This window comes from Aythya fuligula, chromosome 8, assembly GCF_009819795.1.
Source record: "Aythya fuligula isolate bAytFul2 chromosome 8, bAytFul2.pri, whole genome shotgun sequence".
Lineage (NCBI taxonomy): Eukaryota > Metazoa > Chordata > Aves > Anseriformes > Anatidae > Aythya > Aythya fuligula.
Genome location: NC_045566.1, coordinates 24,450,033 through 24,522,121, shown reverse-complemented (window position 1 = coordinate 24,522,121; position 72,089 = coordinate 24,450,033). Strand labels below are relative to the sequence as shown.

The following is a 72,089-nucleotide window of genomic DNA, read 5'->3' as shown; positions in this document are numbered from 1 at the left end:
ACACTAATGAGAATTTAAAAAAAGAACTAAACCTGACCTTACTGTTCCGGTACCAGAAGATTTCATCTGCTCCATGAATTTTTCACTTAATTGTACATTTTTCTTTTTTTTTTTCTTTTTTTTTGTCTCCTCTCACCTTGCAGTAGCTTGTACTTTTAAGAACTATAATGACATAGGATTAATAATAAATCTGAAGGGATAAGTAATCTACAGATATATTTCACATTTAAATATTTATACTAAACTTAAGGATTTTCTTTTAAAATGTCAGTTGCTGAAATAAATCCCTTGAATATGCACAGTTCTTTCAAACAACATCAACAGGAATGAAACAGTAATATTAAGCATTTTAATATTGCAAATAATGAAATATTCAATTGAGTCGCAAATTGCAGACAGATGGTAAAGCTGATAGATAAAGGGCACAGACTATGTCACAGAGTGAAGCCAGAAGTACAGAATGTCGATATTTTTGTCAATTCACTGACATTCACGACACTAGCATCAGAAAAACAAAGGCCGTATTGATGGATTTGAAAGTTTATTTGGATTAAGTGTTATTTTTGGAATAAATATGACATTTTAAAACTTATTTCTACTAATTATATACATTTGAGATCGTTATTTAAATACCTGACTGCCCTACAGGCCCACAGTGTGTTTACTCAACCTGATATGTTCTTTTGACTTTTATTTTTTTAAATAAGAAAAATAACAAGAACACAACAAGAACAAAAATACATGAACTCCAAATAGGAACTGCTTTTTGTATGATCTTCGTTACACTGATTTATTTATAATACCTATATATGTACTTCACTGTGGAAAATGATACTGTTTAAGCAGGCTTATTACATGCTGCTGTTGCTGCTATTGTTTTGTTTTAGTAGCTCTGACAGTCTGGATCCTTCAGCAACAGAAAGCTTAAAATACTATCAAAATATCTATCAAAATAATTAAAGTCTAAACTTTTGTGAAGACTAATTCAAGATGGTATGTCCCCTCATTTTAATGACTTAATTGATATATTTACTCTTCCAATAACATTTCCACATTTCTGTTATAAAAAAAAAAAAAAAAAAACATGAACAGTGTAAATTAATGGATAAATGGAAGCTTCAGAATATTTCGACAAGCTTTCTAAGCATTTCTTATAAACAGTTTTTTTTTCCCCCTCAACTAATCGAGTTAAACTAAGTTTAACATAAATAATTTTTAATGCATAAATTTTAACCTTCTTTAAGCGCATACAACTAGCATTAAAATAAAAGGTCCATTCGTAATCATTCAGCATAAACAAAAACTTTTTTTTTGGTTCAATATTACAATACAAATAAACTCACTCCTCCTGATCTTCCAGAAAGTTAAATGGCAAAAATATTCTTCTGAATTGCCCTTACAACTAAGGCAATTTTAATGAAAATTATTCCTTCATGTATTCAAAAAGCTACATTCCATTTTCTCTGCTATTTTCTAGCTAAACGTTTCTAGCTACACCTGTGTAATTCCAAACTAGAATATGGGAATATGTTAAATTGTTTATCTAATAAATTTTGATTCTGAACCTATGCTGTCTCACAATAGGCACAGGTTCCTGTAGGAAGGTTTCTATAGGCATAGCTGCATACCTGCACAGCAAATTGTGCAGGTACGTGCTTGTGTATACACAAGGGCAGAGCTTCCCTTTCATTGTTTCTCAGATTCATGTGAATAAAAGATGCGTTACTGCTTTTTATCTCCCCAGTGACACATATTCTGCAATGAATAAAAGAATACATAAGAACAAGGGTGGGGACCGTCCATAAAATGATGCAGCTTGAGAAGAACAACAGCAACAAGAGAAGTACATGATTTCTCAGTAGCAAACACTTGGTGCTTACCACCCCAGTGAGTTCATCTTTCTCAAGCTTAACTCTTGAGAACTGAAACCCAAACTCCTTGAGTAATTTGTTGTCCACTAATAAAAAGTTACTAGTATTTCAGCTGCATCATCATCTGCTTGCAGCATACCCTGCAGAGGTCCCATCTTAGACACCACCCCGCACTAAGGAGAGACTACGTAAAAACAAAAACAAACAAACAAAAAGTTTTGAACATGAGCAAAGAAGTATACAGACCAAGCTGGTATCTTCCACAAAACCTGCTGGATATTATCTGAATATGCCAATAGCTCTCTTCAGCAGTTGACTGCACATGTTTAGTATTTCAGAAATCAACAACAAAAAAAATGCAGAAATTGTATTGCTTTATGTTTGCACAGACAAGACAATCATGCTACCAGAGGATTCCCCCCCTTCGCATTCTTTCCATTCACAGCACTTTCCTAATACACCCAATTGCTCTCCTTTTCATATTCTTATGACATTTGTTCTAGGTGTTGTTACCAGGTCTTGGTAAAACCTTATACAGTGGTCATGTTCAGTGACTCACTCTCAGAAAGAAAGAGGAGGAAAAAATAGCAGCTTCTTCAAGAAGAATATTTTGCTTATTTAGAATCACTGTTACTCTACCTCAGTTTTTGGCCACTGCACATTCATTCTTTCTGAAGTTCTTGACCTGAAGAACTCAATTACCTTTTCTTTTCTCCCTCTTTGTTAAGTGAATGCAGCAGATGTACATTTAAATGCTCTTTAATAAAAAAGAGGTCTAGTGGAACTGCATAAATAACTAAACTTTTGATTTGACAGCAAATAAAAATAAAATTAATATAAAAAGAGTACTTCTAACAAAGTATAATCTTTCATTATGTTTTTCAAAATACTTGAGCATAACCATTGTTCTGGATAAAATGTCTGTGCTACTCTTATTTTGTATACTGTATATTTTTGTATACTGTATATTTTTGTATACTGCTATAATCATACTACTGGAATAACATACTTTAATACATAAATATATATAATACTGTGTTCAGTTTTGGGCCCCTCGCTACAAGAAGGACATGGAGGTGCTCGAGCGGGTGCAGAGAAGGGCGACAAAGCTGGTGAGGGGCCTGGAGAACAAGTCCTGCGAGGAGCGGCTGAGGGAGCTGGGCTTGTTCAGCCTGGAGAAGAGGAGGCTCAGGGGCGACCTTATCGCTCTCTATGGCTACCTCAAGGGAGGCTGTAGTGAGGTGGGGGTTGGCCTGTTCTCCCACGTGCCTGGTGACAGGACGAGGGGGAATGGGCTTAAGTTGAGCCAGGGGAGTTTTAGGTTAGATGTTAGGAAGAACTTCTTCACTGAAAGGGTTGTGAGGCACTGGAACAGGCTGCCCAGGGAAGTGGTGGAGTCACCATCCCTGGAAGTCTTCAAAAGACGTTTAGATGTAGAGCTTAGGGATATGGTTTAGTGGAGGGCTGTTAGCGTTAGGTCAGAGGTTGGACTCGATGGCCTTGAGGTCTCTTCCAACCTGGAGGATTCTGTGATTCTGTGATTCTGTGATAAAAATACAATTATGTAATCAAGTCTTCTGAAGAATCTTGTGTTAATTTCCTAGGAAAAAAAAATGCACTTCAAAAGATAACAGATTTAATATTTTATGGAAAAATTAACTTTGAAGTGCTGTCTACTGTTTTGCTCTATTCACATTCAGCAGTTAATTACATATCAAGAATATACACTGCCAGCTCTGCAGAAAAAGTTTTTTCAAGGGGATTCCTTTATATTTCATGCTTTTTTTCTATGTCACAAAATCACAAAACTGTGATAAAAATTATAACAATAACCAATCCCAAAGTGTTTACATTTTCAGGTTAGAAACATATTATATACTATATATTATTTATGCCAGATACTAATTAAAAAGGCTAATTTAATGCTTTTTAAAGCCATATCAAGCCACTACTATGTAAAACATATGTATTTTGCATAGACAGAGAGGAAAAAAAGCAGAAACAAAACCAAACTAGTAAAGAAACAGAAAGCTTCGATAAGCAGAAAATCTAAAGGACAGAAAAATAGCCTTTCAAAAGTAAATAAAATAAGTAAACTTTATTTGCATCTCATACAACATGGCATACCGATTAATAGTATTCCCCCATGAAACCATGTATTACCTTGATATATATTTCATAAACCTGTGTTTATGAAATACACCTTTTATACTGTTTTAACTATGTACAAATAAACAATTCAGATTAGGTTTTCCATGTCACTATAGATGATTTATTCTTGCCAGATCCTATCATATGTTTAATGTGTGATGACTATAAGAACAGAAGGGATTTGCATTCCTTAAGACAAAATGAGTAAAAACTACTCTGTTGCCATTGAGTAAGGCTGTTTTAAAGAAATAATCTCACAAGACTATAAATAAATAAATAAAAATACTTTACATTCAAGATTCCATGTAAATATCTATCTTCAGTAGTCAGAAGTAGCTATACCACACCTAAGTAGTAAGGGTTCATTTTCTTCTTGCTTTCACCCTCATCTGTGATCTCTACATGATCTGAACATAGATCTGTTACCTGAACGTAGTCATAGACCATCTGGGTTGTCTTCAGCTGCCTCAAACTCATTTGCTGACCTTGATCAAACTAACTTCTACTTGTGATGTAGAAGTTAGTTTGAACAAACTAACATTTGTTAGTTTGAACAAACTAACTAAAGCCCTGTGATTTAAAATTCCTTTTATATTAAATGATTTTCATGTTTTCTCAATGGAAGGATGCTGCTAATCAACAATAACAAATCTTACCTTTTAGATTACTTTATTTAAAGCTTGCAAACCATACTGGAATACACAAACAAACTGCAGATGTCTTTGGAATCATAGGATATTACAGAGAGATTCTGAACCAAAGCAAATTGGTAGGAAGTAATAAACATTAGGTTCTCAAGTTTCACTCACGTAAAGATTCGCGTATTTCAACATAACACTGGTACATACAGCACAGGAAATGTCACATTAGAGATTAGGGATGTTTGGTACATTACAGAGTTGTAGTGAGTCGTATGCATTCAGATATTTAATTGCTCTACAGATAGTATTACAAAAAACTATCAGCATAATAAAGAACCACAAGCATATGTGCTAACAGAAGGTTCTTTTACTACAACCTGTAAATAATACTTATCCAAGGAGAACTATTCAACTTTGCCAAAACACAGATAGATACAATCGTCTCCTGCATACTGAAATTAGGACTATTTTAATTTAACAAGGCTACTGAAATGACCTCATTGTGGTGACTAATCATGTTTTATTTATCAAAAGTTCCTTCTTCATACTACAGATTTTCATAAATGGCAGGTTTTATCATTTTTAAAAGCATTTATCACTGCCAATGTATTTTTGAAGACAGTTTGTATGAATCCTCAAGTCCACAGAACAGCAATTTTGCCTCTGCACAGTTAGCTATACAATTCCCTCTCTGTTGGCAGTCAGTTTCACTATAGACATGCACATTGTTACCTAAGGGGATTAGATTTTGGTTGCTCAAGCAGCATTTTCATGAAGAATTGAGTTTTATACAAACATTATTATTTTTAAAGATTAATCAATTTAGAAGTTTTTCTGAGCACATACATTGACACAAGGCTGCAATCAATGCATAAAATAATTCCAACAGATGCCTCTTGCCTTTTTCACAAACTATGTAAGTCTTCAAGTATATATTATAAGTAGATGAATTAAACTATGTTTAAGAAGTTTACCAGCTCTTCAAAAAGCTAATTCCATACAACTATGTACTGATTTCTTAGCCAGTGAAAAAAAGTGTTTGCATCTGGCACAGTAAAATGAACTCTTTTTCTTCTCACTTTATTATTCTACACAACACGCAAAGGGAATAAAAATCCACATATCTATCCACCACATCCATTTCATAAGCACATTTTTCAGTATTCTTTTATAGTCTGTTTTAAGGATGATTGCATCAAATCCAGGACTTAAGGTGAATTCTGCAAACCCATAAATGACCAAAATCAAAGTTTACTAAACTGAATCCTGTATCATTTAAAGAGGGAAGAAAGAAAGAAACAAAAAACAAGGAAAGAAGTCAGTCAAAATGAGCTACCACTTCTTTGGATAACTGCTAAAATACAGTATCTGGAAGTACTGACTTTCAGTAATTTGATGATTTGCATGTGATACACACCTATATAAAAGCTATACACCTTGAGGTCTTCAATTTTTTACTCCAAATAAGTTTAGGATTAAATATATTAGCATTGTAACTTCTTCATTTAATGAGTGCATCACTTACCACAAGCCTTTGTATCCTGTCTCACTATGTGATAGGGTTGGTAAGAGGAAAGAAATTTCAGTTAGTGAGACTACTAGTACCACAGCTTCAGATACACCAGAAGGATAAAAGATACAGAATCACAGAATCACACAGAATCACAGAATTTTCTAGGTTGGAAGAGACCTCAAGATCATCGAGTCCAACCTCTGACCTAACGCTAACAGTCCCCACTAAACCATTTCCCTAAGCTCTACATCTAAACGTCTTTTGAAGACTTCCAGGGATGGTGACTCCACCACTTCCCTGGGCAGCCTGTTCCAATGCCTCACAACCCTTTCAGTGAAGAAGTTCTTCCTAACATCTAACCTAAAACTCCCCTGGCTCAACTTAAGCCCATTCCCCCTCGTCCTGTCACCAGGCACGTGGGAGAACAGACCAACCCCCACCTCGCTACAGCCTCCTTTGAGGTAGCCATAGAGAGCGATAAGGTCGCCCCTGAGCCTCCTCTTCTCCAGGCTGAACAAGCCCAGCTCCCTCAGCCGCTCCTCACAGGACTTGTTCTCCAGGCCCCTCACCAGCTTTGTCGCCCTTCTCTGCACCCGCTCGAGCACCTCCATGTCCTTCTTGTAGCGAGGGGCCCAAAACTGAACACAGTACTCGAGGTGCGGCCTCACCAGAGCCGAGTACAGGGGGACGATCACCTCCCTAGCCCTGCTGGTCACACTGTTCCTGATACAAGCCAGGATGCCGTTGGCCTTCTTGGCCACCTGAGCACACTGCTGGCTCATATTCAGCTGACTATCCACCATCACTGCCAGGTCCTTCTCTGCCTGGCAGCTTTCCAACCATTCCTCTCCCAGCCTGTAGCTCTGCTTGGGGTTATTGCGCCCCAGGTGCAGGACCCGGCACTTGGCCTTGTTGAACTTCATGCAGTTGACCTCAGCCCATCGGTGCAGCCTATCCAGATCCTCCTGCAGAGCTTTCCTACCCTCAAGCAGATCGACACACGCACATAACTTGGTGTCATCTGCGAACTTACTGAGGGTGCACTCGATGCCCTCGTCCAGATCATCGATGAAGATATTAAAGAGGACCGGCTCCAGCACCGAGCCCTGGGGGACTCCACTAGTGACTGGCCTCCAACTGGACTTGGCTCCATTCACCACAACTCTTTGGGCCCGGCTATCCAGCCAGTTTCTAACCCAACGAAGAGGTTCAGAAGGTCCAGAAAAAAAAAAATATATATATATATATATGTATTTTACTACAGTAGAACCTAACCTAACATTAGAAATGAAACTGCGTTCCTGACTCTGAACCATTTCTCTTCATTATTCTTTATCATACACCTAAAACAACTAAAATATAACTTAAGAGATACTGCACATAATGATCTTGATTCTGACCATAACAGCTTGGATATCCATATCCAACCATAACAGTGACTGGATATTACTCATTCATTGAAGTATGGGAAAAATGAAAGGCCCCAAGACCATCTCGCATTAAGGTCAGATAGACATAGGCATCTAGTTATGATCTTCTCCCAGTAAGGAAACTGGAACAAGAGCTTTGCTGCTTAGTGATGTAAGCTGCTGTTAAACAAGGTAACAGCAATAACCACCTATTTTTCACTATAAAAACTCTAGTTGTGGTTGAACTGCAGGTCCAAAACGGTTAACAAAATGAATGTTTAAAGACAACCATTTATTTTTAGAACAAGAGTTTTATGAATTAAAAAGTTATGTTGTTCCAATATTTTTTTTTTTCCTGAAAGAATGTAGTGACATGTTATAAATAAAAATAATCTATAGAACAGAACAAAATGATCAGCAACACGTAATTTCAGAAAATTGTGTTAATTAAAATAAATATAAAATTAATCCTATCCTCACCATTATAGCTCTAATTCAAAACACAGAAGACACCGAACTGGTAAAAGAAAAGGAGAAGGTTATTTGCACTAAGTGGATTATATCTGAATTTATTTTCTTCCAAATTCAGTAAGTGCAGCAATAAAAATCTGATCTCATTAACACCAAATTTGACATACCAGACATTTCAGAAAAGTTCCCACAGTCTGTACTGAAATATGCCATAATGTCATGTTATCACTATTTGCTGCTCAAACATAATCCATGGCTTTTTGCATACAGAAGAAATAAAAATAATATTTTTAAAAAAATCAGACTTTACTATTCATTGGACACATCCATAGATAGAAGACTACTCACAACACAGGCTAAATATCAGAGATGCTGTGCTGGTGAGAATCTGACATTGAGGATACTAAAAGTATCTTGCGCTACTACTTTTTCAAAAATTCGAAGAAAATATCTCAGATGGTACACTCTGTGTTCACGAAATATAGAATATACAGTTGTAGGCTATTTGTTAATTGATTTTCAACCACTTGGCTCTGGGTTAACCTCTATAACAGAAAAGTTTAAATGCAAGACACATAGTTGAATTATGCCTCTCTCATTAGTCCTAGGAGTTCCTTGAGATTTTGGAGAAAGAATAGTGTTATAAGGGTGGAGTATGGTAGTGTAGAATATCAAAATGGTTTGTTTTCCTTTTCTTTTGAGATACATACTAAAATTCTTGTGTCATATTCTTGTATCATATTTAAAAGATAATACCTGCACAGATTTGGGGTAAATGGAAACAGAAGAATCACACCCAGAAGACTAATGAACTATTTGAGTAAAAGTATTTCAAACCCATCATTGAGAAGTGCTGCAAAGGAGTTGATATACTCACGCATTCTTATGGAAGAACTAGTGATTATTAGAGGTTATAAGATCCAAGCCAAAGGTCATGGAGCCACCCATCTGATTAAGCTAAATCAACACAGCAGAAAATTACTGTCATTTGACATCTAGCATTGAGTCATGAATCACAGTAACTCCAAATTCTCAGAAAATAAAGAATGTATGCAAAATTGTATTATTACGTTTCTTCTGGAATACTACACCCTAAAAGTCAGGCCTATTTCCAGAGACTTGAGGTACAGCATTTTAAACTCTTTTTTTTTTTTTTTTTTTTTTTTTTTTTTGACAATTCTACAATGTTTTAAGAGTTGTCACCACTAATTTTTGTGCTTCAGGGATCTTTTTAATTAGGCCCCTTATTAAATAAGGTAAACAGTCTGTGAACTTCAGATTCACAAACTGTTTATAATTGCATTACATAACTTTTATGATTGGAGCTTTCCTTTCTAATGCAAATCACCATTTGGCAACTGTCTGGAGCAGCTAATGATTGCCTTAAACTTTTTTTTTTTTCTCATTTATTATCCACGAAATGCTTTTGGAAAATATTTCCTGAGCTACCTATAAACATTCTATTTCAGACTCTATGCAGTAAAGATGAGTAAAACCACCAACCAAAACAAATAGCACAGTACATTCAGTAATAAGCTGATTCTGAACAGAGCACATGCATGGAACAGGTAACCCTGGAGAAACAGTTGTGACTCAGAGACTGTGCTTATCAATTTCCTGAAAGAAAGGGTATTTGTGGAGGAATTAGGAAAGCTATTTCTCTTACCTAATCTTCCTATTCCTCACCAATTCTTTCTCTCACCTTCCATGTCACAAATCTTATGTGATTAGTACAAGTATCAACATTTGTTGCCCCATTTGCCTCTTGTTTAAACCAAAGAGAAGCAAATAATATTCACATAACTCTCCTGGATCCAGTTACTTGAAAAAGAGGCTAAGCTAGTATCAGCTACGCCAATTAGTGTCCTCAGTAGTATATTTCTGAAAGGTGCAGTCTTGCCACTGGAATCAAACTATGCAGATTTGACAGACATTCCCAAGCTAGTTCCCAAGAGACTTACATACACTTGACTCCACTCTTCAAAACATATCTGAGGCATGCATTCAGACAACAATGTATTATTTTATGTTTTAAGTGTAACCCAGAATTATTTTCTGTTTTAAAGTCTGCTTCCCAGATGCTGATCACTTGCCATCATAAAGTACCTTGGAAAAAGATTTTCATGTTTCACTTGTAGTGGATTACTTCTAAATAGTATTTAAAAATATTATTGTTAAGAACCTGTAAATACCTCCAAGACATTAAGACATCAGATATCTGGACCAGATATCTGGACCAATTAACATAAAATGGATGATTTTTCCTCACCTCAAACTTCAGGGTTTCAGAAAAATTCTGGAAAGATCATACAGAAACACGGTAACACCAGAAACCATTACAAAAAAAGCAAGCAGAAACTACTTTGAACAATGCAAAGAGATATAACTAAAATAAATCCATTATTTCTCATAGTATGATATTTACTGTTAAATAGCAACAGAGGAATCTACCAGATAAATGTCTACACCTAGATACTATTCTATTTTTGATAAACTTCAAGACTGAAATTAGATCACTGGCAATTAAAATTTTTCAGAGAAATACACAAAATACCTTATGTACATACAAGTGATTTCAGTGCTGTTTTTCAACTGCTGTTACTCCCTCTCTCACTGGTACCTGACTGCAGCAGCCGATGGAGGAAAGGGTAAAAATTTTTCTTCTCTGCAGTTCAACGCTGTAATACTGGTCCATAAGCAACTATCAAGGAGCAAATATGATGTCTCCTGTACTGAGACTGACAAAATCTTGCATATGTATATTCCTGTGACTTAATAAAGGTTAAAGTGTAGTCCAGATGGAGAGTAAATTGTGGTCTTAGAGTAAATCTTATTTAACCAGCTTGAAATTGGAAAGAAATTCTTTTGACTTTTTCCTTGGTACTTCTTACATCTACTTCAGACCAGTCTTCTACAGTAGTTATCATTATGGAGCATTTCTCATATAAATCAAAGTCTAGCATAGCAAGGTCAATGAGAGTTGACACAGAAAAGCCATCTCACACATTTCACAAGGTCTAAAAGATTTTATCTTGACAGTGAATTTTACAATTAAAAAAAAAAAAGGGGGGGGGGGGGGGGGGGGAATCACACACTCCAAGAAAATCATCTACATCTGGCAGGAAAGCTCCACCTTTTTTAAATTGTTAAATAAGAAGAATGTTCTGATCAGAAGAATTGTATCTTTGCATCTCCTGTTTTCTCCTGGATGGAGCCAAACTGTGATGTTCAAGTCTAGCAGTTTTGAAGGTGTTGTAAGGAAGACATGCTTGCTCACGTAGTTCAAAAGCCTCATCTGTTTGCTGTCAAAGAAACTAACATCACATCTGCTACACAGAAAGGCAATGTACCGTGCTTTGGTCAGCTATATTCCATGTAAGACGGGCACAATATAAATGCTGATTTGAAACTCAGAGTGCTGAAACACACCAAGAAAACCTCTCAGCAAAATAAATTAGTTTCAAAATAGGAATTCTATTCAGAAAAATCAACACCACCACAAATTGTTTATGGTTTGGCTTGATTGGGCACAGCTGAAGCACACAAGCTAACTTTCTTTTTCCCCATAGAATAATAAAATAGAATGAAACCAGAAACTAGTATTCAATAATTCCCTTCTAATGCCCAGGTTATTCCACACAATATGGGCTGCACTGTATAATGAATTGGAATTTTTAATGAATTTTAAAATTTAAATATATATATGAAAAGGTATTTTAACAGGCAGCTGAATGTCACATGTCAGATGTGCTGTCTGAAAAGAAACGGCAAGCGAAAATATTTACTACAAAGTGAGAAGGATGAAATTTGGAAGAAACACAAAAAGGATTGAAGGACATGTTCCCAACTTCAGTTTGAAAGTACATGGTCAGAAAGGAGATTTCATGTTACTAATAGACATTTTTAGGATATACAAATATTTTGCGTAACATTTTCTTTTTAGCAAAATGCTTTAACCATCCTTAAAAAATTATTTTTCATTCATTAAATATTTCTGTCAGTGCTATACTTTCAAAGCACATGAGATTTATCTAAAAAGTAACACACAAAGTAATACATCTGAACAATTTTCTTACAACTCCTCTTTACTGTATTGATGCCAGGAAAGGAAAACAACAGAGGAAAAACTAGGCAGCTCAGGTCAGTTTTTCTAGATAAAATAATAGTAAAAATATTAAGCGAATCCACTAGAAGCAGAACTGGGTATTGTACTTCAGAAACTTAAACTGAGTAAATATAGATTTTACTAGACAATATACACAAAGCTCACTAAAAGTAAGTGAGGTTTATAAAACAAATGTAGTGGGAACCTTGCTGTTTCAAGAATTGTCACTCAATTATTTCTCCTTCATTAAGGTAAGTTTAAGATAGGAAATGCTCAAAAAAAAAATAATCTGACAGTTCTGGTATCCAAAGGAAGTGCATCTCAATGTAAAGGGCTTTTAGAGAAGTAACAACAGCTTTCATAAAAATGAGACTATTTTGTCTCCCCTTCTATTATTTCTCTTTCCACCATTTAACCTTACATTGCTGACACGACTTTTACATTCTCTTGTCCTGACAAACTGCATCATGCTCAAGTCATTACTTTGAGATCCTAAGGAGTTTATTACTGTCACAAGCACAGCATGAGCACTTGAGCAAACCAAATGTTGTTTATGAGAACATGCCACAATTTGAAACAACTGCAAATGTTATTTAGTAGAGAAAAAGTCCATACCAGCGGAGTTCAAGGACTCACTCCTACAAAGCTAATCCAAGTGAATCAAAAAAGTGAAGGGTAAATACAAGAAACACTTTTACTGGACTCATGGAGAAACAGTGTGGGGTCTAGAATCTGGTTTGAGGTCTCTGACAATAGGTCAGGTAACAGATGGCAATAGGAGATGATAGGTGATAAATGAAAAGTTACTTCAATCAGCATGTGGAAATGGAGAAGCTGCAACTAAATAAACTGCAACTAAACTAATAAAGCTGCATCTTTATTCAGTGACCTATGCCATGTTCATCAGGAAAAAACTTTTAAAGAAACTCACTTAAATATGCATTGTAAATAATGGGAGAAGTGGCTAGTAACCACAAGAACATTAGTTACCTGTACAATATCCATGGATAGAGTAAAAGAGCAAGTCATCATATGATTCATAAATACTACTGACCAAAAACATATTTTTATATGATGAAACAATTGGAAAGCTGAGACAGTCAGAATGGAGTTTAAGCCAATGAAAAATGTTTACTCCCATAGAGTTTAAACCAGGAGCTGTTGATATCTTCAATAAAAATTACATTAGATTTTTAAAAAGACCATCTTTCCACAGACTTCTAATAATTACCTACAAAATTACCTAACGGTTATTTATCTTCAACACTTGAGAACAAGTTCTGATTTAATTCTTGTAGCATTCCACAGTTTCTGACTTAAAACGTCAAGTCTAGATATGTCAACCTTTTGTTACGATTAAGATGGCTGAAATGAACACACACATTTTCAATAAATAAATTAACTAGATGTTTCAACTCTTATAGAGGAAGTACAGTTCATTAAATCAGTTTTAACTTTATAAGTGTAGTATATTAGCAGCTCACAACAGTTATGATAATCACTGGATTTCAAAATTTGACTGTATTAGTGCAATTCATCTCTTGCTATTGCATATTTCAAAAAAACTACCATCACCTTTAAATATGGCTGAGACCACACCCTAAGAGGATTTTATTAAGATTATTTTTTGAAGGGTAATGCTATTATTTGTAAGACCAGAATAACTTTCCCTTCTATTTTCTAATATATATTGCTTGCAGCAGTAAGGAAGCAGAAGCCTAGAAATTACACTGAGCCAAATTGACACATTCATCCAGCTGGTATTTTTTTCCCTCTGGCCAGCTTTAAAATGTGAAAGAAATTGATTGATTTATAACCATGTTCTCACTACATCCTGAAAGACAGTAATTTGTCCTTTTATCAAATAGGAGAAACAAAGCTACGCTTTAGAAAGTGAAGATGCCATCTAAATATAAGGTTTACTTGGGCAATTTTCAAAAATACATTTAATAGCTAAACTTCCTGCAACATCTGCTTTTCAATAGCTGCATTGGCACAATCTAGAATTTCCATCTATTTTCCTCTTGCTGCTTGTTAACTCATGTTAGCGTTGAAGATACTATTTTTAAATATTTTAATTTTTCTACATAGTACCCCCAAAATATGGAAGTATATTCTCCAGAAAATGATACCTAAAAGAATTAGGAAAAATGGTTAAGAGAGGATCCAATGATTAATTTGCCAGTTTCCATTATATCAAAACTTTACACTTCATTACTTAAACAAACAAAACAAAAAACAGAAGTATTTTATGGAAAATATATGTTCTGTTAAGTATAAGATATGTTAAGTTTCAAAATACCTGTCTTTATTCTATTAAAAAAAAAAAAAAAAAAAAAAAAAAAAAAAAAAAAAAAAAAAAATTTCCCTACAAGCTAACCTAAGGAACATTATTATTATTATTTTTACAATTCTGGTCTCCAATACTCGTACATAATTCTTCCCACGCCCTCCATTTTAGGACTACAAAGTCTGTGTTTCTTACTAGATTTCCCTTACCATCCATTCTTTTCCCTGGCTGTCCCATTTCTATCATAGACCAGACTGAAGAATTCACAGACCCTCAGCCAGCAAATTATGGGTTCTGTTCCCTAGGTTCAGACCATGTCTTCAGGCAATAGCACCAAATACCCACTTCCTTTTTTCATCTCACTTCTACCTTTCAGATTAAAATGCCTATCTACACTTTTAGTTACCACCATCTGGATTAATCTTTTAAAATTCATTTCATCACTTTGAAACTGACTGTTCAAGAGAGAGGGAGGGAACAACGCTACAGTGCCAAATGAACGTTGTATTTTAATTGTCCCAGATCTTCTTGTTCCTGTCAACTATTACTTCGGCGCTGGAAGCTTTAGCACAATAAATTCAAGCTACAATTCTCCACTTCTAGACCAGGTCAAATGATATGCTGTTTGTGTATTAATTAACTGCAAGAGTAATCAACAGTAAAGTCAAGTCATTCCCTGTTCTCATTTAGTGACATTTGATACACATTCCAATAACATTTTCAATTTTCAAGTACAGGAACGATTTATGCACACAAACTAGGAAGTGTGGCTTCTGTGTATATTTAGCACATTAAAAGCTGAACACAATTTCTCATCTATAAAATGTGAGGATAGGACTCTGCCATGACCAGGCTGAGAGAATTGGGTTTGTTCAGCCTGGAGAAGAGAAGGATCCAGGAAGGCCTCGTTGTGGCCTATGAGTACTTAAAGGAGGCTTATAATAAAGATGGAGAAAGGCTTTTTACAAGGATATGTAGTGATAAGACAGAGGCTAACAACTTTAAACTGAAAGAGTGTAGATTTATATTAGACATCAGAAGAAATTCTTCACTCGGAGAGTGATGAGGCACTGCAACAGGCTCCCCAGAGAAGCTGTGGATGCCCCATCCCCTGAAGCACTCAAAGCCAGCTTATATGGGACCCAGAACAACCTAGTCTGGTGAGAGGTGTCCCTTCCCATCACAGGGATGGGAACTAGGTGATCTTTAAGGTCTCTTCCAACCCAAACATACTCTAAGTCTAGTTTTGTTTTGTTTTTTAAATTTACTTATTTCATTTTTTATTCTCCTCTCCTCCCCTGAGTTACTCATTATAGTGATTTCCTACTTAACAATTTTCAGCCACCTGGACTATCCTTAAAAGATTATTTAGGATTTTCTGGACTCATCCACAAGGTATCCACAGGATTGGACATACTTTTTCTTTAACGAGTTGTTTCAGAAATTCATCATAATTCCATTCCATGTATTCTATAAATTCTGGTCAAAGCATTTTAGGAGGGTATAAAACTTATCAAATAGAACCACTTCACACTTCTCAGTTGTGGACTATCTCCTTACAAATTTAAACAATGGAGATGTAGAAGACAGACTTGTGTTGCACTGGCAAAAGTCATCACTGAGTGTGTTAGACCTGTAAAAATGACCGTACCAGAACTGTGGAAGGAATTAGTAAAGGCAAAGGGAGAATGCCACTGTCTCTCAATTTCTCCCCTGTCACCGCTTTTAGTATTCCCCATGTTCTACATCCCTAATTTTTTATGGACATTCCTACACTAGGTTTGTGAAGCTAAGGTAAGGAACTCAAGAGGTGAAAAGCAGGATCTCAAATACATACTTGATTAATCTGTTTTTCCTTGCTCCACAGGAAAATATGTGAATCCTATTACCATTTTCATTAGGTATTACTTTTATGGTATTGCATTTAGAATCATACAGGCATATAACAAAAAATGGAACTTGCCCTGAGGAGCTCGTATTCTAAATAAACAAAGAATATAAAATGGAGTTAAAGCAGAAGCATAAAGGTCTACAGCAATTGCTCACAGTAAATCTGCATAAAGACCTCAAACTTCCTTTCCAGGTACTTATTAGACTGTGTTGTCACTATGTTTTCATACTGTTTAATTTTGCCACTTTCAATTAGCAAATGGCTCCATGTGTATCTTTGTGTTAACAAACATAGCAGGATGAGATCTGCTTTTCTATGAAATTGTTGTGCAGTGAAGGATGAGAAATAAGTGAGGCAGGTTTCAGAAGGTGAAAAAATACCATTCTTACACTATGTGAGAAAAAAATCACAACAGTTGTAAAAATAAGAATTGGTGTAAAGGGAGGGGAAAAGAGACTACAGAGTCCATACTATCTTTCCTGATCTTACTGAGACTAGTACACCACGAATCATCCTGTTACTAACAGAAGATTGTCACATGAATGAAAATAAATGCTAATCAGAAACAGAACCAAAACAGAATAGCTGTTCTAAGCTCAATAGTGTTTATTTAAAGCTCCCGCTACTTAGACAGTTGGTGCTCGCTATAATAACACACCATAATTAACTCAGTAAGAACATATCTATTGTAGGATTTCCTCTCTGCCTAGCGGTAACAATATAACCAAGAATAAAATGCACGTTAGAATCAAAGAATCATTAAGAATGGAAAACACCTCCAAGATCATCTGGACCAACCAGCCCCCTATTATGTGATGCATTCTATATCCTGTGCTATCTCTAAGGCACTGGGATCATGCAGCACAGATTTATTGTATATATCATATTTCTTTTGAATTTTAGTAAGATTCACTGTCGTTCTACAATATTCCAAATTCTCCAGCTCCACCCAGAAAGTCAGTTAAGCTTGATTTGATCGTAAATGAGCCAGTTCATTGTGCCTAGATAAAGAAAATCTCCTTTTAGAAATAAGCACAAGATAATGTTTTGTAAATCACATAAACAAGTGATTGCTGTTTTCAAAAGGCAACTAAATGTTCATCCTCACTTCTTAAATGATATTTTGGACTGAATAACATGAAAAAAAATGAGTGGGTTTTGCCCCTAAATGTTTAAATTATTTGGAGTTTTAAGACCAAGTTTGAGCTCCACAACCATACGAAGAAACACCAAACTATGGAAAAGAGTATTAAGAAAAATGAACTATTTTTTTTTTCTATGTAACAGTACAGAGAAGCTATAATTTAACATATTTTAATAAAATAAAAGTTCCACTTAATATTGACCAAAATAATCTGAAGGGAAGAGACAGCCCTGGTGAGAAAGGTATCATGCATACCATAGTGCAAGTAGTAGGTAACCAAATCAGTTTTGTTCACCTCTGTGCTTCATCTCCTATTCATCAACTGATTATAAATAATTAAAAAAAAAAAAAAAAAAAAAAAAAAAAAATTTATTATATTCAGTGAACCCACACTGTTTTTTCCTATTACTTTCAGTAACAGGAATACACCACCTTCCCCTCCCCCAAAAAAATCTTGGGTGAAATTATATTTCCTCTGAACAGATAAACCAAATTAATTCTTCTGGCAAGATAAGCAAACATAACCACAGGAAAAAAATCAGAGAAGGACGATCTTTCATTACAATTCTTTTCAAACCTACCAGGTATTGAAAATCTTCTATTTGGTGGTTATATTAATAGTACAATCACTGTAGCTATATATATTTCCATAAATGTTTGTTTTGCTTCTGTTTAATCAATGCTTCAGTGTAAATAAGGATAATGAGGCTATCTTCATTGCAATATTTATTCTTCATGGGAACATCAGATCCAAGAATACACTGACATCCAATAATCTGATTTGCATAGAACAGTCATGCTTGTCTCCTGTATAGACTTTTACAAGTGACAAGGGGAGACTTCAAGTAGAACAGTTCAGCTACTGAAAAGGTGAATCCCCCTCTTCTTCTCCACCCCACTCCACCTCACCTACTGACTAGGTTTGAGCTAAAATACATATTTTATTTTACCAGATAAAAAGCACTGATATATTTCAGCTTAGTTGTAAAATGCAAGTGCCAAAATATTTTCAATGCAAGTTCTCTACAGCCATGGCTCTAGTTAGGAGCTACTGCATAGATAGGCTTAACTGTACTATAATATTACCAGATTTCATCGTTATTATAAATTCATTTTTAACCATATGTGGAGACCTGGAGAAGGAAAAAGGAAAAAAAGCAGAACATGCATATGAACTCAGTCTCAATGAAGTAACTACTTCATATCACTAACTGATCATGTTTCCTCCCTCTGTTTTATGTAGTTCCAGTTTTCCCAAGCTTTTTAATCGAATCCTACTAGCTTTCCTCCCACCCCCAAAAGAAAAATCTGTATTAAAAGAGATAGCTTCTGAACATTAAAGAGTCTGACATCTCCATGAAAAAAAAAAAAAAAAAAAAAGATTCAGGCATGTCTTGATGATGTGTTGTCACGCATTTCAAGCATGTCTTGATGCTATATAAAAACCTATTGTGACCAAACATTATTTGTTCTGTTCTTTTCCTTAACTGAATGGCTTAACTCTTACATATTAGACTACTGCTTTAGCTGTAACTATTCTTAATTTGGTATCAGACCATTTATTTTGGATGAATGAGGGAAAAAAAAAAAAAAAAGGCATTTTAAAAATAGCATGAGTAGTATGGAAGTTGTGCTATAACAGTCACTGTGTGCATGTAATAATGTATGAAAAAAGGTCTCAAAAAGACTCTAAACTAAATGTGTAATAAAAGTGGAAATCTTTATACACAGAGATATATATAGTGTCTGAAGTCACACAGTAATGTCACAGCCTAATCAGCACAATCATCACTATTGGAACACAAAAACACTTGTTGTCCAATATCCTTTAGCAAAAATATGATTATATCAAGTCCTCCACTTGCAAATAACATTCATAGGAAATCAATAAAAACAAACAAGTAGAAACAACCCTCAAGATAACTTTTGCCCAGACACTTAAAAAAAAAAAAAAAAAAAAAAGTTTGGTCCACAAATACAAATACAGTTGCTAACAAAAATCAGTAAGTTTTATTCTTGATATCTTCCTTTAAAAACTGTTTGTCTCCATTTACCTCTTTCATAGTAAATAATGAACTATTAATGTTTCTACAGTGATGAACTATCTCTATCTTTGAAAAAGTTACAAATAACAACTACAAGACTGCTTGCTGATGAGTGCTATAAGAGATGTGGATAGTGAAAAATTAGAACAGAAAAGTAGCATTTTTATTATTTTTTATCTTTTATTATTTTTAAGATAAACATAACTAGAGCAGGTGTAACAGTAACTGAATCTTCACAACGTCTGAACTAACAGAATCTTCAGGTTCTAGCTTATGTGACATTTTAGAAATCTGCTGAAAGTTAAACAGCAGCAGCAGGTATTTTAATGCCTACAATTTTGCAATTAAATTGTTATAAAGTGGATTTTATAGGCCAACATCTGCCATGTATTATGAAGCAATTTAATAGCTAAAAATTAGGTGTCTTTTCTGCAGGAAGTGTGCTATTGAAATTACCAAAGTTTTTCTCTTTCTGTTTTTGGTTGTTTAAAAATGATGACAACACCAACCAGAAGAGCAGTGCAAAGGTACCAATACTAAAAGAGATTTTTAAAACTCTTTTAGAACTCTTTTTAAAAGAGTTCTTAGAGTTGGGAAAAAGTGAAATGAACTTGTATACGTAACGAACATCTTCGAGTGTACATACTTGGAATGCCACACACAAACTCTCAGATAAGTAATGCGATTCTGCATGTACTTGTTAACAGATAATTATTTCTACCAGAAAGCCACTGCATTACAACTATTTTTAGCCCAGGGTTACTTGCCAAATAACAACAAATATTATGCAACTACCTGTTAAATCGCTTTACCATGGTAGTAACAAGTATATTCAGGAATTTTTCTGTATACATTTAATTGTCATTACTGATTATTTACAAGTGCTTGTAGCAGTGAGTCTCCCATTAGCTCCAGAAATGTTATTTTAAATTGCATGTGACTTCTTTCTTTATTCAAAGCTAAAGATTTCTACCAGGTCAAATCAACCTTTTCTATTTTATTATTTCATTTCTTCAGTGCAAAGCTGCATACAAATTTTGGTCAATCCATTTAAAAGTATTCAACCTCTCACAGTTGCAAGAAGAAAGAAATGAAATGAACGGGTTATTTTAGCAGTCTGGCTCTGTGTTAATAAACAAGGATAATATTCCATCCCTCCCTTCTGGCATTTGAAGTTCAAGGATCTGCCTGTTTCTACCACACGACATACTCATATTTTGTTCCTTTTAAAATTGTACGTTATATTTTGTTCTTCTTCTAATATATCTTGTTCCTTTTAAAATTATATTTGGGTCTACAAATGTGGCTAACAATAGTTATGCACAAGAGAAACAGCTATTTTTCAAAGCCCCCCCAAATTCAAATACAGCTTCTGGAGACAAAAGAGGGAGAATGAAGGGAAAGAATGCAACACAAGTATATGTCAGTGCTGAAGCTGCTGTAATGAACAACTTCAGGCAGCCTAAGTACATGGTCTGTTATCCAACACAAAGATATTCCAATACCTGTCAAACTGAAGTCTATTCTCCTGCTGAGAATGACAGGTAAATAACAACCTGGATTTCTAAAAATTAATCCATAAAGAACAAGAACAACGGTCATTACAGAAACAGAGAAGTGGCACAACATTGTGTACAGACAGGTGTCTAAAAGTAATCCCTCAAACTGAAAAGGATTTTAAAGAATGCTGAACTAAATTACATGTTAATCCAGCCAGCTCACCAGACACCACATAAAAAGTGGAAAATGTTGAGAATGTTATGATTGAGGGTTCTTTATTCCAAATTCATAGCAGTGACCCATTCCCCTATCATGTTAGTCCAACATAAATCACGTCAGTTATACACAATTACACAGAAAATAGAAGCAGTCACACTGCTACACATGGTCATCATGAAAAAATAAAAAAAACAACCACTTCCCCCCACCACATTTGGCTTATTCAGAGGTCAGATTATGTTTGTTCATATTTAAAATGTTTAGCAAATACATTTGAGTAGCTTACTACAGTTATAATACTACTTAATTAAAGGAAATCCATTAACCCCCAAATGATCAGTGATTTAGATAACTTATAGGGTTTCTATATTTGGTGAACTCTCAGCGGTAAGAGAACAGATGAAAATATTTAAATAATCAGGTAACTTGACGAATGCTTTTTGATAGCCCCAGTGATAGTATCTTCTTCATCTTCATGCATATGAAGATAGTTCATCTTCAGCATCTGGGTTTGTATGAACATGAAAAAAACAAACAAACACAGAAGAGTATTGACCAAAGGAATAACAAAAAGATATACAGTACAATGTTTCCACCTTTGCTCTCCATCACTTTTAGTCACAGTTTAACAGAAGCTAATGGCATTTAAAAAGTTCTCTTTCAACACCAAAATTTCCATCTTTGAATACAAGACCAGAGCAATATATTTTTACTGAAAAAAAAATTATTCTTTGTAGAGTTGAACTAAATTCATAACCAAGTTGTTTAATCATGCATATTTTACTCTGACAGTCATGCTAAAACAGACATGGATATAAAATCTGAATTTGCTTAGAGGAAACATGTCCTAAAAACAGACACTTGAAAGTGTATCTGCTTACATGAACAGTCACAGAGCTACTTGTAAGAGTTTGAAATGCCTTTTATTTATTTTCTCCATAGAACTTTCTTACTTTTTTTCTCCCCCTCCAAATAGTGATTCAAAAGTGGAAAGGATTTTGCTGAATAAAAATGCTTTGGCATTTAGATGGCTATCTGCATATAAATTAATATGTTAATTACACTCTCATGAGCGGCATATAATGAGATTCACAGAGAGCATTTAATGTTAGGCTTGAGAAGTGAATGTATCCAATTACGTAAAGTTCTTTTTTAAATTGGTCATTTCAATAAGCTTGCTTAAAAATTTAGATTTAGTTTTTATGATAATTTATTTTTTAAAAGGAATAGTTCCTTGGAGAATTACAACTTTAGTAGTCAGAACTTCCAGGTCTGATAATTCAAAATAAAAGCAAAACTAGGTAACCAGAGAGCCACTATCTTTACTAGTAAGAGCACTCCTATCTGCTTTGCTCTTCAAGGCTGGTGCTACTTTGTTATGCTCAGATATACTAAGATACAAGCTAACTCTGTACATTCTTGTATTCAAAAATGGTTAAATAAAAATTCCTGTAAGAAAAAAGTTTCAGGGGATAAATCTTTCAGGCTCCTGAAATGTCGTTTCAAATCCATGGAGATTCAATAATAATTATATATAGAATAGATAGTATATATTTGCTTATGTAGTTTACATGCTGCATTATGGGGTTCTATGGTAACCAGGAATATAAACTCCGTCTAATAGAATCTAATGCCTAACAGAAGTTGACATTTAAAAACAAGCCAAAAGCACCTTACAGAAACACTAGTAAACCTCAGTGTAAGAGTGTAATTCGGGCTCAGTCATTTTAAGAACAGACTAATGGATGACGTCAGTTTATTAAAGGCACAAAAATTCTTCCTACAATTTGCTATTTATTTAGAATAGTCTATAAATTTAAGTGTTCAGTTTCAGTAGTTCTGTTTGTTTAAAAAAAACATGGATAAGAACTACAATACACAGAAATCTTCGCTTCTGATAAACTGCATAAAGTAAATGAAACAACTGGCTAAGTAAATACTTTCATGATATTTGGCAGATTTTTTTAAGTACATAAGCAACTCAATAACTTTCTAAAACATATAACAGACCAACTGAAATGCCTGTTTAAAGATAAATGCTGAAGTCTATAAAATCTTCCACAGATAAAAGCATTTTTCATCTAATGAAGGTGTTTCCAATAATCCTATGTTAATTTCAAGAACTCTTGCTCTTTAATCCATTTAATTCATTTGATTCCATTTAAATCCATTAATCCAGTAGGCATTAATGTGAACTTTGTTTTTGCAAGATACATTAGGAAGAACTTGCCAAACAGATGTTACAAGGTTTGATACCTAAAGTCTACAAAACCTTTTGTGCTGTCAAAGCCAAAAGAACTATAACATTTTAGGGTAGCTGTGGGTATTCTGTAACTGCAGTTTGTTTTACCTGAAAAAATACACAAAACCTAGCAACAAGCTAATTACTCATTTCTACCTATGCAGTAGATAAACACTTGTAACACTTGCTACTGTTAACACTACAATTTTATCCTGGTAAATACAGTATTAAAGTTAATGCAACACTGATCGCAGTTAAGTGCTTAGTATCATTAATTTTATTTTCATAATACTAACAGAAGCTGAACTTTTGATCTTAACGCTGAGAAAAAGTCAGCTTATGCATTACCAGGGCATAGTTCAAATGTACATTTGAGTAGCATTTATTTCAACTACAGCTCTGAATCAGGTTGTAAGGCATTAAATATTTTTGAACATTTTTTTGTAGAATAAAAGTCCTAAATTTCTTCTCTGAAACAATCCCCCTCCCAAATCTGAAAGTACAGCAAATCACTTTGAAGAGTAACAGTTTAATATAATATAAAGGTGATTGAAAGAATAATGAAATGTATACACAACCCCAATCTAATAAGTGCTGTATCCTCAAAGGTTCATATACAATATACACTATTGAGAAATTCCTTTGATGAGCTGGAATACACAAAACTCTCCAAAAAACACACATTTCAAAGTGGAAAAACCTTAGGAGTTCTAAATAGTTACCATCACCAAACACTATTAGCAACTGAAAATACTTAAAAATGTGGAAATGTTTTTGAAAAAGAAAAAAAAAAAAGACAGAGGTTGTGTCTTCTCAGACATACAATATTTTTTATTTCATCATTTTTACTGTGCATAGGATAAAGATTATGAGAGTTTATAAAATAGAGAAATATGGTAAAAGCAAAATAATACCTTTTTCCCATAAAAATTAGTTTCTTCCATTAAAATGCTTTTACCTTTCTTGTTCCACTTGCTTGGATAAGAACAATGTTTTGGCAGAATTGTTTTTTAACCACCAGACTAGCCCAACCTAGCCCACAGTAAAAGATTTCTCAGTTACTCCAGTGAGCTTTGGTTTATGAAGTAAATATGAAGAATAAAACGAAATAATAGGTACATCGCTGGGCTTTTCAGCAGAGTTAGAATTCTACCCACTTGGTATCCCTTACTGCTGACTAATATGGCCTATATTTCATCTTTCCCACCTAGCCCCTTGACCCACTCACCAACAGACTTCCATTCTTCCCCTACCCCTGAATATTATCCTGAATAAAGCAATTAGTGACATAACCCTACAAAAAGGAAAGACTCTTGCTCTTGTTGCCATTTTGTTTTCCCCAGTACTCTCCAGCAATGGCACATTTATGATGTACAAATAAAAGATAACACAAATTCTGATCAACTTTTTCAAAAACAGCAGGTTTACATTTTAGCATGTTTTTCCTTACCTCATTCTATTACATACAGGCATTAAAAAAAAGTCCCAAAACAACACCAGCAGCATACCCACATTTGCCCTTCCATATACCTCCTTTCCCCCCACACAGTAGCTTACTGGATATGCTAGTATTCACTATAATCTGCAGATGGTTAAAAATCATCCTGTATTCATGTGAACATCATACATACTTGCACAAATTCCATTGTATTCCACCATATTTAAAATCCAATTGCCACCATGAACTGAAGTATATAGCTAGTAATATTTGAGGCAGCAAAGAGCTTCTTTTGCCAATGCTTCTGTTTCAATACAATACAATGAAATGTCACAACATGAAAAATGGGATAACATATAAATAAACACTCCACATAGACATTTTAATCAGAAAACACTAAAACAAAGTGCAAGATAACTTTTAATTTTTGTTTTCTATCGGTACTCAATTATACCACATGATCAAGTCTAGGGAAAAACAAATGATCCATTTGAAACTATTTTGATCACTTATCACTTGTGATCAGAAGACTTATTTGTAATCCTCCTTCCATGTGTTAAGGGACGAAAAGATTATAAAAATACAACAGTCAGTCTGACTTTAGTTATTACTGTTTTTTAAACATTATTAATAACAAGCCTAAACCCCTCTGATTTCAACACTACAAATCCTACAAAGTCAAGTATTTTATTTAAGCCACTGCAAAAAAACAGTTATTCATTTGGCATATGCACCCACAATAACAGAATAGAATTGGTGTATCAATTATTCTAAATGTAGTGTAAGCTCAAACAGATATTGCCCTTAATAAGAGGCATCTGTTTGTAGAAAACACTTAGTGACAGCTACAGCACAAACAAGCAATTACCACCCGGTTTCAAAACTAAAGCTATTTATATGTTTAGAGAATATTAACAGAAGTTAATAACACCTGGGACTAGACCCACCTCAAACTTACTGTAGCTTTGGGAACATAAAAATTTCATAGGTTTCATGATATGTATATAGGTCCCCAAAGAGTTCACTTTACTATAAGCTGCCACCATACAATGTTGTTTGTGACACTGTAAAACTAACTCCAAAAGGTAGTTTTATTGTATAAATCCTCTTTCACAAAACAAACAAACAAAACAACAACAAAAAAAAACACTTCTAAATTTTGGTGAATTTTCCTGTAAGGTCATTTCAAGTAGATAGTTTTAACCATCTAATTTGAGAAAATAACAATTTAATGATTTGTCTATATTTTTTACTTTCACAGAATCGTCTAGGTTGGAAGTGACCTCCAAGATCACCAAGTCCAACCTCTGACCTAACACTAACAAGTCCTCTACACCATATCACTAAGCTCTACATCTAAATGTCTTTTAAAGACCTTCAGGGATGGTGACTCCACCACTTCCCTGGGCAGCCCATTCCAATGCCTAACAACTCTTTCAGTAAAGAAGTTCTTCCTAATATCCAATCTAAACCTCCTTTGGTGCAACTTTAGCCCATTCCCCCTCGTCCTATCACCAGGCACATGGGAGAATAGACCAACCCCCACCTCAGAATTTCTAGGTTGGAAGAGACCTCAAGGTCATCGAGTCCAACCTCCAACCTAACGCTAACAGCCCTCCACTAAACCATATCCCTAAGCTCTACATCTAAACGTCTTTTGAAGACTTCCAAGGATGGTGACTCCACCACTTCCCTGGGCAGCCTGTTCCAATGCCTCACAACCCTTTCAGTGAAGAAGTTCTTCCTAACATCTAGCCTAAAACTCCCCTGGCTCAACTTAAGCCCATTCCCCCTCGTCCTGTCACCAGGCACGTGGGAGAACAGGCCAACCCCCACCTCGCTACAGCCTCCCTTGAGGTACCTAAAAAGAGCGATAAGGTCGCCCCTGAGCCTCCTCTTCTCCAGGCTGAACAAGCCCAGCTCCCTCAGCCGCTCCTCGTAGGACTTGTTCTCCAGGCCCCTCACCAGCTTCGTCGCCCTTCTCTGCACCCGCTCAAGCACCTCCATGTCCTTCTTGTAGCGAGGGGCCCAAAACTGAACACAGTACTCGAGGTGCGGCCTCACCAGAGCTGAGTACAGGGGGACGATCACCTCCCTAGCCCTGCTGGTCACGCTGTTAAACCTCGCTACAGCCTCCTTTAAGTTACCTTTCCCTCATCTCTCCTCACTAAGTTTACCTCCACATCCAGCAACAGATGGAGATTCTCCTTAGTCCTCCTCTTCATGTTAATGTATTTATAAAAACATTTTCTGTTGTCTTTAACAGCAGTAGCCAGACTGAGCTCCAAATGAGCTTTGGCCTTTCTAATTTTGTCCTTGCACAGCCTTACAATATCCTTACGGTCCTCCTGAGTGGCCTGCCATCTTTTCCAAAGGTCATAAACTCTCTTTTTTTTTTTTTTTTTTTTTTTTTTTCTTTTTTTTTTTTTCCTAAGCTCTGGCCACAGCTCTCTGTTCAGCCAGGCCGGTCTTCTTCCATGCCAGCTTGTCTTTAGGCACGTGGGGACAGTTTTATATATGCATAACTTCATGCAGCAACAAAATTCTTTCCAGAGTAAGCTTTTACATTACTACTTAGTTCTATAGGTGTTTATTTCCTTTAAGATATTTGTATTATGTATTAGTCATGCAACATGAGGCCAAGGCCGGCTGCCTCGGAGCTGGCCCAGCCATAGCGCCCACCCACAAGTTACAGGGGGACTTTGGGCCCTTGCCTTGCCAGGGGTGGCCCGGGGCAGTGGCGTGACCCAGAAGCATCTGTTAGTGAGGGGCCCATGGCAGGGGCTTTGCCAGGGCAACAGCGACTGCTCCAAGGCCCTCTGCCTAGAGAAAGCCTACAGGAGGCAGCGCTACCCACCGCCAACAGGGACAACGGCCAGAGGGCGGTGGAGCCCCTGCCCGGGCACTGTCGGGCAAAGGGAGGGGACAAAAAGATCTGGAGGGTTGAAAGTGAGTCCCACTTTGGTGGTGTGGGCAACCCTCCTCCCTCACTTCCCCAGGTACCCCTTCATGATAGGTTTGAGGCCCTTAACAGACTACTACTTGCTACTGATCTTTGTACTGGGTCTGCCTGGGATAGAGTTAACTTTCCCTGCAGCAGCCCATACAGTGCAGTGCTCTGCACATGTAGCTAGAACAGCATTGGTATTACACAGAATTGTAGGGGTTGGAGAGCGCTCTGCACTTCCACACGGCCTTTGCTTTTTTATTTTTTTCTCCTTTAGTTAAATTATTATTAATAACTTTCGCTTAATAATTATTTTCCTTTAATTAAATTATCCTTATCACAACCTGTGAGTTGTTTCTTGCCTTTTCTTTTTCCCCTCCTCTTCTGAGGAGGTTGGTGAAAGAGTCTGGGGTGCAAGCAATTTTCTCTCCTTCCATTTTCAGGTGATGACATGGGACAGAATAGAAGGTTCCAGTCCATAAATGCTTGGCTACAAGACTGGCGCTACAGGCAGGGCTCTGTGTTTTTTGATAATGGCTGGTTTTATAAGACACCAGGCCTGACAGTAATACGTGGGAAAGGTTTATCTCACAGGGGCAAAAAGGTTCCGGGACAGGAATTAGCAGGGCTCAGTTTAAATCTTTAAACTAGATTCAAAGGGGGATGTTGTTGTAACTGGGCTTGCACTGGTAGGGCAGCGCTCTAGTATTGATGAAGACTGGGAGGAATCTTGAATCCACCACTTGAATTGCCCTTTTTCTTTTGCTGATAGTCTCTAATTCTCATGCCTAAAGACACACAGAGGAAAAGGCTATACCTGTTTTCGCTTTGGAGCTAGCTGGCACCACAGCTGATGGCATTTTAGTTAAAGTCACTGTTATTGATTGCAGAGCCGTTTGCAAAATGGCTCCCTGGGCTGCACCTGTGAGACAGGACACATCACACCTCATGCCCTGACAGACCCCAGGTTTATAGGAACTTTCCATCCTCTTCTGAGGTGTTCTGGTCCCATCACAAGTTTAGGTGATTGCTTTTTCTTTTAGTGACAATGCAACACCTAAAGACAGAGTATTATTTCTGCTGTGTAATAGAACTTTATTCTTTTTTCTCTAGAAAGAGCTGGGATCTGGATACACAGCACCCTGACAGCAAGTTCACAAGGAAAGGTTGTAGTGCGCTGTCACTGCACTTGGTTCATTCTACTCAGTGTCTACCAGGACTGTCAAAGCAGCAAGTTTGTGCAAGACATAATGCTTAGATCAAGTCTGTATCAAGTCTCATCCCAGTTCTACTTCAGTTTACTTCAGCCCAACAAAACAAACCTCTTATTGCCGTCTCGAGTACTGAGAAAAAATAATACACAATTAGACAAACACTTATCCTCCCACCTGCCCATTCTCAGATTACCTTGTTTTTGCCACCAGTCCTCTGGTAGAAAATTCCTCTAATGAAGTAACAGATGGTGCAGCAGTTGAGGTGGGAACCTAACAGTTTCTGCAGCTCTGTTCCTCAGTGGTCCTGCCCTGCTCAGGTGTGCTGCTGGCAGCAGACCATGGCCCCTTCAGGAATGTCCCCATTCTGGCTTGGCAGCTGCAACAACAGTTTCCTCAGGATTGTCCCCACTCAGGTAAGGCGGCAGTTGTGGCAGCCCTTCCCTCAGGACTGTTCCCACTCCGGCCTGGTGGCATTTGTGCTAGCCCTTCCCTCAGGATTGGCCTCACTCTGGCAAGGTGGCAGATGTGGCAACCTTCCCCTCAAGACTGTTCCCACTCTGGCACGGTGGCAGCCCTTCCTTCAGGACTGTTCCCACTCTGGCAGCAGTTCCCTCAGGAGGGAGTTGTTCCTTCTGTGTGGAGGGCACCAACTGTAACAGCTGCAGTCTCCTTAAATATGGAGTGCTGCATACCTCCCCAGTGAGTAATTTTGACATGAACTGGCTTTTTTCTTCTGGTTCTCTCTGCAGCAGGGTGAGCTGGAAGCCAATGTGGCATGGCACCCTGTCACCAGCCACCTCTGCAGTCCCCTGCTCCTTAGTGTCTGCAGCCCATGCCAGTTGCAAGCCCCTTGGTGGCCCGAGACCAGGCTGTCAGAGGAACATCCGAACTAGGCCCTTCCCACCAAGGTTAAATCCTTGCCTCCTAATTTGCAATGCCACCAGGAGAAAACAGAAAAAAAATCAACACAATTGTTGAAACTAGAGAGGCTTAGAGTAAGGTTTTATAACTGTTTCTGTCTTATTCTTAGAATGTCTGAAAAAAATTATCCATGATATGGAAACAGACTGATAACTCAGGAAAATGAAAAGGTCACAATCATTCTGAAAACTTACCCTTTGAGTTAAACTATTTTACATCAGTGGAGGACTCACAACCCATATATTCTGAGTAGTCTACATTTACAGCAAATTGTGGTTTGTTTTTTTTTGAATAATTGCTTGTTCTTGGCTAAGATAATTGTGGTTCAGCACTAGCAGCATATAAAGTCATAATCCTTTATCACTTCAGTGCCATCACACTCCCTTGTAATTCATCTTGACATGTAATAGGCCTACATACCACTATATGATTTGTTTTTTCAATTGTTTATACCTCAGTAGAGCACAATGAACACCTGTATTTGAGAAATGGAAAATTTTCAAGCCAGATAAGCTTTAAAGCAGGAAGTTAGACCCTCAGCTATATAAAATGAGCCTTAATTAAGCAACTTCTCTAAGAATCTAGTCCCTGTTTTGCAAAGTCAGAGGAAAAAAAATAGATGTACCTTGCAATTTCTAACAGGAAAAAAATCACTATACTTCAAAGCTCAAATCATCTACAAATTAGTTATTACCATCTTTAACTTGGTCAAAGAAGACTTCTGGATACAATGTGTCTAAGGTTAAAAATGTGCTCATTTCACATGACTTAAATAAATTCAGTATTACTGTCTGTACTTAGATCAAAGATGGAATGAACAGAGTGAGAGAGAAAAAAATATCTGAGAAAGGAAGAGGAACAGAGAAGCAAGGGAGTAGATCAAAACCATAGGCTCATGAATATAAGGCTCACTTGTATTGAACCATTCTGTTCTAAAGTTCATACTATCTTATAATTAAATATATCAAATATAAATTGTTTATAATTAACTCCTTGGTGATTTTAAAAATACATCGCTAAAAGTAAAAGCACTTTGTAAATAAACCAATTATACTTTTTAAAAGAAAAAATAGTATTAAGGAACTGTTAGAAAGTTGCATTTATTTCACTTTCTTTTCACTAGCTTAATTTTTATTAAGAATAATACTGTCCCACTCTATACAGATTCGTAATGAACGTCAAGTTCAGTAACAAAAAAATTTTTTGTTACTTTTTCAGTAACAAAAAGAATCTCTTATTTATTTATTTTTTATTTTAAGCCAGATAAGCTTAGAAAGTATTTCTCTTAGTTATATCCACTTGGGTATATCACACATGAATCGCTCGAAGACAAAACAGAGAGAAAAAAAATAAGCATTTAGTCAAATAATTACCGAAGTTACATTTTGATCTGTTTTTTGAAACTGTGGAATTAAGGCTTAAAAATATAGTGACCTGGCTAATCTCTTCTTGTTACAAAATGCTGAGGCAAAATGAGACTTACTGTACACCAGTCTTCTTCAAATGTACGAATCAGAATCCATATGCTTCCCAAGTAGAAGTGAGTGTTACTGAAACAACCTTGGTGACATAACTCCTCCTTGACTTTGGACCCATTTTTCAAATTAAAAATTTGAAAATATGGAGCTAGCTGGAATGTAACAAAGTTTATTGTTGATATTGCTTATGCATAAAAAATCTTATGGAGCACAGTAAGTCATTTTAAAGCAGTGAAAAAGCTGCCACAAAATTAAAGTACCTTATTTTACTGGTGCCGTAACAGTGATCATGCCATCAGCAATGTAACAACCTATGGGTCTAATAAAATTCAAATTCAGCTGAAAGACCTCTGTGAAATTCTGTGCCTTTTCAAAATAGCCTGTTCCAAACTTTTCTAAGTTATTATTGTATATTAATACAGCAAATATTTTCTTTAGCATCATCAGTTATTTTTACTGTGCTTTTCAAAATCAGAACAAAGGAAACATAATTGGTGTACATACTCAAATATGCAATATTTTTAGACTTAGTCTTTATTAATTTGCGGCTTATCAAAGGGCGACAAAAATTGACAAGTAAGCATTTTCATAATTGTCACTGAATATCAGGCATTTGTTATTCCATACATTGATAATGTTGTCAGGGAAGACTTGCTCAGAATGTCTACGATGTACTTTTATTCCAGTATTCAATCATAATCAACAATTCTCGAAGTAGTAATAGTTCAAAATGGCCCCAAGGCCCCATAAAACAAGAACTGCTGAGCTCTGTGACCTTGATCTTTAGAAAAGGTAAAAAGATTTTAGACTGGATCTGAATAGTAATGTTGATGAGATGCCATTTAACAGTTTTAGAATTTTGAAATATAATGTGTGATAATTTTAATACAAGCGTTTAATGGCTTTTTAACTTCTATTATGGAACTTGGTGTTTCTAATTAGATATAATTGGATCTAGTTTATGGTACACAGCCACTAAAGAAACAAGATAAATGCTGCAGGAAAAGTAATATGACCTTTTCGTTATTGCTTTGTCAGGACATCTGTCAAGAGATTTTTACTCTATTCCAAAGCAGTCAGACATTTCAATGAACTGTAGTAAGGTATAGCCAGTTCTTGATAGGAGGAACTATGTTATCCAGTAAAATTCATAATGTACTACAGTCAACAAGATATTGAGATACAAGGTACATAATAAAACAGAATTTGTCTTTTGAAGTAGAAAAGGTCAACACTTTATTGCACTTTAGAAGGGAAGACATGGATGGACAACAACAACAACAACAAAATCCATATCCCTGCCAATATTTTTAGTGATTATACTCTAGAATTTATTATAGAAATTTATTTCTGAAATCATTTTAATAAGCGATTTTGTAATACCAGCCACGAAAGGCAAATGAAAAATGGCAGCTCAAGATTTACAGAAGAACAGACGAGGCAGACAGTTTTCTTGCAAAAATAAAAGGCATTGATTTATCGAATTTTGGAGAATGTAATAGTTATGACAGCTTCTAGGAAGCTGCTAAAACCATTCTGTCATCTCAGGTTAACATAAATTGTTTCAGAGACAAAAGAGGCATGCCAGCCCCCCAAAAATTAATAACCTTTTCCAAGTTGTAGTTATTACAGTACATACAAAAGTGACAAACCAAACATGTTCCAGCATCCGTGTGTATGATTTCTAATCTCTTCAGATTGCTTCTGAGAGAACTGCAAAGAGTAAGAAAAAGATACATGTCAGTAGTACAGTCCTCTCTATTGGGAATGTTTTAGAGGCTTGCTAATCAAAAATGTCATGAGACTGAACAAGTTAAAACTTAACAGTAATTACCTGCTACAACACAGCCTCAGACAAACATTTGTTATTCACGAGTAGTTGCGCCTTCATTCTAAGCAATACACAATTGAAACGTTTAGAATGTTAGCTTTTTTCTTCTGGAAATTAATTGTATTTACACTACAGCTGCCTTTCTCTTTTCTCCTTGTGTTTCATTTCACCTCTTACATCTAGCATATAATTAAACCTTGAATCTTGTAAATGATGCTATGCTGAAATACAGTTGAATCCCAAGGACCATCCCTTTCAGTCCTCCCACTTTTCATTCTACAGCTGAGACCTGAGACTGCATTCTTTGGAAAATAAATTTCTGGATTTCTTTTCCTTTTCTCTTTCCTAAGTTAAAGAATTTATTTTTATACCTTCCTATTTTAGTGAATGCCTTTGATTTTCAGAACACATAGGTGCCAGAACATATTTAGTATAAGGCAGATGGTTATTAAGACTCTATGGACTCAGCCCTACATTATCAACGTTACAAGACTGCAAAGCTATATAAATCCATATAGGTCATTACTGCAAAGAACTGCAGGAGTTTGTAGCTTGTTTATTAATACACTAGGGAACAAAACAAGAAGGAAGACTGTGATATTAATTGTAATTAGGTGATATTAAGTGTAATTTCGGACAGACAATATGATTAACTAAGTATTTCTGTTCTTGTTTAATTACATATGTTTCTAATGCTTTCTGACACTTTTGTGAGTCCTTCTGGCTTCCCCTTCCCTCCTGCACACACAAAGAAACACTCTTGGAGCCATACTTGGTTACAAACCCAGTAGCCTGGTTCGTTGTCATTTTCTGGAAAGAAGTCATGCTTTGACATGTCCAGTTACTATTATTTCCTTAAACTTTTCACAGAGCAGAGTCAGGCTGAATTTTCTGAGGCAAACACCCACAAGGGCTACTGCAGCTGTTTCTGCTGTAAAAGCTTAGTGGTGACAGGTATGACTTACAGCTTGACATTCTACAGATAGTTTACAATAGAAATTACTCTCAGTCAGGAGGACATTCCTACCTCAGCAATTAAACAGTCTGTGGTTGCAAACTTTATTTTGCAACAGTTGTGAGGACTCTTGAAATGAGAAAAGGATAACAGAGCAGTTCTCTAAACCTGGCTTGGCTTCAGCAGAAATATACAACCTCTGCCTAGGCTGGGCAGAGCATCCTTTCCATTGCATGTCATGAGCAGCCCACATCCAGAGCTAGAGAAGAGACAGTGCATGGTGCAGCACGAGGGACCCACACCTGGGTATGTGTATGTGACCGTGGCACCTTCCTCACAAGTTTGTGGATTATCAGGCTGTAGGGAGCAGCAAGGTACACATAAAGCTGGGGTGCCCACAGCTCTAACAGAAAGTATATGTAAACAGGGGGAACCACATCCCAGAAGTGTGCAACCCTCAACCTGCAAGAGGTGGAGAATTGGCATACTAGTAGTGTGCATATGACTGGAACATTTGAGAAGCAGTTATAAAAACTTTAGAAGATTGTAGGTCTTCATTAACATTTTGTAAATGCTGTTGTAGCTATGCTGAATGGCTCGTTGATAACCAGTTAATAACATGTTGCTAATAAATCACTAAGCTGCTCCTATCCTGATCTGGTCTAAACCACAAGTTGAGTTTTCCCTGTGACAGCCTACCTCCCATTTGTATTATACACAAAACTTCTCTGCATATACCCACAATAACTATGGCATATGAAATAGAAAGAAAAAACATCTATACTACCTCTCCTTGCTACAATTATTTATCCTGTGCTTGGAAGGCCTTAGAGCTCTTTACTTCTCTAAGCGTGTCAGCATAGATACAGCTAGCTGCAGCTTAAGTTATTTTGGTAAGAAAAGAAATGAGGATGTAGAAGAGCTCTTTAAGACACCATTCTCTTTTACTAGCACTTTTCACATTTTTTTTCAAGTGCTTCTGGGTTAATAGAACTCTTAAGCAAAAGAGGTTCTGGCAGGACTTGAAGCTAGGTTAAGTAGATTTCTACCTTCAGAGCACAAAGTAGAGATATGAAAGCACCTACAGAGAGAAAATGAGAAAAAGTTGCTTCAGTAAAATTAAATAAATATACCAAAAAAAATCTTTTACAAGCATAAAATGCTATTAGGTAACATTAACTGGATTCACAAAAGAAAGAACTTCAAACAAACAAACAAACAAAATCTAACAGTAACCTGACAAAACCAGAGTAAAACAACCATTGATACCACAGCTATGGTATATTGTTTACCATTTGTACATTTTCTATGAAGATTTTGTGTCTAACCAAAAGTAGTTCTCCAACCAAACTGGAGACAATGGAGTTAAAGTGAAATCTTTTTGAATAATTATATAGGTCTGTCATAATAATTAAAGGATCGTTATGATCATTCAGATCTTAGAGTATAGCCATCTGCCTAATACTTATTTCTCCTACCACTGCTAATGCGTGTCTTTGCAATGCAGAAGAGGTTTTTCCTCAAGTTCCATTATATTTTAACTAAAAGGTTATAAATATGCAGCATTTACAATCCTTTTCATGAAATGTTGGAAATCGCATGCAATCAATTCAAGAGAAATTAAATACTGAGGAAATTAACTCAAATAAATACATCAATTCTATTTAATATTTATTGTGATTTAATGTAGTGGTCACTAACTCTGAATTCATAAAATATTTTATAACTACTGTTACATTGGCTAATTCTGCTTTGCATTAAGTCTGCATGTGTTAACCTTTTTTCCAATGTCATCGAAGCATTCCACTTAGTCTGCACAGCTTTTTGACTTTGTAGAGAGGAGTAAGTAATTTATGTCACACAGTGGCTACACATTTCAATTGCAGGAATCGCAGACAGAAAGAAACTACAATGGATGCAACTATTTAAGTTTAAAGGGATCCAGTTGTGAAATTAACTTGCAATAGTGAGTAGCTGCACTGTCTTTGACAATCCTTTTTGTTATACTTGAACTTAATGACAACCATATCCTTGACACTGTCATACAAGTAAACAGCAGTCTCTTGTCACAGCATTTGAATACCAACAACAAATCAATTGAGACAAAATATAACTCAAGCAAACTTTTGCTTTAGGATATCATGAGTACCTTAATATCCCTAAAGACTTTGAAATTACTTTTAACTAAATATTACTTTAACAAGTTCCCTGAAGTTTGGATCTCGACTATGGCCAAACTAATACTTTGACCAGTGACTTTCTTACTAAGGGGAAGTGAAATGATTAGTGATCATATTTGCAGATACGTAAAGATTGAGACAGAGATTAATGTAGTGGAACAATGATGATGAAAAGTAATCTTTGTTATTTCACAAACAGGGCACAAACTATTTGGTAAATAAGGCACAAGCAAGAAGTATTTATCTTTCTGAATAGCTATTATGCATACTATCAAACTAACAAAATTGAATGACCTCCTTAAGCAATAAGAAACTATACTGGGAATAAGTAAAACCAAAAAGAGCCCTAAGAATCATGAATTCACAACTTACAATGCAGTAGAAAGTGCTAAATTGCTGCATGTTAACAAAAGTGCAGCTTTTGCTGCATGTTAACGAATAAAAAAGCTATTTAAAATCTTTATTTACCATTATATTATTGATATTGGAATAGTATAGTGTCCAGTGTCCAAAATGAAAAAAAAAAGTTGGAGAAATTGGAAGGGTTTGACTGCAGATGTTGAAATTTTGGAAAATCTGTAAGACTGAAGCATTTTGATCTATTTATTTTTCTCTAGAGAAGATATGTAAAGATATATAAATAACTATATGGAGAATAAAAAGTGTAAAAAATTAATTTTTTTAAATTTAAAAAATTTAAATTCTGAAAGTTCTTATTTTGTTGTTTAAAATTGACATCTAGAAATTTATTTATTTATTTTTTTTTTACAGGGCAAGAGGTAGAGATTAATGCTAATAATGGAGTTTGTACATTGTCTGCTGTACTAATCTGATATTGTAAGTAATTACAAATATATTACTGCAGTTTGTCATTGTGATAGAGATTAGCAAAACAGTGTGTCTTTTTTAATATATAGTATGCTTATTTCTATAAATAACATTGAATTTATATTCTATATAGCACTATTGTTACCTTCCAATGAATTCATTTATACACTTATATATAAATACATATGTTACACATTCCTGCCTGCTTTCAAGGATGAAAAGGTTTTATTTAGACTAAGTGGAATAAATCTAACTAATTTGCATAGAAAAAAAATATTGTATAACATATTTAGAAAATTACTGTAAAATTACATATAAGATCTTCAAAAAAACTAAGGTTTGTTCCTTATTACTAAACTATCCTTTGAATTATTTTTTAAGAATTCTTGTTTAATTCTTATTCTTCTAGGAATAAAATCAACCAAATTGCTTGTAATTTTAGAAGTATAGAAGACCATAGAAAAGAACTGCAGAAATTGTAAAGTTAATGAAGATTAGATATAGCACCATATTCTTGGGAAAAGCAATTAAAGTTTTTGTTGGTGGGGACTTAACTGCCCTCCTGACTGTTGTTCTGGATTTTGCAAGAATTCAGTTCTGTTACTTGTACCTCAGGGTACAGAAGTGACAAAGTTCTTGCAGCACTTCTTTCTGACAAAGTGTTACTTTGGTCAGATTCCTTTATTACAGAATGTCCAAGCAGAGCTGTCAGGAAGAAAGTTCCGTTTAGGACCACTTCAAAATAATTGTTTACTACTCAGTAAAACTATTACTAAATATGTTTCTGGAAACAAGAATCAATCAAAACCAAGGAAGAAAACCAAATGGACCAATACTCCACCTCAAGTTAATTTAAATCTTACCTTGGTAGCTGCTTTTCTTAAATTAACATAGACCAAATGTCTCTGTACTGTGAGTTGTTAGCCTCAGGGTGCAGGTACCAAGAAATGTCAAATAGCACTGAAAAACCTCTTATTATTGATGTTTTTATGGCATTTGACCATAATAGTGCCTTGCCTCCTTTTTCTTTTTGTTGTGGCAGATAAGCCTAAAAAAAAATAAAAATAAAAAGAAGAGTTTGAAACCAAAGATAAGCAAGCAGCAAAATGTCTGATGGTTATTCAGTGCTTATCTGAATCGCCTATACCTTCTGAGACAAGTCTCACAAGACTTACAGTTCTTCCAAATTTCAGGCAGTTCAGAAATAGCAGTTGTTTATTACTATTATTATTGTTGTTGTTGTTTTGTATGTTGGCACTTTTGTCTGTCTCTGCAGACTCCAGCTAAGACCTGCAAATGCATAGCTGTGCAAAAGTTAAAAACAAACAAACAAACAAAAAGTTATTTAACAGTTTAACAGAATTCTGTATTTTTAAAAGTTATTTGATTTTTGCCAACTGTTATCACTTTTATTCTGGGGGCCCTCACATGCCATCCTGTCCTCAATCACAGGTTACCTGTATTACTTGCCAGCAATTAAATACTGTTATTTACATCACTTGCTTCTGTATCTCCTCACAGCTTATAACAATATAATATATATAAAACAAGTCATGGCGAATTCCCCCCCAGTTTTATTCTTCAGCTGGACGCCAAGTGGTATGGGACATCCCTTTGGCCACTTTGGGTCATCTGTCCTGGTTCTGTCCTTTCCCAGCTCCTTGTGCAGCCCCAGAATCCTCACTGGCAGGACAGCACGAGAAGCTGGAAAGTCCTTGACTCAGTGTAAGCACTGCTCAGCAACAAGTAAAATATCAGTGTTATCAGCATTATTTTTCTCCTAAACCCAAAACATGGTAACATACCAGCCACTATGAAGAAAATTAACCGTCTCAGCCAAAAACAAGTGCAGGAGTATAGAAGCCAGTGAAAGGAACTGTCTCACAGACAACATTTATAGGAACATGTCTGTCCCTTTCTTTGTTGCTACTGATTCTCACACACCTGACTATAACCAAGAAGATCAAACTGTGTCTACAATTTTTAGATTTTATACTTGCATTTATACTATAAGTTTACCAGCATGGCCAGCAATAAATAATCAATAGCCCATCTACTTATTTTGAATAATTACTTTTGTGTATAATTACTTTGAATTGGATTGAACAATCAATTAAAACAAAATATGCCCATTTAACAATATCTATATTCTTTGAAGATTTTTTTTTTTTTTTTTTTTTTTTTTTGCTTCCAGACTATAATAGATTTCAAGTCCTAAGGTTGCAAGCAGAAGGCCCCCATGTTTCAGAATATTCCAGTTTCTGCCAAAACATATGGCACATCTTTATTTAAGTGTTAATTATTTTCATGTTCAGCACAAATTCTTTAATTTAATGCTGCATTTGTCTTTGATATAAAATAGTTTGATATAAAATAGCTTAACTAAAAGTTAATCTAGTAAGTTTTCCAAGCACTGTAAATGTAATACTTACGCACCAAACTTTGCAATTGGGACATTTTTAATTAATTGTAGTGTTACAGTGATTTTAGGAAATCATTATCAATAAATTTGGAAGCATTCTGGTTACCGGAATCAATGTCTCTTCCTATTTACATTCAAGATAATGTTTTGTTTCTAAGCAAGTTATATCCCAAAGGACTAAAAGTTGTATTTAGCAGGCTCTCCAAATGTCTTTTGTCTGAAATAATTGCAAATGTGCTGGTTGCTTTTACAGCATTTAATCTGACTTCAACTTCTGTGCAAAGATCCATGAAAGACATTTTGGATATACAATTTCCTTGGGGAAACAAATCCATTGTTTGAAAATAAATCACATCAAGATTTCTATGCAAAAGCTAATACACTGCAGTTTTAACGTTAGTCTGACAATACCTTACTGTTCATGCCATGCATTTTGTTTATCCTCATCAAGCTGGACTTGACTGAAAGTAGGTGACACTTTGAGTGTTCTAAACAGACTACTAGCAGGTGGTCGTGTCGAGAAGACTTTTTGACAAACCTCCCTGAAGTACAAGTAACAGAAGTTAGCACTCCATCCCAGGAAGAATATCATACTCATAGTCAATTAGCACTTTCGGGAACGTAGCATAGAGTTTGGTGTTTCTGGCAGCAACATCATCCATAAAACAACATGCAATCTGCTTATTGAATTGTTAGGAAAAAAGATCATCCTCTTTGTCTGACATAAATGCAGGACTGTTCCAAGTGAATATTTGCTTGTTTTTGCTTGGTTGGTTGATTGTTTTTGCTTTCAGATATATTTGTTCAAGAAGTATGCCTTTCCTGCAAACTAAAAACACAGGTTTGAATCTATCCCACTGATTCCAAATTTCATTTGGTTTCTTGACTTACATGGAAGTGCAGTTCATCTTTCTCATATTAGGTTAGATGTTTATGAACTGACTTTCCACTAAAGAGTATCCCTTTTACAAACATGGTAACTTCTTACTTGTTCAGTATAATCTAGCAATTTACTTCTTCCCAGTCAATAAATATATTATTAATGCACAATAAAAACATATATATATACTTCTGTAATACAAGGTCATTTCTTCTCTCTAGAACAGTACTTTTTACCTTTGAGAGTCAAGCCATTTCTTCATCCCCCAGGCTACATTTCACTTCTGTTAATCTAAAGAAGATAGCTGTGGCTCCTTTTTCCCAGATCAGAAACATCAAGATAAGAGCAGATTCATATAACAAAATAAAGTATAGCTTTTCCAAGTGTACATTCAAGTCTACTGAATCTCCATTGGCCTCCACAGTGGAAACATATCAGTCACCTAATTCCTTTCTCAAAATTTTCCTATCAGATTCTCCATCCTTAACCTTTTCCTAATTTCACAAGAACTTCCTTCTCATTCTATCAGATCGTCACTTGTCTAACAGATCACAATGCTCTGATCACCTCTAACCACAGAGAACTCAACAAGTTTTTTCTCCTTGGAGGCTGAACTGTCAGCCCCTAGTTGAATTATTTGCAGGATGACACTGTTATGGATTCTTGACACTACTATTTGTAAACTAGGTTTCATGTCAACTTCATTAAACAACTAATACAGTTTGGGGGCACTTAGTGGAAGACATATGCTACAATACAGATTAAACAAATATGATGCTTGTGCATCATCACACAAGCACTTGCAACAGGCTGAAATTTAAATGCAAAAGTCTCAGATTTTGCCCTTTAAAAATACAGAAAATAGTAATAAAAGGCAAAAGAGAGAAAGAGAAGCTTTAGATGCTAAAAGTAAGCTGCCTCATAAGAACAGTCATTTTATTCTTCTGTGTGATAATAAATTCAGCAAAAAAAAAGTGTCTTGCTATTTATGGCCTTTATATATAGGTCAGACTTCTGCTGTGAGCTGAGGACTGATGGAGGAACATATGTTGTTCTCAACTTTAAACCAGCCAAAGAGACAATTTGTTCTTGGGGTAAAAGTGATAACTTAAAATCCTTTCAGTTCTTGGACTCACTAAATGTGGTCACCTAATCCTTTCTGTTCAGTTGGAATAAATCACTTTGTTGTAAACAACATTTCTTAGCATATCAAAGCATATCCAGAGCACCTGAGCTCCAGATTTAAGGTACTGTATTGAATCAGCTTGAGCACAAACCAAATCCAAAATTTTCCTGTCTTCTAAACAGTACTCTGAAGTGTTCTGTGTGCTTTATCCCTAAAACCATCAAAGACTCACTTTCTGTTCTAACAAAAATAAGTATCCAAACACTGATGTTTTCCTTGAAAAGAGGTCTTATTTTCTAGTCAGTCCTGGTCTTAAAATAGTGAATTTTGACTGAATAAATTTCTGCGATCATGTTTTGCATGTGGACATGAAACAAAGTGTACTTTACTGATCTATACTCCTACATCAGAAACAGTGCAGTCAGAGTAGTAAACCACTGTGCTAAAGCACCATTGTGCTACAGCAACATTAGCACAGCACCATGTCTTGCAAAATGAGCTCAAGGCTGTATCTATCCATACAGAGATTCTCTAAAATGTATTACAGAATTACTGAAAAAAAGATAGCCACCCAGCCTGGAAACATTTCTTCTACATCCAAATGGGCTGGAAGAAAAATAAAGAAAAGCTTTTGGAGCACAGTTGTATGAAAAGGCACAGAATTCACTCACTATTGTACAACCAAGAAATGCTAAAGTCATGCATGTAGCCAATTAATTAGTCAACTCATCTTCTAACTCAGTGCAACATGTTTGATGTATTTCCTTATTCAGTTCCAGAGAAGACAAAATTAACTTGTAGAGCTTAGGGATATGGTTTAGTGGGGATTGTTAGCGTTAGGTAGAGGTTGGACTCGATGATCTTGAGGTCTCTTCCAACCTAGAAATTCTGTGAGTCTGTGTGATTCTGTGAACTCATAGTAAAACTGGGTTAAGGGAATTATGCACTTATTTAATTTGCTCTACCTGGAAGAAAATGATACTGTTCCTACCTCACTGGATATGCAAAACGCTAGTTGTACGCAGTGTGTATTGCTTATAAGTAATGCCTGCACCTTCAACTGTATGTACACATAGTGAGATAGCTGGTAGAAATAACCTCAGTAGAAAAAGGAATATAAAAATAAAGTACTGTGTTATATTTTTCTAAGCAACAGAAGCGTGTTCTTGATTCTAATCTGCAAGATACCCAGCAAGAATTCTTTACACCAATACATCAATTAAGTAGGAAGAAGTGCATATGTGTATTTTTTTCCTAATTAAATGATAGCAAATAAAACTCCATTTAATTGATGCATGTCTAGTTAACCGAATATCAAATCAAGTTACTTTTTAAATGCAGGATCACTTTATATTCTTTCTCTATTACCATGAGGGTATGTTTTTAGTTTATTCAAAGTATGTTTGCCTGCACTGCAAAAACTCATGGTGGTTTTGGCCAGTAGACCAGTTAAGGATACTACATACCTGATCCACAGAACCAAATATAATCGCAAAATTTTGCAAGGACAGTTATATCACAATATTATTTTTCCCTTCTTAACTGGGAAGCTCAAAAATATATCTTTGGAAGGCTTTGCCAGGCACAGTAAGAGTAGAAATCCAAGAAAATACATCAACTAAGGTGTACTTTGTAGAAAAGAGGTTTTCTCTCACATTAGTTGGTGAGATGACAGCGATTCTGTAAGATATCAAAATACATTGTCAAATGGAAACCATTTACTGTGCAATGATTATTTACAATGATCTGCCCTGATACGTCTGCATGTCATTCAAGAAAACGTAAAAATTAGCTGGTGGAATACAAAACACTATGCAATGGTCAATGAGGAAAACTAAGAAGGATAATTGTTAGAAAATATTCAACTTTTAGAACCAAAGAGAGGATGACCGCAATCATACATGAATAATCTATCTAAACATAAAACATTTAGAACAATAGTCCACCAAAAATGAACGGCTATTCTGATCTAATTCGTGTCCCCATTTAAGTACTCATTGACAGTCTTGCACTACAGCACATTCTGTAACGGATAATCCAGAGTGCAGAAAAGTGGGCATTACATTGTTTCCCATTTAAAAGGCATACTGTTTTTCTAATTCAAAATTTTTATATGCACCAAGCAGACTAATTATCTGATAATAGCTTACGGGCAGCAATACTGTTTCTATTCACAGCAAAGCTGGTAAAAAATGCAAAGTTATCATAACCTCTTTTTTGGTTAGAAGTATGATACAAGTCCGAGTGATTTCAAACAAGGCATACAGTTAAAATCATATTTGTCTTTCAATTAAGAGGTGATAATTTTTCACTCTGTTTTGCTTTTCAAGTTTGGCCTATTTAATTAAAACTTATATCCAGAAGATTTGATTCTTTTAATGTTACAGCACAGTTGTTAGGTCTTAACTAGTTAAGACTAGTTAGTTGTGTGTTCTTTCTTTCACCTAATAAATGAAGTACTGTACTATTGAAAGAAATATTATCTATACATAAACCGTTAAATCCCCAACAAGCAAATAATATCCTACAATCAATTTCAAAATATAGTTAGAATATAGTGAGCTATAAAGTAAATACGAGATTTTTTATTTATTTATTTATTTTTAGTAGCATGTTAGCAATGATTATTAGATAGTATTATTTCTGATGTTATTTTAGTAGGAAATTATTACATCACTCACGTACAAAGGTCAGTTCAAACATTTGCCTCTTCCTTTGCCATAATCTCTCCTCTCCTTCACACCAGACTGTCTAGGGAAGCATATGTAACTTGGGTAAATGCCACTCATTACAACTCAACTAGTACTCATTGCTTTGCTAAATGCGAATATTGAGGAGGTTAGGAAGTCATTAACAAGACCTTTTTCTGGATTTTGGGTGGTAGTTGAGCATATATAGACAGACAATTTATTACTCATTTTCTTGGGAAATAAAGTAATTCACCATTCAAATTAAGCCAATTGTAATCACTTCATTGGTTAGTTCGTGAAGCGTAGCATTTCATCACTATCCAGCCAGCCAGGTTAACCAGCTTTCATTAAAAAGGAACTCATCCTACTCATCAGGTTATGTGACAAGACTCAGCTCCTAAAGCAGGCATTAGGACTGATGCTAGGTTTGTAAATGCTGTGTCTGCTGTGTCAGGACAGGTGACAGATCCCTGTCATCTGTTTATACTTCAGAATGATTTGGGGCTGTAATACATGAAGACAACCAAGCAGTTCTTCTAATTATTTATATGATCAGTAAAGAAACACTAGCAATACCTACATTGTGTAAGGAGACAAGGCTCAGAACTATTTTTGTAAGAGTTTTTTTTTTTTTTTTTTTTTACTTTACTTATCAGCCCTTTTGAGAATGATGCACATATTTGTTTATATCAAATATTAGCTGAATATGGTTTTTGGGGTTTTGGACCCCATGTGACTACTGTATAGAGGGTACTAATCAGAATCATAGAATCATTCAGGTTGGAAAAGACCTCTAAGATCATCTAGTTCAACCTTTAACAAGATGGACAAGATGGAATGTCCTCCGTGCCACTGTAAATGTAAGGCCTTGCTATATGAGCATGCTAATAGGAAAGAACCATTGATTATCAAAGCCACTATTTTTCTAGAAAGATAATATAGTGGAATAATTTCTGTTGAGTTAGATCACTATATTTTTTCCTTAACATAATTTTAGAACCATGAGATAAAAACAGTTGCAGATAGAAGAGACTTGGATAAAAAAAATCTACATACAGAAATAAGGAAATACTATCTTTTAAAGGAGCATATAGATATACTATCTATAGTATAGAGATATACTAATAATACTACTAATGTTTTTTACTGATGATTTGGTATTGTTGGGATAGTAATTATTGTTATAACATGAATTGGCAATAAGATGCCTAACTACGTTCCAACTGTTTAGGAAACACAGGAAAACATCCTGATGAAATGCTCATTTATGAGTTTGACAGCCTCTGTAAATGCAGGGAAGGGCAGAAGCAGATAAAAAATATACAATTCAAAATTCAGACACAAAATTGTATGTTTTGCCAATTGTATGTTGGTAAGATGCTAGTTTGGTCATATAGCATCTAAGACAGTTAAATTTGTTTCATGGCAGCAGTCTCAGGAAATGGCATACAAGAATAGTTTGCTGCATGTTAGTGTGGTGGATAATGTCACCTGTGGAACAAATTCCCATTTGCAATGTGTACTTACTTCTAAATGTAAATAGATGGAAAGTCAATGCATCTTAATGGACATGTTGACTCATTTATGGCTTAGTTGGATTTGCTAGCTGTCTGTTGCTTTTATTTTCTTCTGTCTATGTTTGGAAGGCTAACTCAATCAGCACACTGAGGGGAAGTATTGATCTCTTGAGGAGATTACTTTCCAGCTGGCTCAGTAACTTCAGAAGAGAAAAAAATAGCACTATCAATGTGTTTTAGAGTCTCTCAAACCTGTAATCATCCTGTAATGTTGGTACACTAATTTCAGTTTAAACTTTACTTCTAGGCATTATTTAATCATAATTTTAAAATTTTAATTTAGTGTTGTAGTTGTTTATCTTTTCTAATACACAAAGTATCTTCCTGGACATTTAATACATTTGGTATGTGTGAAAAAAATAATAATAAAAAAAAAGGAATCAATCTTGTTTGTAACTATGTTTATTTATTTATTTATTTATTTTTTCTTAAGTACACCTATGGTTAAGAGAAATCTGAGCACAGTTGATCATTGTTTTGACTGCAACAATCTTTAATTAAAACCATTGCTGCTGAACTATTTTTTTTTCTCTGAAGGGAAAGTTATTAATCTCAGAGATAAAATATTGCTTGTTCAACCATCTATACTGCAGTAACTTTCGCTGTTCAATCATTCAAACACATTATTTGTAATTTTTTAGGATTTTGTACTTTAAGTAATTTCCATGCATTTTATATAAATGTTTTATATAAAAATGTTTTATATAAAATACATTAATTTCACATCACAGGCCAGAATACATTGAAGGCAAGTCTTTTTTTCTCAATGCAACATAAGGGTTAACATATAGAGCTCAAAGGAGCCAGAGTATGATCATATATGTTAACCTAAACTACTAAAATCTTGTCAGAATGGCCACTGAACTTAAAGCAGCATACAAGAACTTCAGCTGAGGGTCCCAAATTTTTGAATATTAAACAGTAAATAATCTATATTCAGAAAATTTACTTTTACCTCATTATAAGTATACAGATACAGTTAATTGGAAAGCAAACAACCTAACAGAGAAATTGGAGGCTATTTAGATTAAATATGCAAGCATATAAGTTTTGTACAGCACAGAACTGTCTTGCATTGCTAGAGTATCATATACTGTTAAATTCCACTTTCTGTACACGTCAAAAACATTTCACATTTTTCTAAGATGGGAAAAATCAAGAGTGTTCTGAGAATAATAGTTTTAATTAGAAATTCCCTCCTACATAGCAGAAAATGGGAATTTTGATACTATGATCTATTTATCCGCTCAATCAAATGAATTTCAATTAAGGACACGGCTCCTACATTGTGGTTTACTGTCAGGGTTGCAATCCAAAAGATATAGCAATAAAATAAAGAAACAGATGCACATGAAAGTGGAAAAGGTAGCAATGATAGTTATCAAAATCACAGTGTCAAACAGTGGTAGTCTTTTATATTTTATTTTATTTTATTTTTTCCCTGTTACACAATATCTAGAACAGTGGCTTTGGCTGCAAAATGGTAAAATAATAAAAAAAGTAACAATAAGTGAAGTAGCTGTGAAAAATATTCTTGAATTCCACACTACTGAGCTCTCCTTTGCCTAGAGGCCTATTTTGTACAATTCCAGCATTTGTTATCATGTATTTATCTCACACATATGTTTTAAAAGGTCACTCTTCCTATTAGTAATCATAGAATCAGATTTAACTGTTACAAGGTGAAACTTTATAGATTTCTATTATCATTGCTCAGAAACTCAGATCTCAGGGTAATGTTAACATAACCTTCTATAATTTAAACTCTTCTACCAGAGGGCTTCTTCCTGTATACTTATAATTTTATGATAAAGAATACTTCCCTGAAAAATTACAGTATGGCAGCAGACATTTTTTTCTGACCCCAGGAAGTCATCCAGCAACAGAAAATTCCTCAACTCTACATTAACATCCTATGGAGATTTCAATAATAGGCTGTCGATGCTTTCAGTTTCAACAGTTTCAACAGTTACTGAAGAGATGACTTGTCAACAAATTAACTGAGATGCTAATTTACTGGAATTGTCTCATTGTATATTTTAGTACTTCCTGCAAATGAGGATTTTTTTTTTTTTCCTTTCCCTATCTGACAAGTGTTAATGAAATTGCATTCAGATTTAATTTTATTTAACTATTTGTGCTTGAGGACATCTTGTTTTACCAAACTAATTTTCAAAGAAATTGCCTTTTTCAGAACATCTTCATTATTTTTGTGTGAGAACTCCAAGATATATTGCAAAATAACTGAGCACAATATGTCCCTTTTATTACCATTTTCTATGACTCCTATAATAAAGCAAAATTGAGACTTCATTCAATTCAGTTACATTTGCATAAATATGTCACCAGAGGGTAAGGTAAGTTAAGGTAAAGCAAGGAAAGGACCTTTATACAGAACACAACAGCTAAAATTAACACATGAGCCTCTTGTATCAGGAGTTATCAGGTTAATTCCTTTTCTGGGGTTGCTGGCCCTTACAAAACAATATATCTACTACTTCAGCCACTACCTTTTAGATCACATGTAAGTGAAATGTAATGACCAACGTTACTCAGAAGATCAGAATATGAGAATAATATATTCTGACTGACATTTTCATTGAAGAACACTGTCAGAGTATATTTTAAGACACTGAGCAGATTCCTTAAACTAAGTAAATAAATAAGAGAGGTGTGTGCAGGTATTCAAGAACGCTTGGGAGAGATTTTTTACTCTGAACTGAAAATATCAGAATTTCCAGGATTTCATTTCCTAACCCATAAAATAGAGATGTTATTAATAAACATACCCATTCTGTTTTATCCTAAAATATGCTGAAGACAGCACCGTCTTAAAGTGATTAAAAAATAAAAGTATCAAGATCCTAAATATTTTTTTTTGTTAAAGCTGTGACTGACCAACTCCAGAACAGACCTATATTCAGGGCACAATACTGAACTCAGTTTCAGTTTTCTTCATTTTCATATCTAGCTTATGTTCCTTTAGTAGTAGGGCTAAAGAGGAACACTGGGTTGTACCAAAAACCTCTCCAGTGTTTAAAAAAATAATTGTTTGAAGACTTGGCTGATAATACCAAAAATATTCAAGTCACTTCTAATGACCAAATCTTACGCATTGAAGAGTGAATGAAACAGCTACAGAATTCCTCAGTTCACTTCTTCACTTTTACTTAATAGCTATGTGATACTGGGCAAATGATTTTCAGTCTGTTTTTTATTTACTTGTACTCTAGGCTTAGGCTACAAAAATAGTCTCTGTTATTTGTTGTGTATTCCTAGCCCCAGATCTGTTTTGCTGTTTGTTATGCTGTTCTTCAATTGTTAGGTATTTAGGGCTTGTATCTAGCACAAAGAAATGCCCTCTAAAGCAAAAATAAACAAGCAAATAAAATACTAAATTAAATTTCAATAATTTTAAATGTCATCCAAACTAAGGTCTGTTAGTGACCTAACAGATATATATTGTGATAAATATATACAATCAAGAAGCAAGTCTGATGCACTTATATATGTCATTCACCATGTCTTGTTGAGTAAAAGAATTTGAAAGTGGCAAGTCACTTCTGACTTTTATAAAATAATAGCAGATAATACAAAAAATACCCAAGTACCCTCAAGTTTTGGGAAGATTCCCTGCTACACTTATTATAGTAAGTGACAGGTGACAGTGCTGACAGTTTCCCTACAATGTTAAAGTCGCCGTTACTCAGACACTGCTCCTGTTGTGCTCTCAGACTAGCATTGACAAAGATCTCAAAATTCCCATAAGATCAGATGATAAATTAAATATGATTGCTTAAGTAACTGCTTCTGTTGCTGGATCTGTCCAAATCACCTTACATTTATTAATTCAATCAGCACACAATATGCTTAAGTTTCCTTCAGAAGTAAAACTTTTCTAGTAGAAAAGTTAAAAAAAATAAATAATAATAATCCAGCACAGGCAACTGCATTTACTGCCTCGACATCATCCCTTCTTTTATTTCTCCACCTTATCCAATGTTGTCTAGCAGATGTACTCTTCATCTTGCTTTTAATTAAAATTAAAGTGTAATTATATTAGAACTGTGTTTTAATGTAATTACACAAAGTAATAGAGTTGTACACAATTACTACTGTGGAAAGATTTTTTTATTTTATTTTATTTTTTTTTATAAAGAATTAAAAGCTAAATAATTCAAAAGGGAATTGGAATTGTGTTCCTACTGTACATTTCCATTGTGAACATCAGAGGAGACTGTTATAGCAACAATATTTGTCACAGAAAAAACACTGTTAGTAAAATGAAAACAATGACAAATTAAACAAACAAAAAGAAACTGTGGCAAAGATAATGGAATCACTCAGGGGAACAGACAGCTCCAAAACCTCTAACCTGAGAGAGAGAAGTTGTCCTTAAATCCATCTGCTCTATTTTTCATATGCTTAAAAACTTGTACACACTTGCACATTTGTATGCATGTATGTTTTGTACATGTGTAAGATTTGTTAGGCAGTCAGCTACAAAAGAATTAGGAGGTTGGCTGGCTAACAGCATTGTGAACTTCTGAATAAAAATATTATTTTTCCTGCCCTTGTAGATGAACTCTTAAAGTACATGAAAAAAAAAAATCAATATTGTTGTTATATAGTAACTAAACATAAACATGGCATACACTTGTATTAACTTCATATGATCTAGTGTCAGGGAATCTTCCACATTCTGAAGATTTGGCTACCTGGGATCCTGTACAACATACCTTATTGATCCTGACCCACAGACTACTTTCAGGATTAACCTCAAAGCTGCCTTGTCACCAGAGACTGCCTGGTGATCACTGAAGTCTTGCCATACCCTCACCAGGTTTGCTGTTTGCCTTACGCAGGAACTGTGGGACTTCATCTTTGTCAGTGAGGGCACTGCCCTGCCGCTATCTGTCTCAACTCCTGGATCACTTCCTCTTGCACAGTTATGCCAACCCATGTTGCTCCCAAAGAGCTGTCCTTATAGAATAATCTAGTATGGAAAAGGGAGGTGAAACTGGCAAACTATTATCGTGAAAATGGCAACATTTCAAGGCTGAGCATCTTTCTAACCATCTTATTGTAACTAATCTTCCTTATCACTGTATTTCCTTGTTCTGAGGGAACTTTCCTTTACTCTTTGATGCACTTACATTCTTCCTCTCTTACAAATGCCACTATAAACCTAATATTAGCTTGAGATATGATATTTACTATTCTTACCTTTCTAAATCCTGAAGTCACATTAACTGTGCCCTGGCAGCCAGGAGGGCCAACCACATCCTGGGGTGCATCAAGCACGGCATTGCTATTCAATCAAGGGAGGTGATTGTCCCGCTCTACTCTGTGCTGGTGCGGCCTCACCTCGAGTACTGTGTGCAGTTCTGGGCACCACAGTACAAAAAGGACATTAAACTGTTGGAGAGTGTCCAGAGGAGGGCGATGAAGATGGTGAAGGGCCTAGAGGGGAAGACATACGAGAAGCGGCTGAGGTCATTGTGCCTGCTTAGCCTGGAGAAGAGGAAGCTGAGGGGGGACCTCACTGCAGTCTACAACTTCCTTGCAAGGGGGAGTGGAGAGGCAGGTGACCTATTCTCTATAAACACCAGTGATAGGACCCGTGGGAATGCTGTTAAGCTGAGGCAGGAGAAGTTTAGGCTGGACATCAGGAAGAGGTTCTTCACTGAGAGGGTGGTTGCACACTGGAAAAGGCTCCCCAGGGAAGTAGTCACTGCACCAAGCCTGTTTGAATTTAAAAAACGATTGGACTGTGCACTTAGTCACATGGTCTAAAATTTTGGGTAGACCTGTGCAGTGCCAGGAGTTGGACTTGATGATCCTTTTGGGTCCCTTCCAACTCGGGATACTCTATGATTCTATGAACACACTAAAATCTCCACTTAAGTACCATCTGCTTTTTAAAACAAAATTCAAAAAGTCTCTGCTTTAAGTGGTTATTTTCTGTCCCTCAGAGCTAGTGATATAGTGATATAGTGATATTTTCTCCTCTAACTTTAGATAGAGTAGAACCCAAATGAAACATTTATATGTTCCTGGGATAACAAATGACAACTCTTTTACCATTATAACATCTGCAGTTATAAAGCCAGTAAGGGTGACCAAGAAATCAAGGAACTAAGTATCCTGTTGAATTTTCTGGAGTGCTTAATGAAGGAAATATATACCATTTCCCACATATCACCGGAACTTCTTGAATAGATAGCATAAAAACTATTCAGTATCAACTCTCCTGACTCTGTCAGGAACCTTCTGAGACTGTATGCTACAATAAGTGCAGGCCTAAAGTTTGAGGAAATTTGGAAAAAAAAAAAAAACTTGCTTCATTTTTATTAGACTATACCGACATACCATGGGCCACTCTGTACTGCATAAAGATGATCTCTGTCCAAAGCAGCTTGTATTAAAAACAATTCAAGGAAACAAATTGTACCAACCCCCTACACCCCCTACTCCCCCCCCCCCCCCCCCCCCGACACAATTTTTTTTTCCTCCAAAATGATGACCTTGGGCCCAAACACAGTAAGAAACTTAGAATTACAAAAATTTTATCAAAGATCTCAACACTCAAAGTCACTAAATATACTATCACAGTTCATTTTTCCTTGTTTTTCTCTTAGAGCCAAACACAACGCTTCTATTTATTTTTAAAGCAGACAAACAGAGGCTGAAAAAATGCTGCTACTCCTCCAAAAAATATTGAATTCAATTTTGTTAACAATATTAACTTACAGATAAACTGTCTTGCATGCTATACATTTCTGTAATTTATAATTACAAGTTTAAATGTTTCCTGTATCTTCACTGCAATAAAAACTTCACTGCAATTAAGGACATTTTCAATATTTCATTCAAAATCATCAGTTCTAATTGCTGTCTAGCTGTCTGGGAAATAGAGGCTGTTAATATTCATACTGTATGATAGGCTTTTACAGAGCATAAACAACAATCTATTGTAATGAATGTTTCAAAAGGTATGTGATATTGGTTTATAATGGTATTAAATTATTCAAATTTATTGTAATAAAATGACCTTAATTTATTATTATAATATCATAATGTAATTGCTCTCCGTGTATTCAGTTTACATCTTGATTGCTGATTAAGTTTGATGGCTTCTCCAGTACCTATGGTGCATGGCACAGCTCAAGCAGTAAAAGCACTTGCTAATGCACTGTTCTAGATGGTTCATTTCCAGATCTTAGGAGAGCATAGAGTATTTTTCTCCCTACTATTTTGTCCTTTTTTTCCCCCAGTAGGAAAAGGTATTTGAGTTTAGGCCCCAAAACATATTTTCTTCACTTTGGGATTATAATAACATGTTGTAAAATATTCCATAAAAGTATAAAAAAGTAGGACCTTCAACTTGACTTGAAAGAAACCTCCCCATATATATATATATATATATATATATATTTATATTTGTTAGAAATCTAATAACATGACTTACTCTGAAATGAATCTAAATCATATGATTTAGAGCTTGGATAACCAGACTAATTCCTGGTGACACATATGAACTTTTATCTTATAGCAGTGCTATGTCATATGGCTGTGACTACAACGGTACTTACCACTGTTACATCCTTTGCTGGTTGAAGAGCAGAATTGAGTAGACTTACAGTACCCAGTTCCAGGTAATTTATTAGATCCATGCCATATTATTCTGCAAAGAAATGGTATTCTGATACAATTAAGTTTGCTCTAATAAGCAGAATAATTGACAGGTATATAAACAAATTATAAGGGTTTTTTGTATGTTACATGCAGCTACTTAACTGATTCACACCACCCGTATAATTTATCTTTGGAATGTCCTTTAGATTAATACCCAGAAATTAATTTACATTTAGCTGTAGTAACATAAGGTAGATTAGCGCCACAGCACTCTGACAAACCATGACAAAGACCATATGGTCTACTCAAAAATTGTGAGATAACCAATGCAGAGATGTCAAAGGAGAGTTTCTGGGAAAGCTGCAGGTTGCATTCTAGTCTTAGATACAGTGGCATAAGTCAGAAGTAATTTAACAGCTGTATACATTTAAAAACAACAACAACAACAAATTATGCTTATACTTTTGTATTAATTTAAAAGCTGAAAAGATCTCTCCTTTAGATGCAGTTATGGATAGGATATATGAACGGTGTATAGTCGGGAAAGAGATGATATATTGAAGAAGGAAAGATGCCATTTCCACATCCAATACTTCTTTTTTTTTTTTTTTTAAAAAGATTCATTTTCACTTTTCAGGAACAGATTATACCAGATTTTATAGTTTACATGCACTGATAACTTCCTTAGACCTCAGTGGACTTTCTTTGCAGAGAACAAAAACAGTAGTTAGAAGAATGTAGGATCTAGGGAAAAAAAAAAAAAAAAAAAAAAAAGAAAAAAGCAGAAGTAATAATTGAATAACACCCTATTGTAAGGAGGAAGGAAAGACAGACAAGTTGATAGGAGTTCACAGTATGACTGTTCTGTTTAAAACAGCGAAGTTGAGAAATGATTGAATCATTTCTCTAAAGATTAAGTCTAAAGATTAAGCTGTGTCATGCTGTGTCATTTATGGTTACACAACAAGGTTATAACAAACACAAGGAGAATTTTGTCAAAAGCTGGAGTTTAAGTATCAGGTCATGAGATTTAGAGAAAAGACATCTTAATCTGTGATTAAATATGTCAGGTAACAGACTTGCTGAAGACAGCAATCAGTGATTATCTAGTTGGTATATCACAGGAGGTATGGAAAATTGGGACAACTGAGAATCTTTTAAGATGTCCCATTAAAATATACTAACACATTCCAGCTGAATATGAGAGAAAAGTTACATTGTGAATATTGGAAATATGTAAATGATACTACTTGAAATATCAGATGCAACTTAAAGCATAAAAAGCAGAGGCAAAGAGAAGGGGAGCTATGAGATCAAGAAAAAAAAAAAATCAAGATTATTAGATTGATTCTTTCTTCTGAACAGCTCCTGAATAGAACTTTTCTTAATAGAGCTTTACAAGGACTGCTGAAGAAAAGTTTGTATAAGTAAAAAAAACAAACACACATGATATTAGGCAAATGGAAAAGGAGATAGAAGACTCATTATTCATTAAGGAAATTTCAGTCTATATATTCAGTTTAGAAGACTATCCAAGCTTTCATGGGATTGGCTGAAATAACTTCCATATCACAACTTCTTTAGTTTCTAAAATCAGGCTTCAAATTAACTGGAGTAAAATTGTAGTTTCTATATCTGATTTATACTGCCATACTTTGGAATTTAGTACTGAAGGGAAAATGTTTTAAGTCATTTAACTATCTGCCTCGGGGATCATTATTTTATTTTCATTGACACAGAACCTGAAGCTACTGCAGCTGCATCTGCAGGATGGTCCACTTCTGCTACTAGCATACCTGTGCAGGTAACAGACCAAGGGCTGGGATGCTTGCACCTTTTACTATTTCATACCCTCTTTAGTGGTGTCCAGCCAACTGTGCTATGGAACTTTGCTTAAATGTCTCTGTGAAAGCCATGTATCAGTCTTCGACACTGTTCTCCTTAAGCAAATGTTTGGTTACACAAAATATCTTGAAATAAAATAAAAGTTCCCTAGAGTAAGACTTAATTCAGACACATTGGACACTAGACCTAATTCATGGCTAGAGCAATCTGATCAAGGCCACTCTGAAGACCCCAATTCCCAGCAAATCTGTATGATAGATATGACATTTCTTTAAAGCAATTCAGCATAAGAAAATTCCATAGAAAAGGTATTAATACCGAACATTTTTGCTGGGAGGCTCACATAATGAATTCAGCCAATATCTCCACTTAACAATAAAAATAAACAGCATACTCAAGACATTCTCTACCAAAGCCACCCTGATCTTTCAATCTTGACAATTTTGGGCATTCAGAAAATCAACAGTTCACTATCCTCTTTCAAGCCTTGGTTTCTGCCAAAGAGGTACCATGAGAACTACCCTGACAACCTGTAAGTGAAAAAGGAAAATTTAAGTACTTGAGCAACCTATGAGAAATTTTGAATGATTCCTAAGTACCTTATGTCTAGATTTTAAAGGATTTGAAGTATAAATGCTTTAAAAATGTAAATAAAATGTCAAACTGTCAATAGATACATATGAACATGCAATCCAGTAAATTTCAATGGGAATCTGCTCAGATTTCAATGGGAATCTGCTCAGAAGTGTTTAAATCTTTCCGTACCTTTAGCAAGCAAAGTACATATGAAAGTACAGTGCTATTTCTATAGAATAACAAGTTGAATATATATATAAAAAACTATTTAGCATAGAACTTCAGGAAATTTAACAGAACAAATCTCAGCATTATCTAATTTAGTTTAACTGAGCTTTACCACTTCCAAGATCTGAACTAGTTTTGAATAGATTTTCTTAAACTTCACTAAATATCAAACTTTCACCCATGTAGCCATGTTAGAGTTACAAATATAAAATCAGACAGTTATACTCTTTTTTTGTCACTGAAGACAATTCACACATAGATGTTCTGTTACATCTGCGCTAAGAACCTGATGATTATGGTTATTTTGTCATAGCCATATCATCACTTTTTGCTACATACCTTTTCTTCTACCAGTTTAACTTAATAAGGAATACATCTTTGTTTTTTCATTGCTATATTGTATGGCTTAAATTGAGGTCATTATTTCCTAGTACTCAAGCTAAAAAAACGTGTTTATTCCCTGCTTACCCTATGTAAGGAAAATATCAAAGCTTAGGGCTTGTAGGTACAAGCATTGTATATTTGTAACAGAAATTGATAACAAATAACTATTGATTTTAAGGAAAACCACATTAAATCTGAATTGTTACAAAATGTACATTTCTTGATGTTCAAAAGCAATTTTTAAAACTATGAACGAAATCTTTACATGTAGAACACCTGAAGTTAGAATGAATGAATATTTCAAACAGATTGCAAAATGAAGTAACACCAAGAACAGGGACAATATGAAATTTTCTGTGCTTATAAACACGCTTCCCTGAAAATTAGTTTAAAATATTATTGGTTTTCTAATAGTTTCAGTACATGTCTTTGAAAGACTGCTGATTTTTTCCAAAGTACCTCCAGTTCCTGTTCATATTTTTATGGATGTATTTTATTAGTTCTTAAATTCCTTTCCACTGTGGGTCTGCTTTTGGGATTTCGTTCATTACTTAATTTGCCTTAAATTCTGACCCTTAGGTTGGAAATTGGCAGGAAAATGATTGACCTTTATCTCTTTTTATTTTTAATTGCATAGGTCATGTTGAAGGAATAAAAAGTCACCATGAAATGAAATTACACACAGGTCAACTGTAATGATGGCTTTTATCTTTCCAGAGTATTTGTTTCAAGTTAACTTTGATCAAACCAGATACTAAGATGACCTGAAGACACTAGCACATTTTGCCAGTGTTTATAAGCACAGATAATTTCATATTGTCCCTGTTCTTGGTATTATTTCATTTTGCAATATTGAGAATAATACTCGATATCCAAAATGATATTTTATTTTATTTTTCCAGTCACTTATTAGGGAGAAAACTTCTAACAAAAGTTACCACAGATTAATCATTTTTCTATTATTGACAAAAAACAGCTGTGTAAACAGCTCCAGAAGCAAAATCAATATCCCATGATACAAGCAATGCACATGAGTAGTAGCTTGTTACAGGAAACAGTTCACAAATAAAGAGGGAAGAGACATTCGTTAGAACTTGAAAATGGGAATAATTCTTTATGAATATTGCTTGCTAGAAAGTACTGAACAAGTTCTGAATTAACAGCATTTAAAGGTGTCAACTGTTATTTTATTTGTATCTGTTAGTCAATCAATTCAGATGCTAAAACGTACCAAAAATTACACTCCACTCTTTCCTTTTTAGAACAAGAATGTTCTTTACAAAAAAGCACTTGCTATTATAAGCACAAAATACATATGAGAATGATTACTTGCTGGAATCTCTGAGATTTATTGATTCCAATCTGTTCTGTCATGTGTGCCTGTAACATGCTTATGTATAGAGAAGTACAATGAAGAAAGCTTAAATATGTTCATGCTACAGAGAACAGTTTTGCTCTTGTAATACTGTTTTTAGAGCTGTCAGTTGTGTCCCAAAAATCCAATTCAAAATTAAAAAATTTTAGAATAACAGATGACAATCAAAAGGTTCTGCTAGACACAACAGCATGCTTTCAAAATGCTTTAAGGACAAATTAACTCCTATAGTCCTATAGTATTCCTATAGTATTGTTAAATGTAAATGAAACCAGATGCCACAGAACTAGGCAAGAAATGATTTTATCATCCTCTGCAACTATGAATTACCTGCTGACCTCAGTATGGGCATTGTATACAGATTAAGACAATATTTAGTCCTGAATTATTTTCCATCAATGTGGTATCTGTCGTGTGGAAAATCAGGGCTGAGGTAGCTGCAAGGACAGAACCACACCATTTGTCAACAACAAAAAACAAACAAACAAACAAACAAAACACTATGATTTATTTATAAAGCTGGATTCGTACAGGATGTTACAGCAATCACATTCTCCAGTTGCATTGTAACCAGTACTGTGAACTCAGCTTATAGGAACAGGAACATAGTCTGGACCATCAAGGCATCTGAGCCCTAAACAAGTCTGAGATCAGCCTAGATTTTACATTTAGCAGCTGTAGCCTTCTACACTGTGTGGGTTGTGCATGGATATTTTTCTCAAAGTGCTTCTGTTTTCACTATGTAGTGATTTTTTATTTTCTTGGTTTGTGTAAACCACCCATTGCTTTTTTAGTCATATCACCCCAGGCAAATGTCTTACTTTCTTTATATCTGAACTCTTTGCAGTACTGGGCTACCCAGTACAAGAAAGATGGACCTTTTCAATTAGAAGCTTATGTTCTTCAAGCGTGCATATCAGAAAAGGTAAAATACTGTGTAATTTAATTAATATGGAAATTCATAGGAATATAGAAAATTCTGTTGCTCTGCTACAAAACCACAATCTCTTCTTGTTTAGGAGTAGATGTCTTTTATTGTATCTATTTAACACTATTCTATTTATGAGTTGGAGTTGACAATAATTCTGTAATCTTTGCAACACTCATTATAGCACAGGTGTAGCTGGAATTTTCAAGAGCATCTGTAGCATTGAAGAATACAAATCCCATTAAAGATAATGCACTTTCAGTGTTTTAAAATTCTGAATAAATACTGTAGGGTGTGCGTACACCAAATAGCCAGGAACATACAGTCCCGGATGCTCCCATCGTCTTCATAGCATTAAAGTTGGTTTACTCACAGGCATTTTGGGAGTCAATTAATAGGTTTCTTCAATAACTCACTTGCAGAAATTCTTCAGAAAGACTGAATCAAATTTGGCCTCATACACAGCATATATCTTTCAACACATGTTTACACATCCTCATAGCATGCCCTAGGACTTTTAGCACACCCTTGGGATTATACCCTAAAGACCCCTTATGCTGCAGCACAGTCCTCATTATTTCAGAGACTTTGAGCTGCAAACACACATAAAAGCAACTGCTTCAGGATGACCTGGATCTTGAGAACACCAAAGTCAAGTGCTACACAGTGTGTAGCAGTGTGTACACAGCCCAGAAGAAAACAACACTGAACACTGAAGACACAATCCAGCCTGTGCTCTTAGGCTTGAGAGCTGAATTGAATCTTTGGGTTGATGCTTTTAGTATTTAAAGGTAGCCTACTTGGAATAAGAGCTCCATTATCTGAGACTATAAATAAATAGATAAATAATGAAAAATGAGTAATCGTAATGGAGTTCCCTTTAAAGACTACATGAAAACTGCAGGACTAGCTCAATTCACAGTTCCATTTGTTGAAAACACTGTAGGCCCTGTAGCATATCCCTCTATGCAGACCAGCCACTTGCCTTCATTCAGCTTTGAGTAGGTATCCCAGTAGGATGCATTAAACTCTCGCATCCAGACTTGGTTGTTTGCAGTATTTCACTGGCTAATTTAAACCACACGCAGAAGCTCTCACTGCAGTTGGTGGAGATGGTCCCTTTAAATGTCATCCGCTTGAAAATCCAGATTATAAACAATAACCTCCTCTGAATCTGAAGCACAGAAGCCCAGATTCTACAACATACTTCACTACCTCACTGCCAACATTTGAGTTCCTTGGTAAGAACACAGAAATCCACAGCATACAGGTACAACTTGGATTTATTAAGATTAGTCAATTTCTACATCGCTTTTTCTTCTCTATTGGTCAATGGTTTCTTTTTGTTTGTTTGTTGTTGTTGTTGTTGTTTTATTCGCATAAGAATATCTGAATGTATGTAGTTTTGTATCTTATCATTTGTCCCATCTCTGACTAATACAAAGAGCTTTCTTAAGGAATTTCATTGGAACTCCACTGATCACTTTAAAACTTCAGTTAAGCAGGCAAATTCCAATGCTTTTTTTCCCCCCTACTGCTTTCAAGAAAAAGCTCAACTCTTCACTGCTCATAATTTAAGTCTTTGAGCCAAATAGCATATTGGTTAGAGAGTTTTTCATCCTACCATGTGCAATTATAGCTTTTCTCACATGGCTATTAGTGCATGCAAGGCTCTTGCTGAGATCTAACCAGTACCTTGTAATTCCTTTAATTTTATGCATGTGGGATTCATGCCAATATTCTGTTCCTCCTGTGAAGTGCTAACACCTTAAGAGTTTTTGCTACTTAGTGTTCTCAAGGCTTATATGCGGTCATTGTATTCTAGGACTTCTTTCTTTTTATATATATATATATTTTTTTTTCCTAAGAATTCATTTTTCTTCATTTATCTCAACTGAATTCTGATTTCTATACAATAACACAGGATATCAGCTTCTGATTTTACTTTCTACAGATAAAAATCTAATAATATATATATATATAGAGAGAGAGAGAGAGAGACCTTACAACTCAAAACAAAAGAGGAAACCTAAACCATCCCTACCCCAAACCAGGGTCACCTGTGAGTCACAGCAAGCAAAAGCATTATCTAATGTAATGCAGCTATCCCCAAGAGCCACTATGATTTCATTTGAATATGTTGCTCAAGCTAGGAGAAGACAAGCTCAGTACAGAAAGTAATGATGATATTACTTGGCAAGAACAAGATGAACTTGACAGCTGGACTAAAGGAAATGAATCAGCTTCATTAGTACAAAACAAGTTCATCTAACAACAACATTAATAGCAGCAGCAACTAACAAACATTTCATGATGAATGCTTCAGCAAATAATCCAGTAACTCTGTAATTGAAAAAAAGTAAAGAAGACAGACATCTTTGAGTGACAGGGTCATCATGTGAAGACTGTAAACCTTAACGAGATGCATCACTAAGAAAGGCAAATGTAGTCAAGATAGTGAAGTACTAAGAGCTTTGGACCATATAAAAATGATCCAATAGTTGTGTTGTGGTTTTTTTGTTGTTTGTTTGTTTGTTTTTCTTCTACTTGGTTGTTGAGAAAACTAGAATAAGCTAAAAGATAGCTTTTAGATTGGAGAATCTTACAAAAGAGGAATTTGTCTTAATTTGCCTACAAGAATAAAAGAAGTATTGGATCAGTAACTTTTACTGTTGTGAACATGGAATGCAAAATTAACATTTGTCTATATGTGCTTTAAAAGGACCTATGTCCTTTAAGGCAAGAGATTAAGTCACAAATACAAGCTTCAGAAATAGTAGAATAAAAACTGCCAGAATCCGTAAGTTTCCAAAACAGCTATCATTTAAGTACAGTGAAGAATTTCCCCTTCTATTCTTTGTACACTGTTGAGGTTAGTGATTCTGCAGTCTTTGTTTTCTAACCTGAAATGGCATTAGAAATGCCAGCTCTGTGTTCTGTTGCTGTTGCCATGTAAAGTTTGATGGATTCACTTCAAAAAATCCAGCGAATAGTGACAAAGCTTGCTAGCAACTTGATATATCTAAAACATGTTTCCTTCCTACCTGGGCACACACAAGCGTGTTGTTTTTTAAAGGATGTACGTTTCAGTAGAAGACCTTAAATAAATCAGCAATATGTTCCACTCTCAATATATTCTCATATTCTCTTGCACCCTTTCCCCCCCCCCTTTTTTTTTGGTGACATGAAAAGCATTTCTTCTATGTGTCTGAAGTTATTCATGCACAATATATTCTTGGCATCCATGACAAATTTCACAATAATTCAGAAAGTAATATTATACCAAAGAGAATATTGTCTTGAAGAATGCAAAAGGCAGATGGGCTTAGGATAAAAGAAAGGTATCAAATAAGTGGTATTAAGCAATACTAGTTATAACTTTGTGAGAAGGCAAATAAGTTTAAAAAATTACTGTATTTAACTTTTAACAGTTCAACAAAAAACAAACAAACAAACAGAGATCCTCTGAAGGTTATCTGTGACCTAATAGAAATAATTGTCTTCAATTACCCAACGTACCACTTAAGTCAACAAGGCACTGTATTGTCTCAGTGATGCACATTCAAAACAAGTACAGGGCTGTTTAATAATAAAAGGCACTGATATATGTTTGTTTTTCACATCAAATGTAGCATTTGAAAGCTGATTGAAAGCTTTTACAATTCATTGAAATATCTCCTTCTGAGTTCACAGAACTTCAGATGAGGCTTCTAGGAGAGGACAAAAAAAAAGGAAGATAAGGTTTATGAAGAACTGTTTTGATTAAAAATGAAATCTTCAAAAGGAAATTGAAACAAAAAAAAAGATTGGATGCATTTACATTTTGGCACTGGCTCATATGAATTATACTCTCAGAAAAGAAATTAATAATGGTAAGAATTTAAAATATAATAGTTTAAAATGCTTAGTTAAAAAACATCATTAAGGCACCTCCTGTGATGAACACCTGCTAGAGACTCTGCACAGTGCATTTCTGAACACTTGAGTTTAGATACATTGTTTTTACACTAATAAACTTTGGTCTGGGGTAGCAGGTGTGAAATTGCTACCATTTGAAATTTTCAGCTGTGTTTTCTTAAATGAATAATATACTACTTAACAGAGAATGAAAGTAAATTCGGTTTAAGAAATACTTGTTTCTCCACTGATGTTGAAAGACCACATAAATATGGAGATTTGTTTTGCTTCACCCTTTCCTCTCTGTTGTGAGGAATAAGGATATTCCCATTAGAAGGTGAGACTAAGTAGACATACGTAGCAAGGCCACAACAGTTACCTGTCCTAATCTCTGATTTCCTTCCTGAGCACATGAACTTTTGTAAGACTGAATAAAAACTGCATATTTATGACTTTTAATTTCACAAGGGCATAATTAATAGCCAAATAAAAAATACATGGTGTTTACAGGAACCATAATGCATGTCAGTATTTTCAAGTAATAATATTATCTCTTTGACTTAAGTCATCCAGGCTGCTGAACTACTATTAGTTAGATTATTATTCTAGATTATTGAATCTAGAGGCAATGAGCATTGGTGGAAGAAGAGTAGGTAGAGACAGAGTGTGAATGTATGTCAGTTAGAGCCTCTGTGCTTTCACAGACAAAAGATAGACGCAAGCTTATCTTAACAGTGAAGACAAGATATTTTTCTTTAAATAATTGCTTTTCTAAGATTTCATAGAAGTTAGAAGATAAAAGACTGAGCTTATTTTACATTAAAGGCACTGAAACAAAGGAAACAAAGGGACATGGTTTAGTTGGTGATACTAGTGGTAGGAGTATGGTTGGATCAGAGGAGGTCTTTTCCAATCTTAGTGATTTTATGTACATTCTATATGAGCAAATGTTCATTCTAATCAGCAATTAGGAGGAAATCTTTCCTTCTTACACTTTTCCTTCTTGCCTGTCTTCTCAGTAGATGCTAATACCAATAACTTGAAGTAGACAGATATTAGGTGAGTTCACAGTGCTATCTATAAAGTCATCACTAAAAACTTTTAGTTACCCATTCTCTCATAAGAAACCACTTCACAAATTAAACAGATGGGGATGAGGAAATCAGGGTTGAGTTTCTGCTCTGAGGCACAGGGCTCTTTTGTGGTTGCTGTGTTGGGCACTTAAGCTTGTCTATTGTTAGTTACCTAAGAGCCTAGCGTTAAAATAAACAAAACCATTATCTCTTTGGAGAAAGTTTATACTAGTTTTCAATATCACAGGCATAGGTGTGTACATTTCCTAGCATTTCTGAGTTTTCTCTATATCACAACAAATGTTTGGACTCCCTGCAAAGGCACCTCTCAAGGAGCAGCAGAAGCAGGGCAGCTCCATGAAGGAAGACAAGTAGGAACTGAGGGTTGGTGTCAGCCCAAGCTGTGCCCTCTTCAACAGGCACTGTGCCACAGAGCCTGAACTAGACAAGCAGCTCTGTACGTGGCAAGGGAATGGACCAGGGTTTTCCATGGAGCCTGGTCAGGAGCAGAAGCAGAAGGCAGGGCTGGAGAAAAGGCTCGACGTTCATAGCTGTAAGTTCCATGCAAGAAATTGAGACAAGTCCACCTACAGCACAGCCCAAATAAGGACTATGGCCCTAGGCCTTAGCTCAACTGGATATCCCAGACCAAGGTGAGGGCTTCTAAGGCATAATGCTGCCCTCAGGGTCATGGCTTAAACTGAAAACTCCAGGTTAATATGTTTCAGAAGTTAAATGAGCTAAGTAGTTGTAATCTAGTCCAATTTGATATTTATCAACATAAAAGGAAGCTGGCCCAACTGTCAGGCTACCCAGGAGAGAGCCATTAATGAGATGACAAGAGCTTGGCTGGACTGAAGCAAGATCTGTTGGCAGAGCTGTATAGAAAAGCTTGTGGAGCACCTGCTCCAATCATGCTTGGCTCTAGCTGCCAGACCCAGCTTCACAAAAAAATTTTTCATCTTTTTTTTCCTGAAAGGAATGAAATAATTACATAAAACATGTCCAAGGTAGTATGTTTGCTTTAAATATTTAAAGCGGCAGAAGGAACTCATAGGAAAATCAAGAAAATAAAACACAGCTAAGAACACATTATTATGGGTTTATAACAGAAAAGTAGAATCAAGAATGAGACCTAAATTCCCCTGGCACAGCCTACCACGTAGCAGCTTGAAAAATTTTAGAGAAGCTGTGAAGACTTAACAAAGAATTCTTTGAATTAATGGCATTTCATACCCTCTCTGGATCAATAAGCAGTATATTCTGCTCTCCCAGAATAATTAAAAAATATATATATTAACCAAGTTGAAAAAGAAACAAGACTCTGGGCTTGTACAAGTGACTTTATTTGATACATCTTTCCTTATGTACTTAAAATCTTGACTCATCTGATTTAACTCATTACCTTTCTCTTTTACTGTAATTACTATTACTCACACAGATCAGCTACTGGGATCTTGTACTCTTTCCCAATGTTCTCAACCATTTCTTTCCCATTTTTCTTCATGCATCTTGATATGTTCAGTTTCCATTTTTTTCAACATCCCTCTGAAGATCCTAGTGCAAACCACCAACAGACAAATATTCCAGTTACTCTCTCTCTTTTCAATTATGGAACTGCAAATGGGAGGGATTAAGAGATGCTTTAGGCAGCAAAAAGCAAAAGTAAATGTGTATTTAGAGGTGAAGCTGACTATAGTGAAGCAGCATCTTTAATCTATGGATATGTTCAAAAGAATTTCAGATTCTAAGAAAGAGCTTCCATCTGACAGCATACAAGACCATCTGACTGCTGTCAAGGTTTATTCCTTTGGAAATAGGTATTTTAGGCTTGGTACAGGTAAACAAATATAAAGATATATCAATTAAAACATGCCATTCTCATTACTATATGATGCTAATGCAACAATAGGTTGAGTGAGCCATGCTTGTATCTGTGTTGCCCATTACTTTCTTAAGATTCTGTGAATACCCAGTGGAGAAAGAGTATGTAGAAAACACATTACATCTCTTCAATTTTAGCTCTATCATTGAATATTGCCAGCCCAGTATAGATCTTGGGCAGCCAAAGTATTATGGCCTATGAAAAAAAATAAATTATTTTTCAATAATGAAAGCAGGAGCAAGCAATTGTGAAGCTCTTTTTTTTTTTTTTTTCTTTTTTTTTGTAATAACAGCTGTAATTGCTTCTCCCTATTAAAATATATCACTGACAAACTTAAAAGCAGTTTTTGTAAACTATTCATATTATATTATCTGTCCTCTGCAATAGTCCCAATGAATTATCACTAGTTGAGTCTTTAGGTACATGACTGAGAAGATATGCTTAGCAGAGTAATATTATCATTAATTACTGTAATTAATGCAAATTATGCAAAACCAGTAAAACTCAATTACCAAAGAGATTATAACCTTTGAACTGAAAATGCAATACTACATGCAGAAGTTCAGCTTGTAATGCCTTAATTGTGGCAGAAAAAATTGCGAATAGTGTTTAGATTTTGGTTCTACATGCTAAGGTTGTTTATAAAAGGCTGCATAAATGTATAAAATGCTAATATATGGAACATAACATAAGAAATATCATTATATGAAAGCGTACATATGTAGAAAATTTCTTTTAAAACTTTTGTTTTTATATGTTACTGTACTTTAAACCAGCTATTTTAAAAAATGGTGCACTGTGGGTTTCTTGCAGAGGACAGTAGGCTAGCTGTATCCCCATTTTGATAAACAAACTATATTCACCCCGATTTTAGTAGTGAAGTATACAAAATTCTTACGAAATTGCAGAGCTTCATAAAGCCATAGCTTCATACACAACATGCCCAACATTTCAGTTACGTTGAACTGATGTGAAAAACATGCTTGCAAACCACTAAAATTCCAGTAGCTTCAGCAGGGAAGAATTGAAATTCTCTGTAAAATTATTAGCCCAGTCACAAAGTTCATGAAAATGCATCGGTTCTACTGAAATTAAAGAATTCTGGAATTCCTGTTAGGGCATCAGAATTTCACCAACACTTGTATTCAGAACCATGTTGGGGCAGGGGGCAGAACTTTCTGTTTCATTTTTCACCTTTCCCTAATCCCATATTAGTCCTCTTTGGCTGAAAAATAGGAGGGATTATATGAGTAAACCAACCACTTCAGGACACTTGAAAAGTCAGCTCTTGAAGGTGAGACATATTTTTACATCTGAACTACTAGTTATAAAATAACTGTTTTAGGATAAAAGTTTTCTTAATTTCAAGCAGTATACGATATTGAGTGTGCAGGTTTATGCAAATGTCATATATCTAATATAACTTTGAAAGTTCTCATATATTTCTTTTATGAAACCTCTGGAGTTCTCCAATTAAATTATGTTGCTCAGCAATCTGTCTCAAATATGACCTATGTGTCATATTAAAAGAGGAAGTAATTAACGTGTTTCATTTTACTTTGTTCTATGAAGATAGCCTTCTTTGGAATAAAGAATAGCAGAGGAGTGTGTTTCACACTGAACTTTGTAGATTTACATTTTGGTGTCAGCTATCTTATATGATTATGTCATCTCAAATGTGCGAAATCAAATGTACTTCTTTAGAAGAGGTACTATCTAAATTCACCTTGCAGGCTAGATGCTTGTAATGTAATATAAGTGATTTTCTCTGCAATTCAGGAGATAATTAAAAATATAAAAATAAAAATATTTTAAAAATATATAAGGATATAGTAATATGGCTCATGCCAATTAAAACTACAGCTGCTGTTTATCCGAAGAGCATAAATCAAAGCTTTAACTGTTGTTTTAAAATATGTCTTAAATGGTGATCAGACACAGTAAAATACCAGACAGCCTAAAACACTGACAGCTATGAATCCTAAAAAAATCTCTGGAGATTCAGCCAAGTCCAGATAGTAAAATACTGCTGGTAAAATACGCCTATCTAGAAAAAAGGATAAATGCTTTGCTAATGTATATTTTAAAATAAAATATGGTACAGATGTATAAATAGGGAATTACATGTAAAAAAAAAAATATGATTAGGTATGTGCCTATTAAGAAACACATCCCTTACGAAATCTGTTTCTAAGTGAAATAGGGACAACATTATCAACTGCAAGTCAAACCTGGAGAGGGGGTTTGTCAATAATTCTGTAAGAAAAATCATCACCTTTATATGCTAACAAAAAGAAACAAACAAACCAGGAAAAGTTAGACTTGATTCTGTGACTTCTCCGGAGATTGGATTGCCTTAGCCATTTCTTCCCTTGCGTTGATTTCAAAAGACCATAGAACGAGCTCTGAAGGTACAGTTTCATGATACTTCAAAAACAATTGTAATATTCACTTCCCTAAATCCAAGCATGCCTATAATGTTCAAAAGATCATTACCCAAAGGCTTATGTTAATCAGATACTTTCCCATCCACATTTCCATATTCCCACATGGCTTGTTTCTTGCAGTTACTTTCACTTCCTGGACATTTTATTTTCAAAATTCAAATGTTGTCCATGCCCACTTTTAATATAATTTTGGTGCTTCATGCAGTATTTATTTATTTTAACTGCTTTTTCTAAGCATGATCTCAATACAAAATTGATCTGTTTTCAACAAAAGCTCTATTTTATAACATTCCATTTTTTTGTGAACATTTTTGTCCCACTTATGCATTCATCACATCAGCCTATTAAAAAGATTTTAAGATTTTACTTATTGAAGAGAATATTAAAAACCATGAAAACAATTAGCAATTGTTTCATCTGAGAAGATGAATATAAAATGCAACCTTAGAATACTGAAGTCCAAACATTGCCAGTGCAGTAAGTGAAAGTGAAACCAAAGTAAATGCCAAATGAACAGGTGGAAAAGAGCTAAAATATTTGTTTGTCTGTAGAAAAGTGGGCCTCCCTGATCCAATGAGTTTCTCATTAATCTGAAGGACCAATAGATTTTAGAGATCCATGGTCTGAATTCATTGAGTTGCTCTTGATATTGCACAAGTTGCATAGAGATCCCATCTCTACCAGACACCTTTATTCTTATTTTTATTAAGCTAGGAAAACACTTTTATTTGTCCATTCTTTATTTAAGTCATCTTTAAATAAGTGGATGATCTTCCTATTTTAATTTTCCTTTTAATTGTCATTTGTTGGCAACACAGATATACTATTGAATCAGCTAACCATTAGAAACATGGAGATGTTTTTTGAAACTAGGTTAAGTATTTAACTTCTGACACTGTTGACATTTGTTGTCTTAATAAAATGGGATTTATTTGTCTTTGTTCCCATGTTTTGGTGTGAATTAGAGAGTGAATTTGATACCTTCAGCAACATAGATAGAACTACCTGTTCTCAATGGACTGGGAGTGAGCACCGTGATTAATAACATGACCATTACTAACATGACCATTAATTTACACACTTTACAAATTAACCTGCAAGCATATTTTGATTAATGTGGAACAACAAAAAATATTATGAGTAATTGCATTCAAGGAAAGGTATATAGGCCATGAAACTACATATAATACCAATAATTTTTTAAAATGGCTTGTTTGTGGCCATTTAAGATTAAAGTAGCCATTATGCAAGATTGTAACCCTGTATCCTTCACATGATACTCCTAACAGCAAACTTTAGTACATTTTAATTACCTAGAATATGTACAAGTACGACAGCTATCCCTTTAGAGACAAGCCTTAATTACCTCCTAAAATGGAGGTGCAATTCATCAGAACCAGACCTGCTGACCTGGCAAAAGAAATTTCCAATATTTTCCAACCATTTTATTTTACTGAAATGAGGTCCAGTGCACAATGATCTAGTGTGAATAGAGATTGACCCAAAGCAATCTAGCAAAAATGAAGCTCATTCTGGGAGAAACAAATAAAACAGAAAATCAGAATAGCAGTACTTATAATATTTGGGTTAATTTCATAATTTTGAGGACTTATGTCCTGGAAACACTCAGCTGCAAATGCAATAATGTTTTCTCAGTTTTCACCTGCTATGAATCTCCTATCTCTGCATGTGTCAGGTACATAAATAAATCAGAGTATATTATCAGGACTACTTGTATGTCTCAAAAGTGCACTGATGGATGGAATGAAAAACAAACTCTTCTCAGTCTCTTTACTTCGACACAGGGTATGTGGGGGAAATGTAACAGGGATGATTTACTGTTGGAGTAAACTTATTCAAAATAAGTGGAGGTGACACTAAATTCCAATGGAATAATCCATCAAGTTCATTCTTTATTCCATTTTGCAAGACTTCATGTAAAGAACAAATGTTTAGCTGCCATGCTGTCATTCACTTGTCCTGAGTCTTCCCACTATACTTCTGATAAAAATGATGCTATCACTGGCATGAGACCTGGCAGCTCTATAGCTTTCCAATCTCTCTTCTAGTGCCTCTTCATGCAGACTGAAGATTCAGTATTGCATAGCAATATTAAACTGTTTGACTGAATCAGAGTGCTCATGAAAAGAGGATAAGAAAACAGAAAACATAAATGTTTGAGAGTAAAACCCTCAACAAATAAAAAACTGTACCTGCCAAATTTGTCTGCAACTAATTTTTCTCCTTGAAATATCAGTACATTTTCCTTATGAAATGAAATTCAATTCAAAGTAGCTGTCCCTTTTTAGACAAGTATTCTGCTAATGCAAAGAAATGCAAAACTATTAGTGTCTGAGGTACTGATTTTCTGTTAGTTAAAAACAATTGAAAATACTACTTTTTTCTATGCATAAAGTCTCATGAGTCAAGCCTTGTTTATTTTGCATTTTCTCGTCTTTGATGTTTCTTACTTAAATAGTCAAGGTGCTACAAAGCAGCATATTTCAAGTCAAAAACTAAAATAACAGTCCAAAAGCTCATCCGGTAAAAAACAGTGTCATCTTCCCTGCTTAAAATAAAATATTTAATGAAGTCACTGGCAGATCAGAGGATCTCTAGCGTACTACTATACCACAGGAAGGTTGTCATAGAAACAAGAAGTAGTTCAGGAATATTTTCCATTTTATGAAGACATTTTAAAGCTATTTTATATATTAAAAAAAAAAAAAAAAAAAAGTGAACTCTAAGGTACAAGTTTTCCAATTTTCCTATTGAAGTAGTCAATAGCAGAAATCCAAATATCTATTTCACCTTTGTAGCCAAAAGTAAAATAATACCTATGGATAAGCAGACATCAGTCTCACCTAATGCTATTCTTTACAATGATTTAAAATCAGTTGTATGATTTACATGATACAATGAAAAGAATGGCTGGTTAAACACAAAATTGATCAGAGGGTTTCTGTTAATCTGCAATACAATTTGGTGTTAAGAAGCATAAAAGAAAAAAAAAAAAAAAAAAAAACAGGAATAGTAGAGGGCACACAAACTATTTCTAGTTGTAAGGAAAAAATGCTGTATACATTCTTGTGATGGCAATTCATACAGTGCTTTGACTTTATTGATTATAAAAGTATTGCCAACCTTATATATATACGTATACATATAATTATAATTATTCCATAGATAGATTTTTGTTAAGGTAGAAGAATGCTTTCAAAATATTTTATTAACTCAGGAAATAAATAAAATGAAAAAAACATTCAAGTCTACAGTAGAACAACAGTTACTGAGATAATGAAATAATGGTCTAACATGGACTATTGAACTACTACTACTTCCAGACCAATTGTAAATTACAAGTACAGCTTGAAAACAATTGGTTAACCAATTCTTTGTAAGAAAAAACAAGATATATATAAAGTCTGTGCACATGCACATTCAGGCACTTCTGTGGTAAAGAATAGAAGCAAAATATATTACAGAAACATTTATATCACCTCATACTTGAATGTGCACCACAGAAAGAGTATTAACAAAGTTAACTGCTTTATGAGACCATGCACATATACACGACCACGCAATCTTTTATTTCTGTATAGAGATAAAAGTGCACTTACGAATATATATTTAACAGATAACCAGAGAGTCTCAAAATCTATAAACTGCCAATGGAATAACTCTGTTTATATCTGTTGAGTCTCTCTTTGATTTGGTACAGAAAAATATAACTGTGTTGACAAGCAGAATTATTTATGTAGATAAAGAAACTGATAGAGATTTTAACTCCAGAGAGAATTCTAATCTGATATATTTTTTGAACATAAACCTTGA

General features: G+C 34.9%; 1 long non-coding RNA gene across 3 annotated transcripts; it reads right to left on the bottom strand.

Moving 5' to 3' along the window:
• Positions 1-31,245: 31,245 nt before the first annotated feature.
• On the bottom strand, positions 31,246-65,444 carry LOC116491704. Of its 3 annotated transcripts, none has more exons than XR_004253521.1 (6): positions 40,823-41,436; positions 40,118-40,248; positions 38,460-38,588; positions 38,148-38,332; positions 35,326-35,357; positions 31,246-33,203 (listed from the first exon to the last, which is right to left on the bottom strand). It is a non-coding gene; the product is annotated as an uncharacterized LOC116491704 (long non-coding RNA). The 3 variants fall into 3 exon arrangements; XR_004253519.1 differs by lacking the exons at positions 40,118-40,248; positions 40,823-41,436 and adding exons at positions 53,575-53,666; positions 65,361-65,444 and having other exon boundaries at positions 31,248-33,203; XR_004253520.1 differs by having other exon boundaries at positions 31,247-33,203; positions 40,118-41,436.
• Positions 65,445-72,089: the final 6,645 nt, after the last annotated feature.